Here is a 58,704-nt window from a genome sequence, read left to right as displayed (position 1 = left end):
ATCAGCCCCATCTTACGGATGAGGGGGGTGGGATTCAGAAGGCAGCAGTGGCTGACCCCGGTCACTCAGTCAAAAGCAGCGGGGCCAGGAGCCACCAAGGCTGTCCTCCCCAAAGCCTTTCAGACCCAAGCTTAACCCGCTGCGTGAATGATCTCTCTTCGCAGCCCTCACCCTTCCAGAGCAAGCTGGGCTCAGCTCAAGTCCCAGAGGCAGCTTCCGGCCACCAGCCCCCTCCCAGGAACCGTCTCCTGCCTCCAATCCCAGGACAGAGCTGTGACCTTGGCTGCATGGCCATAACCCCAGTGGGGTACTAGGGCTCCAGGCACAGACCCGGTGGCTCCCTGCAATGACTGCCATCTAGCAAGGGCAGGGGACTGAGCCTTGCTGAATTGACCCCCTCCAGCACGAAAACACAAACACTGAAACACACACCCTCAGCAGAGGGCTTCCGGGGTAGCATTTCCAGTAAATGCTGGTCTGGACAGCTTTCACAGGAGCTCAGCCCAGTGACTAGGATCCCCCCTCCTCCAGCTGGCTCTGATAAGTCTATCTCCTAGGCCTGGAGGCTGGAACTTCTCCACCCCCATCCTGTTTGCTTCCCCCACATCCTGCCCTTTTCTTGGTTCTGAAGGAGTCTGGGTTTCCCCAGGGGGCAGGCATGACCCACACAGCAGCTCTGTGTGGTTTAGAAGAAGAGTCCCTTCGGAACACATGTAGCCTCATGAGCCCACAGATTTCATTCAGTCTACTTGTTGGGGCACCCTTGTGCAGTGAACAACCAGCCCAACTGTACACGGTGGCCCTGCTTATTCTTTTGCCTCATCCTTCTGCTTCAGGTTCCCTGTGACCACAGGTTTCTGCACTTCCAGAAGCTCCCCCACCTCTCTGGGCCTCAGGCCCAGCTTTCTTCCAAATTGGACAGAAGTGAGGTGTTGAGATCAGTGGCAAAGAGGGCAAAGGGACCCCTGTGGCCCTCTTCACTATACCCCTGAGAGAGAGGCAGGCCGGCCCAAGTGTATCAATCTTGACTCTGCTACTTAAGTGCTGTGTGACTTGGGCTTGTTATTTCACCTCTCTGTGCCTGTCTCCCCCCACCTGTAAATGGGAATAGCGACAGCCCCATCTCCTAGGGCTGTGATGAGCATTACATAAAATCAATATATCTAAAGGCGTAACAGTGTCTGCCCCAGTAAGGGCCCAGCAATTGTAATATCTCTAGCTTCTAAAGTCCTTCCTGGCTACCTTCTCTCTCCCCCACAATCCCCCACAAAAACCAGGAGCCCTCAGCACACAAAACCCTTTCCTATCGCCACCTTCTGGAGGTGAGTGATGCTGAGATTGATGTTATCATAATCATCCTGGTTTTAGGGCTCAGGAAGCTAGGCCTCAGACAGGTGATATGACCGGCCCGAGGCCAGAGCAGGTGAGCACACAAAGCCCCATCATCCTCACCCCGCTGGCCAGCGTGTGCCCCCAGACTCGCCACATGACCTGCAGCAAATAGAGATCTTGCTGCTGGCTCAACACCTTGCTCAGCCTGAGTTTCCAAACCAACGCAATAATTTCGGACTCAGCCCAGCAGCGCCAGGGTGTGGTACTTCCTGCTGGGACATGGGCTCAGTGCTGCACGGGCTCCATCATCAGCCCCGTACATGCCGAGGCCAGAAGTGCTTCAGGGAGAAATGCCAGGTGGGAGGTAGAGGGCTGCAAAGTGTCCTTCCAGTCAGGGGGAAATATTTTGGACACGTGGGATTGCCCCTGTGCCGAACTTGAGAGTGCTTTTGGTGGGAAGTACCGGGTATGGGAGAGAATCACTCCACTGCTTAAAGATCTGGTTGACTTTGAGGGGTGCCTGGGTGGCTCAGTCGGTTAAGTGTCCAACTCTTTTTTTTTTTTTTTAACTTTTTAAATGTTTATTTATTTTTGAAGGAGAGAGACAGAGCATGAGCGGGGGAGGGGCAGAGAGAGAGGGAGACACAGAATCCGAAGCGGACTCCAGGCTCTGGGCCGTCAGCACAGAGCCCGACGTGGGGCTCGAACCCACGAGCTGTGACATCATGACCTGAGCTGAAGTCGGACGCCCAACCGACTGAGCCACCCAGGCGCCCCAAGTGTCCAACTCTTAATTTTAGCTCAGGTCATGACCCCAGGGTCGTGGGATCAAGTCCTGCATCATGCTCTGTGCTGAACATGGAGCCTGCTTGGGATTCTTTCCCTCTCCATCTCTCTCTGCCCATTCTCCGCCTGCACTACCTTGCTCTCTCTCTCTCTCTCTCTCTCAAAATAAATAAATAAACATAAAAAAAAAAAGATCTGGGGTACCCAGGTGGATCAGTCTGTTGGGCATCCGACTTCGGCTCAGGTCATGATCTCACAGCTTGTGAGTTCGAGCCCCGCATCGGGCTCTGTGCTGATGGCTCAGAGCCTGGACACCGCTTCGGATTCTGTGTCTCCCTCTCTCTCTGCCCCTCCCCCACTCGTGCTCTGTCTCTCTCTCAAAAATAAACAAACATTAAAAAAATTAAAAAAAAAGATCTGATTGACTTTGAGCAAGTTACTCAACTTCTCTGAGCCTCAGTTTGCTCATCTGTAAAATGGGCAGGCAAAAGTTACCTGCCTTATAGAGTTGTGAGAATTCCACCCCAGGGGAGACTGAGGTACAGATAAGGCAGGGCTATGACTACATCCCCTGGGGAGGCTGCAGGGAGGTCCCTGGGAAGGCTCAATGCTAGAGAGACCCCCATTGGAGATGACCACAGCCCCATAGATCCACAGAACCCTCCACTCCTAACCTCACCCCGTCAGACACCCTGTTGGGCATATTCAGACTTGGTCACTCACACACATATCACAAATGCACACATGCCACCCACTCAGCCAGCAGAATGACACCCAAAGAGACTCCCCTGTCGCCTGCATTCCCAGTAGTCAGGCTGAGCAGTCAACTCCTAGCCAACACAGGCTTGGGTGCACAGTTCTCAGATGGGGGTGACATCAAGGATGAAAGCTGGACCAGGGACAAAACCCAGCCAGGATACCCCATCCCTGGCCTTGGAACCATCCCTGCGGCCCACCCCCAGGGAGCCTGGGCAGACACTGAAGGCAGCCTCCAACCCCTTCTCTTTCACCCCTGCTCCACCCCCACTCCACCCCACCCCCACCCAGGCCTGCCTGCTCAGGACCATTAACCACCCTCTTCCTCACTGCCTTGAGTGATGGTCCATCTATTATGCATGCTGCCTTCCTGCTCTATTCCATTTCCCGAGTATCCCCCCACCCCCACCCCCCCCACAAACCCCTCCACCTCCCCTAAGGGCTTTTAACCAAGTACATTAGGCAGGGCCAGATGCCAGTCTGACAGATGTCTGTAATGCTAGCCTCCGTTTCCCTCCTTCCTCCCTCTGCCCAGCCCAATTTACCTCCTACCACTCCCAGCTGCCAAACTTCCCAGACCGCGGTTGTACCCCTCCTCCGAATCTCTCCTCTACACCTCCTAATTCCGCCAGGCCTTTGCCATCCTGCCCTCCGCCGCCCCCAGTTGGCCTGGCTAACTTTCCGCTTCCAGCTCCTGGAGAGCCAAGCCGTGCTGAATGAATATTCCATCTGGGTAATTATTATTCACATGATATTAATTAATTATTAATTGCAATTAATCTCCTTCATTCCTAACTTTCCTCTGGGAGGCAGGAGGGGCCTGGCAGCTGAAAGGGACAGAGGGCGGGTGGAGCTGGCATTTGTGGGTGAGCTTGGGACCTCCGAGCCTTTTCCCAAGGCCCCACCCTCGGGCGAGGACAGGAAGGAGAATGACAAGCCTATCAGTGCACAGAGGGGAAACTGAGGCAGGATCAAGCACTGAGCTGTTCCAAGAAAGCCCACTGAGGGTGGCTGTGATGAGAAACAGGAGCCCTAATCCTTGATGGAGCTCTTAGCTGCTTCTCCCTGCCCCCTACTGCCTTGCCCAAGCCCAATTTGGTGTAGAACCACTTGCTTTGGCAGGAGAGGAGTGGGGGCTGGTGGAACCCTGACCCAAGGCTGGACTGTGCCCTGGGCATTCCAGCGTCCACGGAGGACAGGCGATCCCCATGATGATTGGAGGGGGCCTGGAGTGAGGCAGGTGGGTGCTCCCCACTAGTGGGCTCCAGCACCCATTATACAGAAGGAGAAGCTGCGGGAGCCGGCTTCTTGGGGAGGTGCCCAAACCCTGGCTGCCTGGTGGCCTTCCTTGGGTTCCAGGCCTGCTCCAGACCCCTGGCCTCACACCCAGGGCCACTCACCGGGCCCCCTGGTGGCTCCTGGCGGACCCTGGTGTCCAACTGCTGCTTTCGGACCTCTCCTCCGGAGCTCTCCCCCACCAGACGACTGGGCTCTGTGACCTCAGGGGCTTCCGGACTCCCCAACTGGGGTGAGACCCGCCAGTGCAGAGCTCCGACAGGACCCCGGGTCCCAAGACCTGAGGAGACAAGGCCATAGCTGCAGGCGGATGCCCACTGAGGGGCAGGAGACTTGGGACTGGGGTGAGCACACTTCATCCCCCACTCTGGTGTGCCCCTTGGAGCTGGGCGGATCTGGTCCCCTGCAGAGGAAGAGCCTGATGGGGAGGGGGCCAGGAGCTTTCCTCCCGCCCGCCTGTCACGACTGCCCCCCCTCACCCGCAGAGACCTGCAGAGTCCGTTGGCCGGCGGCAGGGGGCTGGCCGCGGTGGGGCGGGCCAGATGGGGACAGGTGGGTGCACGCGCCCTCCGTCCCCCCTTCCCGTCCCCCCCGCTCCCCCCCCCCCCCCCCCCGGCGATCGGACAGGCTGTCACCCCGAGCACTGCAGGAAAATGTGGCTGCAGCAGAAAGCGCCGCAAAACCCGGGGCGGGGGCAGGGAGGGCGCGGGGGCCGGGGCCGGGGGCACTCACCGGGCGGGGGGAGCAGCGGCAGCAGCAGCAGCAGCGCCGCGAACGCCCAGCGCCGCAGCCGCCTCATGGCTCGCTCATAATCCTCCGGCTCCGGGGGCTGCGGCTGCGAGCGGCGCGGCGAGGGCGGGAGGAGGCGCGGGCGGGAGGCGCGGCTGCGGGAGCCGCGGGCGGGGGCGCCGGCCGGGCGGGGGGCGAGGCTGGCGGCGGCGGCGGCTGCGGGGCGGGCGCCCGGCTCAGCTCGCTCCGGCCGCGGCCATCCCGGCTGGGCGGCGGGCCGGGTTAAGAGCCGAGCGGCGAGCACGTGAGCCCAGGGCCCGCCCCCGCCCCCCGGGCTCCCCCGCCCCCGCCCCCCCCTCACCCCAGCCGGCCAGGGCCGGGGCCGCCGCGACGGGAGGACAAAAGAGGCGCCGCCCGGAGACCGGCCCTCCCGCGGCTCCTCGGGGCCCTCGGCAGGTGCACGGCGGGGCGCGCCCGTCCCGGTCTCGCGGCCCCTGCCTTGGCCATCCCTCGCTCCGAGGACCTCTGGGTTTGTAGGGGGGGAAGGCGGGAAACAGAGGGACGCCGGGCTCTGACCCCGAGGCGGCCAGTCTGGGGGACCGCACGGTCGGGGGTCGGGGGCGTGTCTTTCCGGCTCAGGTTCGCCCCTCCGGCGTGGTACCCAGGAAGGGGTTTCCCTGGACCCAGACACGAGGTCCCCGGTCGACGGCTGTTAGAGCTGGGAAGTTTAGAGGACCAGCGACGGGACCGAAGGGATCTCTCACCCACCCACAGGAGAGCAGGTCACTGCAGAGTCGTCCCACACCCTGGGTCCAGACCCCTTTCCATCCTGCTGACTCCTTTTCCAGGCCAAAGATGCTCCTGCCTCCAGGAGGGCTTTGGGGATTGCAGTCACCAGAGCCACCAGCAAGGGCTGGTCTACTAACTCTGGGCTCCTGAATCCCTCACACAGGATACCCCAATTCTATCCCCTAAATATATAAAATAGCCAGGTCATTTACATGCTGTTAGCATACCTCATTCCTGCCCCTCCCTTGCCAGCCCAAATCTTTGAGGAGAAGACACCTCTGGAAACACCCACCCTCTGTCTTCCACTCTTTGGCCAGACAAGGTTACCCTGTCTGTAAACCTACCTGACCTTCCAACCTTTTCTCCCACTGAGCCCCCTAGTGCTCTTGGGCTGCTGGGTAAGATGGACCCCCACCCATACTGGGGAGCTGGGATCTCTGATTTCAGCTAGGGATCTCAAGAGCCTGAGACCTGAGATGGATGGGGGTGTGGTAGGGCTCGGGCACTGCTGGTGAGGTCCCACCATGACCTTGTGCTCAAGACCAGAGCATCCTCAAACCTACACTGGGAGGCCACAGGTAACTGCAGAGTGGAGTGGAGGCAAGGAATCCCTTCCTGGGTCCTCTGCTTCCCTAGGGACCCAGGGCCTCTGCCTGGGATGGGGGAGCTGTTTCTGGCTCCTGACTGCACCCCCCCCCCCAGCTCTATTTTAGGCCCAGGAGAGGTGAGAAGGCAATTTCCTGGGACGTGCTGACATCAATGCTGGGAACGGGGTGACTACCCCCAACAACCACCTGCCACTCCAGACCCAGATACTCGGCAAGGCTGAGCCGATTGGTCCTTCACTCTGGAGACATCTTGGAAACCTCTTTCAGGGTGTAGGGGCTCCCAGGAATGAGGACCTACTATGTGATATTCCTTAGGAACTCAGTCAGGAAGGAGAGAGTGTTTTCGTTTCACAGGTGGGAAACCCGAGACTCCAAGAAAGAGGTACCCATGTGAGCTTCCCAAAGTCCAAGAGCTGGCAGTGAGTGGCCATTTATCCCACCTTCCACTCTCTGACTCCTCCAGGCACCAGTGTTTGTCTTGTCCCACCAGTTCCAGGGGCCACATCAGTGAGCCCCAATCTTGTGTGCCTCCCAGAAGAATAGGTGGGGTTTGTCATTGCACAGTGGAGGGCACTGGGCCTGGGGGAGTCTGGATCCCCTCCCCCAGCATGACCAAGACCACACAGCATGCTCAGTCTGTGGCCTGGGCCTGGTCGAGGCACATTGCTACCATTTTCTGTGGCTCTGGTTCCTTGAGGTTCCTGTTGAGAGTTCTTCCTGGCCCCCAAACTGGCTCTTCTCTGGTGGCATTCTGAGCCAGCTCCCATGGTAGCTCAATCATATGGCCCCATGGCCCCCAACAGCCCCCTTTTCTCCCTGGGTGGGCCGCTTCAAGCAGGCTCAGCTGGTATCTTGACCCTCCCTTGAGCGCACCTCACTCTCGAGGCTGAGGTCCCGCCTTCCCGCTCCTGTGACTCCTGTGTTGCTTCTGCTACAAGCTTCACACCTCTCCCACACAGGAGCCTGCCTGTTTCTCTCACCCACCTTCTCTCCTGAGGTCAAGAGCTGTGGAGGTAGCATCTCTTCACACCAGGGGCTTCCTGGGAGAATCCTTACCCCAGTACACAGCTATGGAGGGCTACTTTGGTCCCTTCTGCCCATTGCTTGTTTGCTCCAGGAGGAGGACGGGACTCTGGAAATCAGAGACTGGTGGTCACTATTCTGTCTCGATGGCCACCCTCTGGTTCACTCTTGCTGAGGGAGCTGTTGGGCTCTGGTCCCCACCCCCAGCCCTCCTTCAGGAGCCCTTACCACCGAGAGGCCTGGGGCCTCCTTCCCTGAAGTCCTGCCCTCCAGCCAGTTCTTCCCTCAAATTTTCCTGCACAGGGGCCAAGCTGTAGTCCCAGCAGCTGCAGGTAAGGGAGGGGTGTCTGCTGCCCTTGGCCCCTCTCCTTCCCTCTGCCCAAAAACTCTATCCTGGAAGACATGGTGGGTGGGAATTCCTGCCAACGGAGTCTATCCAGGCCCCATGCCCAGGCTTCGAGGCCTGCTACAGAGGCCACGCCAGGCAAGGGCAGGGTGGGGCCACGTGAAGAGCAGGACTTAGGGCTTCAGGCAACCAGCTGATGTCCCAGTCCTGGTTAAGGGCTATGTGACCTTGAGCAGGTCTCCCGGCCTCCCCAAGCCGGTTTCCTCATCTGTGAAATGGGGGTTAGAATGCCCCTTCGCGACAGTGTTGCAGGGGGTAAATGAGTGGCTGGCGTCAAATCCTCAGAGCAGCACCTGGTGTACAGAAATGCTCCCTCGATCTGGGCTCACACCATCCATGTGGCCCTGAAGGTGCCATGGAGAAAAACAGCTTCCTGGCCCTTGTCCTAGACCCAAGGGACTCCTTTGTGGCTTGGGGTCTTGGGGCCCTCTACCCTGCACATGGAGAGACTGCCTTTGACAGGATGCTGAGGGGTGGGGAGCAGAGAAAACGCCCAGACCATCAGGACCAGAAAGTCCTTCTGCTTCCTCCCAGATCCCAGCCCAGTGCCCTGTCCTTCCCACTGGGAAAGAACCACTCTCCTCACCTGATGAGATCTTTCCCGAGGGAAGTCTAGTGCTCCTTCCTCCCTCTCAGTTGTCCTTGAGAACCCTTCCTGCAATCTCAAGCTCAGGGAGGAACTGGAGGAGCCTGGGGTCCCAGGGGCATCCATCCTTTGAGAGGTGTGTAGGGCACAAATATAGTCATGCTCCCGAGGGCCCAATATGCCGGGGTTGGGGGGTGTGGCATATACCCCACTCCCCTTTCTCCCCCTCACATGGGATTTCTCGGGTTGTGGAGAACCAGTTGTTGGAAAAGTGGGGGCGGGCCTGGGGACAGGGCGTCTCACAGAACCCCTTAGCAGCTTCACCCACAAGTACACAAGGAGATAGGGCCATAGGTCATGAGGTGGGAGATTAGTGAAAATGAGCTCTGTTGAAAGGTCCAAAAGAGAGGCCTCACAGGTACATGTTGCAGAGGGGAGGGGAGGATAAAAAGTTAGTTTGTTGAATGTTTAGAACATCATAACCAGATTTAATCCTTGTGACTTCCTAGTAAGGCAGAAACTACCATTATCTCTGTTTTTCTGCTTAAGAAAACAGCATCTCAGAAGCCTTGCCCCAGGTCAGAGTTAAGGGAAGGACTGGGAAGTGAACTCAGGCCTGTGTGACTTACACTATAGGATTCTCAGAGTATGGAATCTGGACCTTGAATCATAGGGCATCCTTGCTGTTGTCGAGGGGGATTCCAGGTCAGTGTCAGAGAGCAGCCTCAGGGCCGGAGTGCCCACGGTGGCCAGACAAGGGACCAGCCTGGCTGGTCTGGGGACAGGAGGTGTCAGAGACCAGGGAGATAGGGTGGCTGTAAGGAGAGGATGGGCATCAGGGAGAGTGACCAGGAGGACCTCAGCCTGATGGGAGAAGCTGAGGTAGAGGGCACCAGGAGAGGCGCAGGACAAAGGGGGAAGGGGAGCTGGTCTCAGAAGGAGGAACAAGTCTTTGGGTAAGTAGGTCTGTGGTGGTGGCAAGGACAGAGGGATCTAAGGGAGCCGGTGGCCATCAGGGCATTTTATTATTGGAAAGGACTTTTGAAGGTCATGTCATCTAAGCCCCTCACTGAAAGATGAGGAAACGGAGGCCCAGATTAGTAAAGGGACCTCCCAAAGACACACCGAGTCAGGGTGTGGCTAGATTCCCTGCCTTCCCACCTTGCACAGGTGGAGAGTAGAATTCAGAAAAGGAGTCTGGGTGGAGCTTTCTCCACCCAGGTCACATCTGTGAAGGTGTGCAGAGGTGAGGACAAAGGTCCCCCAGGCCCAGGTTGGGGAAGCAGGGGTGTTAGAGGGCTGGTTAGGGCTCTAGGAGCTGACTCAGGGCAGACATTTGAGGTCTGTGCTGAATGAGGCTGGTACAAGAGGGCAGAGGCTGGGGGAGGGGAGGACCAGGCTAGAGTGGGGTCGAGCAGGGGAGCCAGGTTTCAAGGTGGAAAAGGAGAAAGTGAATCTGCCTTTGAGAATTATCAGGTTATGCGGTGACCTTGGAAGGGACAAGCCCAGTGGAGCGCTTCAGGCAGAGCCTCCGCGGGTTTGGAAGGGCAAGAAGGTGCAGACATGGAGGCAGTGGCTGTAGACCGCAGGAAGGAGCTGGAGAACAGTGGGGGGAGCCTGCTGAATCAATGCAAGTGTTTTCCAGGATGGAGTTTTAGGGCAGAGGGAAGAGATGGCAAACCCAAGAAAAGGAATTTGATGAGGCTGGCTGGGTGGACTGGAGAGCAGGGACAGTGACAGGAAGGAAGGACACTGCTTCCTTTGTAGGAGTTGGATGTGGAAAGGGGATCAGGAGCAAGGAGAAGCAATGCCTGTGGAGTCTGAGTCAAGGTCATCTGCGGAGGAGTGGAAGGGGTTTGAATAGTCCCCACGCCAAGGAGCCACTGAGGGCAGCACCCATCTGTCCAGCCTCAGGTCTCCTGGGGCCCCCTTTAGCAGCAGAGCCAAATGAGTGACCAGAGACTGGATAGATGCCACCTGACCTCCCCTCGGCCCTCAGGGGCTGTGACATACGCTCTCCCACTTGCAGGGGGCTCCTATCTGGCCATCCACTTACTCTGTCCACATCTGCTGGGCTTGAGTCCTGCTTTGGGTCACTGGAGGGCACATCAAGGCCTGACACACTGCATTCCAGCCCTATCCCTTTGCTATTTGTTATTAACAAATTTATTTACAGTTCCTGAACCAAGATTAATTGTGAAATTTAACAGGAATGGCATAAAAAGGCCAAACATGACCTCTATGAGGGTTGTACACACAGTTGCTCTATTTCCAAACTAACAACTCAGGTCCTCACCCACAGCGAGGCCCCCCTTTCTTCCTCCAAAATGAGACACAGAATAGCACCAGGCTTCTTGTAGCTTCAACATTTAAAGAAACAAACACACAGACGCAGAGAAGGGTGAGAAGAACCACAGCACAAAATGTAAAAAAAAAAAAAAAAAAAGTGGCCAAAGAATCAATAGCAAACCCATCTCGTCTCCAGATTAATGGCTTGGCTGAAAGAAATGGGGGGAGGTCCTTGGGGAAGGAGGGAGAGAAGAGGGTGATGCAGAAGTTGGCAGGTGAATCCCGACCCTGGAACAGCAGAAATGGCAGAGGGCAGCCAGGGAAGAGCAGAGGGGTCCCCAGAGGGGGCTCTGGCCATATCCTGGGCTCAGGAGAAAGGTCATTTCAGCGCCAGGCTCCCACTAAATGCAAGGGGGCGAGGGAGCTCTGGAGGTGCTGCAGCCCAGCCCCTCCTCTGCTTCGTATGTTCCTGAGGATCTGTGTGCATGAGCGTGGGGGGCTGGGGGAGGGGACAAACAGGCATTTCAGAAAGCAGGAGAGCCACATGCTCCTGGGAAAGGAGGCTGGGGTGGGGGTGGGGAACACCAAAACTCGGCTCTGCAAGAGGCAAGTGCCTTCAGAGGGACAGGAAGCCAGGCCAGGGCTCCTGCCGTTCTAGATCCTTTGTGGTCCCTCCCTATGCCAACCTTGCCTCTGCCTCCTGGTGTGGGCAGCTGGCAGGGATGAGCAAGCCCATCAGATTGCTGCCTGGTCAGGGAGCTGGCTGGAGGAAGGGGTAGAGGGCAGCCCCCAGCCCAGACTCTCTTGGTCCTAACCTAAGACTCAGTGAGTGGGAGGACTGGCTCTGTCAAGCCTACAGAGCTTGGCCATGACAACTGCTGTTCTCTTGGACTTCAAAGGCCAGGCCAGCGGCTCTTCTGGCTCTGGTGGGGAGGCCCTGAGGTGCTGTCCTCCTTGTGCTTGGTCTGGCCCCTGCTGGCTGTGCAGCACTCAGCAGAGTATAACTTCTGTGTATCTGGCCCTCAAGTAGAGAGCTACTGCATGCCCCAGGAGACTCATGGTATCAGTTCTCTGCTGGCACTGGGCTAGGGCTGAGACAGGGAGGCTGGGAGGCCCAGAACCATTGGGAGCAGCTGGCTCCCCCGCTGGCTGAGAGCAGGGGACAGAGGTAGACGGGCTCTCTGCGGGTCTTCCTGAAGGCTGCACGTCAGCTGCTGAGTGCAGGTGGGCTGACAGCTGGCCTGGAGCCACAGGGCAGTTAGGGAGCTGGTCAGCCAGGGCCAGGGGCGGCACACTCAGAATCCTCAGATCCCAGGGGGCTGTCCTCCCCTGGCCAAGGGGGCTGTGTGGCCCAGCACTCCGCTGGCCCATCTGTGGGGAGGGGGAGGCAGGTCTGTGGGTGGCACCAGGGGAGGAGAGGGGCCAGAGGCCTGTGCTCACAATCAGGAGGGGGAAGGAAGAGGGGGTGCCCGCCACTGGCTGTCCTGGCGCCACAAGGGCTGGTGGCTCTTGGAACAAAGAATGAGGCCTGTGGCCGGGAGACCCCTGACCTCTTTTCAGGATTGCCACCGGGGAGCCGTATCTTCCGCTTGTGGCCAAAAAGTGCGACATCCGAGCCAGAGAGTTCTGTAGAACCAGAGCTTGTCAAGAGGCTCTGGTGTGCAGGGCTCCTGGACACTGGTGTCTCTGGGGGGTCTGCAATGACATCAACTGACCCTCCCAGCTCCTGGCAGCTTGCTACTGGTCCCAGCATCTCACCAGCCCCCACAGGTTCATCGGTTGCCTTCATGCTGCCCACCGTCCCATCCTGCTCTGGAGTGCCTGGGGCCTGATGCTCGTCTTCCTCTTTCATCCTGGGAGATGCTGCCCTGGGATGGCAGGGCTGGCTAGGAGGCGGAGTCTCAGGACACAGCAGGTCACGATCTGAACACGGGGAGCCTGGCTGCCTGTGGGACAGAAACATTGGGCCTCAGGGCTCAACTCCAGAGCAGGTGGCAAGTTGGGATCTTTCCGGGTCAGGGCTGAGGGCAGGGTGTGGGTGGGGCATGCATGGCACTACCCTTCTCAGTTTTGGCATGAAGAGAGCAGCCTACTCTGGGGCTCTGTGAGAGGCTTGCTCTCGGGCTGCCCCTGCAGTAGTGGCCAGTGCTGTCTGCGTCTCTTTTGGCTCTGTGGCCTGTGGTCAGGGCTGGCCAGAGGAACAGGTTAGAGGCTGTTCCATTTAATAATTCCACAGCAGAGGCTGTGCCCTTTGGTGGCTGGAGAATGCAGCACAGAGCCTGGCTCTCCAAGCTGAGCCTGGGGAGGTGAAGACTTGGGTCAAGAGGAAAGAAGCCACAGCAAGCTGGTGGCAGCAGAGAAAGCTGGGCTGGAGATCCCCCTGCAATCCTTTCTGGGGGTAACTTACAGAGAGGCTGAAAGATACTGCATCTTACCTGTCTGGGAGGAACCCAGGAATCCCCCTTGCTACTTTTAGAAGGCCACACAGGGACATCAGTAGGCACATGCCAGGAGCAGCCACTGCTGAGCTGCCCTCCCTACCCACACAACCAAGGCGATGGCTATGCATCAGGATGGGAGCCATGTGCTGATCTGGCCCAGTCCCCATCAGCTGAAGCCACAAATGGAGGGCTTCCAACCGCCACCAATCCCTGGTCCTGTTTGGCTCCTTCCCCTCTGGAGTGGGCAGCAGCAGGACGGTGAGGACACGGCAGTGCCCACCATGCCAGCAGGGCCGCTCAGGGTGCTCACCTGGGGAGGCTGGCCTGCGAGAGGGTGTCAGCAAAGCTGTGGCCGAGCTGGGCAATGACCCGATCGACTTCTGCATACGGGTGGGCTTCTAGGGCAAAGCCCCGGTGCTGGGCGCTCTGGAGATGCTGCCCGGGGTGAGAGGGGCACAGGGCATTAGTCAAGGCCAGGGTGAGATGCGAGTGGGGTGGAGGCGGGTAGGAAAAGTGCGGTCAGAGCAGCCTGGGAGCAGCTGCTTGGCAGGGAGGGCTCACCGCGTGGAGCTCTTCAAAGGCCTCTTGACAGCACTCACAGAAGCCCTTCCTTCTCCTGGGTGGGGTGCGGGTGGCCAATCGCCGGCTTGGCTCTCGGTCCTTGGGTTCTCTGGGGGAAAGCATTGGGTGGGGGTGGGGGAAAGCAGTCACTGTTGGGGCCCTTGGAGGGAAGGACCAGAACAGTCAGGCAGACCTGCCTACACTTTGCACCTCCCATCCAGGCAACGAGGAAGGCGAGACCTCTCAGAGGGGACCCTGTCCGGTCCCTGCCCACGCATCTCAAACCATAGGTGAGGGCGTGTGCCAGGGGCAGCAAAAAGGCCTCCTAGGGCAGTTCCAGCCTGACACTCAAACTCACGCTCATCTGACCTGTAGAATCAAAGGGCCTCAGTGGTAGTGAGGGCACCATACTGCCCCCAACCTCCTCTACCCCGAATGTCCCCTTCCCCTGCTTCAGGTGGCTTCCTCCCTCACGCTGGCTTGTTCCTTGCACGGATGCCACCTTCGTTGAGGACTTTCCAATCTCTTTCTCAAATGTGTCTTCTCATCTGAATTTCAGGCCCATCTTTCTAATGGCTGCTTGGCTGTATAAGCAAGCTCAACCAAGTCCAAAACAGCCCTCTGAGGACTTTCTAAGCATGATGCAAAATGTAGGAAACATGGGAAAAAGCTGATAAATTCAACTACATGCAATCTAAAAAAAATGTATGCATGGCAGAAAATGTAAATAAAAGATAAATCACAAACTGGGGGAGGGGGAGGTGTATTTATAACTAATAGGGCTCATTTCCCTAATACATGAAGGGCTCTTTACAAATCAATAAGAAAAGTGATCAATAACCGAAAAGAAAAATGGGCAAAAGATATAAAGAAGGTTCATATGAAAAGAGTCAAACGATCAAACATATGAACCTACTTAACCTCATTCATAATGAGAAAAATGAAAATGAAAATTACACTAAGATACAGTTTTTAAACTATCAGACTGGCAGAGGTCAGGACATCGGACAGCTCACTGTACCAGCCAAGGCAAGAGGGGAGATGGGCTCAGGGCCAGGGCGTGAGAGCACACACTGGCATCACCCCCACGAAGAGCAATTTGGCTGCATTTATCAACATTATAAATGCAGGTACCCTTTGCCCCAGCACCTCCGCTTTTAGGAATTTATTCTACAAATTCACTCTGCGTAAGACTATTCACTATAGCATTATTTATAATAGCAAAAGCCTGGAAATAATCTAAGCATCCATCAGTAAGAGATTGGTTAAATAAAATACTGTAAGACCACACAATGGAAGACACTGAAGCCACTGAAGAGAATGAGGATGCTTTCTAGGGACCAATAGGAAATTAATCTAGTGTACATCAGTGGGGGGGCGTCTGGGTGGCTCAGTTGGTTGAGCCTCCGACTTCAGCTCAGGTCATGATCTCACGGTTCTTGAAGTTCAAGTCCCACATTGGGCTCACTGCTATCAGCGCAGCAGAGTTGGTTTCAGATCCTCTGTCCCCCCGACTCTCTCAAAAATAAATAAATCATTGGGGTGCCTGGGTGGCTCAGTCGGTTAAGCGTCAGACTTCAGGTTAGGTCATGATCTTGTGCTCCGTGAGTTCGAGCCCTGCATTGGGCTCTGTGCTGACAGCTCAGGGCCTGAGGTCTGCTACAGATTGTCTCCCTCTCTCTCGGTACCTCCCCCACTTATGCTCTGTCTCTCTCTCTGTCTTGAAAATGAATAAATGTTACAAAATATATATTAAAAAAAATAAATTAAAAAAAAATAAATCATTAAAAAATGAGGATGCTTTCTAGGGACCAAGAGGAAATTAATCTAGAGTACATCAGTGGGGGGCGCCTGGGTGGCTCAGTTGGTTAAGCATCCAACTTTGGCTCAAGTCATGATCTCATGGTTTGTGAGTTCGAGCTCCATGTCGGGGTCTGTGCTGACAACTCAGAGCATGGAGCCTGTTTCAGATTCTGTGTCTCCCTCTCTCTCTGCCCTTTCCCCACTCACGATCTGTCTCTGTCTCAAAAATAAATAAACATTAAAAAAAAAAAAAAAAGAATACATCAGGTGGAAAAAGCTAGAAACAGCCCAATGTTATGCTACTCTTTATATAAGAGAAAGGATACATAAACTACGTCTGGACACAGACCCACACACTGGAGATTAGAGGGCAGGTGTGGAATACAGACTTTTCATTTTAAACCCTCTGTAACTGCTGAATTTGGAACTAAAATACAATAATTTAAAAATGAAAAATATTAAACATTTCCTCCCACAGATTTTCTCCAGCTCGCCCCTTCTGCCCCCGCCCCTGGGCCACTCTCTCCCTGTAGTCCTCCCTGCTGCACTCTGCTCAGTGAAGGTTCACATTCTCACACATCTGCGGAGGAAGAACACCCACAGCCTATGAACCACTCTGGGCCACACAATGCGGTAGGTCCCCAGATTCCTTGCCCCTTAGTTATTCCTGATGTTTAGCCCCAAAGGCCTCCAGCTCTGATGTGCATAAAAATCACCTGGGAGCTCACAGGAATGCAGTTTTGGGGGATTCATCATCAGAGACTGTGATTCTGTAGGTGTGGAGTATGAGAACCTGCCTTTTTAATGGGACCCCAGGGGACTCTGATAAAGATGGTCTGTAGACCTTTTAGAAACCAGTCTACTGCCCTCTGGACACAAGTCAAATTCTTCAGTAGGGACGGAAAGCACCAAGTAAAACGGATGAAGACTCCTAGGGTCTGGGCTAAGTTCCCAGAATAGACTTTGCCTAAGGAGCGAACACATGGCCATTCCCAAATCAGACCAGCAGGCTCTGGAGGGGAAGGACCTTGCCTGCAACCAGCCCTTGGTACTCAGACCAGAAAGACCCACCTGGTATGATGCGAGCTGCCCAGGGTCATCGGGGCTTCAAAAGGGCTTGCATCTTTGGGTCCCAGAAAAGAAATTTCAGGAAAGGATTTAAACTGATGGTGGAAAGGACGAAACTTCCTGAAACACAGAAAACTTCCATTTTGACTACAGTGGGGGCAAGGACAGGATGAGGAAAGCGGCCAGTCCCAACCCCCTAGAATTCCAATCCTGATAAAACGGCCACTCCCCTGCACAGGGTTTTCGGTTCTAGAACCAAACCCTCACCAGCCTTCCTGGTTAGATGAATATTTATGCTCTCCCGGTCTACTCATCAAAACACAGTTTACCTCGCTGCCTCATCTGAGCTAACGGGAACAAATGGTTCTTAGCCCATTTTTACAGAAGAGGAAATGGAGCCCAAAAGGTTCTGTGACTTGCCCAAGGGCTCACGACTGGTGAGTAGTCAAGACCAGGCAACAGGGCATGTCTCCCAACTAGTGATCTATCTACTTTGCTTCCTGACCCTGAACCACCTTTAAGGGGGCACCTGGCTGGCTCAGTCAGTGGCGCATGTGACTCTTGATCTTGGGGTTGGGAGTTTGAGCCCCACATTGGGTGTGGAGATTATTTAAAAATAAAGTATTTAAAAAATAAATAAAACAATCCATGTTTGAGGACTCTAGCCTGACAGACCGAAATGGAGGAAGGTTTAAACCAGAACAGTTATTTTCCTATTCCAAGAAGAGGAACATTTTTGCTCTGGGCTGCTCCTTTGTACCACCCGAGTGGAGATATTCTGAATGGGAAAGAGAAGCACAGTGAAGGTTCTGGGTGGTCAGATCTATACTGAGTTGTTTTAGTGGTTTGCCTAAAGTTGCTCATGTTCCAGAAACTTTCAGAACCAGATCTGGGGATCTGTGGATACTCAGCAAAGCCTGCTCATAGAACTTCCAGGCTTGGAAACCATGTTTGGTTGAAACAGTGGGCACTCCAGGAGAGAGTGCAGGCCATGGGTTCCCCGGGCGGGGCATGGTGGGAGCCCTGTGGCCCACAGGGTCTTCTTGGATCCTTAAGAAGAAGGAGGTACACTTCACCACCCCAGTACCCCTCTTTCTTCCTCCTCAATGTTTTGTTTCTGCTTAGAAGGTTGCAAAGTTGAGGTGGGTGAAGCTACAAGCCTTCAGAAGAGCGCATAAACAGAACCACAAGAAACCTCATCTCCACTCCTGCCTGTGATGCCAGGGGCACACAAACATGTGGACACCACTCCAGTTAAGTGACGTCGCCTGTGCCACGTGCAGTGAGACGCTGAGGCACTGGTGGTGTCTCTTATGCTGCTGTGTATGAGTCATCGCTACTTGTATTTAACTGGTAGTGAAGGGGCTGAGTTTGGGAAGTACCCCCCCTGCCACTGGAACTGAAGGAGAGAGCACCTCATTACCTTTCTGTGTTCCCTCCGCTAATTTTTGGGTCACCAAAGCCAATTCTGTACTGTGGTCAGGTACTGAGAAGGAAATCTAGGTCCAGCTGGAGGGTAGGCAGGCATGCCAGGCTCCCAGCACCGGGTCTTTTAGCTGCCCTGCCTGAGGCTTAGGGACCCAGAAAGCTCTGGTCCTGGGAGTCTCTGCTAGGTTCACATGAGCTTTTTCTTTAAAAATAAAAAAAACAAAAAAATCTTTAGGGGCACCTGGGTGGCTCAGTTGGGTAAGTGTCCGACTTCGACTCAGGTCATGATCCTATGGTTCGTGGGTTTGAGGCTCAAATTGGGCTTTGTGCTGACAGCTCAGAGCTTAGAGCCTGCTTTGGATTCTGTGTCTCCCTCTCCCTAAGAAAAACCTCTGAGATAATCATAGATTCGCAGGTTTTTGATCTAGTGCTTATCGAAGAGTCAGTAATAACCAAGGTGACTAACAGCTCATAGATTATAACCAATGCGACCCTCCTGCTCTAGGTAAGAAGGGGCCATACTGGTGGACATTTAGGGCTGAGTGAAAAGGACACCAGGCAGGACATCTGGATTCTGGCCTTGGGCTAAGATTCATTGGCAAAATGGCCGTATACAAGTCCCTTAATTTCTCTGACCTTGATTTCCCCACTAGGAAAAGGGTAGAGTCTCCTCATGCCAGTCTTTCTCCTCATGAGAGAGCAGGTGTCAGAAAAGGGTTTTGCACAGCCAACCAGAAAGGCTTCCGGTACAGGGTGGTTTGAAAAGGGAGTCTCCAACACCACCCCAAGAGCCCTGGCTTTGGCCACGAGGACCATACTGGCACTGTCCTGGGCCAGCAACAATTCGGTATTAAGCATCAGTGTATGCCCACAGGGAAACGAGGAGCAGTAATGAGCCTGGATGGGACGTCATGTGCTCATAAAAGCAGAGCATTAGAAAGAGGTAATTCACACACAGGGTCACTAACCTCTGACTCATGACCAAGAGGAGTGCCACCTGTGCAATGCCACCTTCAGAGGCTCCTCCTGGTCTGTGGGAGACTTCTCCATGACAGGGGGAGAAAGCGGTTTCTGGGGAAGACGAAGGTGCAGGGCTGAGGGGCTCCATGACCCCCCCGTCAGCTTGGGGTCCCTGAGCACCTCTCCTCTGTGCGGGCCTGGTGGGTCTGAGGGGAGGGAAAGGGGAGAGGCCCCCCCACCCCCCCCCGCCAACCACCACCACTTGCCTGCTCTCATCTTCAATTTTGAGGAATGGTGCCTTCAGTCTGGCCACTGGAAAGAAAAAGCACACACGTCAGCCATCTGTGGGCTCCGATGCAGGGCCCACACCACACACACACAGGAAACGCTAGAGAGGTAAGGCTCTGCCAAGGTTTAAGAGTTGCTCAGAGCGGGAGCCTACGCCACCCCGAGGCACACCTTTCCATTTGGCTGAGGCAGGACACCCATTCCCATCTCCTCCGGCCTCTACCCTGGGAGAGAGAATTCCCCCACTGGGAGAGGCCGCAGGGTGCCCCAAGCCCCAAAGCAGGGTACAGGACCCTCCCGTGTGTGGATTCTGGAGGCTGTGAGCCGCAGGTCAGAAACCTGGCTGGGGGGCAGAACCCAGCCCCAGCTGGTTTCTGCTTAAAGCCCTGGGTCCTTCCCTGACCTTTCCTCTTGGGAGTCTCAGAATCCTGAGGGGCCCGAGAACACTCCCAGGCAGAACACTCCCGGAGGATCCTGGGTTTTCTGGGGGAAAGCAGGGAGGAAGAGAGCTAAAGAGTGTTTAGGGATCACAGCAGAGGGCAGTAAAAAAAATGTATCAAGGGTGAAATCTCGTTCCTGAATGAACAGGGCAAAGGGGTGCTGGGAAGACAAATTTGCTCAGTTAATCAGGAGATTCATCCTCTACTAGCTAATTATTCACACAGTTTCTAAAACCTCTTAGGTATTAAGAACCACCTCTACTTCCCACAGTGACCAAAGCCCTGTCAGAGATAACAGCCCCAGACCCCATCCAGAGGCTGGCGCCTCCCAGCTCGCAGACCCACTCCAGGCTCCACCAGCGCCCAAGCAAAAAGCAGCCTCACTCCTCACATGGCAGCAGCTCCCATTAATTACTTTTTGGGGGCGATTTCTTGTCTTTCTAATTAACTCAGACAGTGATTAAAATCAATTCCCCCACAGATTTCCTTGAATTTTGAACATGAGAGGTGCCAAGTGACTTTTCTTAGCTCCTGCTTGTGCACGAATAAATGCCACTTAAAGAGCATCTTTGGGAGAAACATCCAGGGGGAGAAACTCTCTTGCGGTCCAAGAGGGGCTGGGAGCCGGGCTGTCAATCTGCCTGTTTGTCAATTTCAGGGAGTTTGGCATTTGGGAAAGTGGTAGGCAGCTGTCAAACTGCCCACCCCAAACTGCTCTTGAATCAGAAGGAAAAGGAAGCCGAACTTCAGTTAATGCCCAGAACAGGCAGGGGATGTAGGAGCCAGAGCGGCCGCGTGGGGTCCTGGCGCCAAGGAAAAGCCCCGGCTGGGCAGCCCTGGACTTGCTCATGGGTACCCCTCTCTTGCCCTCCTGTCTGCAAAGCTCAGGCCCTGGAAACACAACAGGGCAACACAACCTGGACTTGCTTCCTGCCGCAGAAAAGTGAGCAGATGCTGCCACAGAGGGAGCCGTGGGGAAGCGTTTAGGAGGGAGGGACTGCAATTAGATGAGGAAAGCTACCACACTGACCTTTCCGCGTTCTTGACTCTGCTGGACGCGTTCCCTAAATGGAAAGGGAAAATAGGTTAAGGATGCGAGGGAGCTAGAGGGTCGAGGAAGAGGGCCCGGTGAATCGAGTCGCTGTGAGTCTGCCCCACTTTGCTTCCTGCTATGGGCTGGGCCCTGAGCGGAGCCAACTTGACAGGACGGCTCCCTCTGCCTCCCCAGGGACATGAGGAGCGGTGAGTGCGGTGTGTGCATCTCAGTGGCAGCTGAGTTTGTGGAGGAAATGCAGGACAGTGAAGAGCAAGAGCCACAGAAGCCCCAGGCCTGGGCACCAAGTGGAGCTGTGCCACCCAGGGTGTGACAAGCACCTCCCTACCTGGCCGATGTGGCACAAATGCAAAGAAAGTAGGTAATAGACTGATGCAGAGCAGGTGCTCACTAAATGGCAGCTTGCATTTCCTAGGCACTGCTGGCATCCCAGATCAGCTTACAGGACAAGTGTAAAGAGACTGCCTCTTGCCTTCCTGTGCCCTGTCTTGTGTATTAGGACTCTCTTGGTCAAGACCAACGTTTAGGCCAAGGTCAAACTAATATTACAAACTAAATGGAAAAATGTAAGAAATCAGGTAGAATTGGGGTGGGGGCGGGCAGGAGAGATCTAGTGGGTCCATGACTGTCTGTGCCTCTGGGCCCAGTGAGATTAGGATTCTCTTCTAGGCCACACCTCCAGGGCAAACATGACCCAAAGCAGCTTCCGTATTTCCTCAAACATCAGCAGACTGCACCCAGAACTCACTCTGGAAGATCCCTAAGTATCTACAAAATAGATTATTAAGTGAACAAAGCAAAGTAAAAATACTGTGCATTTGCACAAAGTGGGGGGGGGGGGGGGGGGACTTTGACATATCTGTTTGTACATGCACGGATCCTGGAAGAAAACCTGAAAACCGTTTGCACTGTTTATCTCAGGGAGGGAGCCTGGTGGCTGGGGAAGAGAAGTCGCAGGGGAGAAAGACTCATTGCATAACCTTTTGAATTGTGAACAATGAAAATCTGTTTAATAGCAGCAGCAAAACCCCGAAGACTCCCAGACCAGAGGGTGTGGAGCGAGGGGAGCTGAGGCAGAGGTTCCATCTGGTATGGCTGTGGTCTGCTACCACTGTTGGTCCTATTCCTGGGTGCCAGGCCCTGCAAGGCTTAATCCTTCCTCAGATTTAGGCTGGATGAAGACACCATGACTTTAAAAATCAGCCTGGGTTTTGGTGTGTGGTACACACAGTTCCAACTCCAGCAAAGGAAGGAAAAGCCAAATAAGAATTTGGAAGGTGACGGCTATTTCAAACCACAACATCCCCTGCCCCCACCCATGCAATCTGCAGGCTCATCCCTGGCCAAGAGCTGTCCCCGGAACAGCAGCCTGGCCAGCAGGCCATGATCATTTATGTTTTATCTAGGCCAGGACTACCCACAGGCAGTCCCCGGCCTAGGCCACGGTGAATGCCTCAGTATACCACGGGAGATCTGTAGGTAACACAGGGAAGAGGGAACAGGGCAATGGGAGGCTGTGGATATCAGGGGTGTGCTGAGAGGCTACACTTCTTGTACATGATACAGGATGGCCAAGAACACACGGCTGCACGGGGTACTGATTTACCAAAGTTGTCACAGACTTCACTGTTTACAAACCATCTATTTCCTTTCAGTTCAGCAGGATGACTTACCTCTGGCTTCTTCTTTGGCCCCTGTTTCTTCACACGCAAGGCGTCAAGAGACAGCTGTTGCACGTGCATCATCATTTCTGTGGAAGAAACAGAGGGCTGTGGCCAGACTGCCACTCCTCATCTCCCCAGCGTGGCCCCTTCCTGGGGCCAGGGGCTATACTTTTCACTGGCTTGGCCCACTGGATCACACCAGCCTTGCCTGCCACCTTCTGGCTATGTGTCACCTCTGCACCTGCTGATAATAAAAGAAAGGGCTGGGTCCTCTATCCTGGGAAAAGTACCTAAGCTGGCCCCACTCTGTTTTGTAGTACTGAACACAACTCTTGAACAGGAGGTGCCTTATGGCTCACAAGGGCTTTAATGTACCACTGAAGAGCTGCTTCCGTTGGGGGGAGATCAGTCATGTGACTTACTCAGATGTAGCTGTATATGGCAGACCCAGCAGGAGCTTCCCTAACACATTGGAAGGCAGGAAATTAGACCACGTCAGAAATGGCTGATTTTCTAGTGACAATGGAGCCCCCCACATCCCAGACCAGGACCTTCCTGAGCAGTTTTCTATTGCTCTGGCAGATCTTGGGCTGGATGAGGTTCAGCCCCTACAATGGATTAGAGAAAACCCTAGACTCAAGGTGGAGCTGGGTGTGAGAGTCAGTCACTGCCAGCCGATTCTTTTTTTTTGTTAAGTTTATTTATTTGGGGGCACCTGGGTGGCTCAGTTGGTTAAGCATCCGACTCTTGTTTTCAGCTCAGGTCATGATCTCATGGTTCATGGGTTTGAGCCCCGCTTCGGGCTCTGTGCTGACAACATAGAGCCTGCTTGGGATTCTCTCTCTCCCAATCTCTCCTTGCCCCTCCCCCACTCGTGCTATCTCAAAATAAATAAAAACTTAAAAAATAAAAAATAAAGTTTATTTATTGACACAGAGAGAGTCTGCACATGTTGTGTGTGCCAGCAAGCATGAGCAGGGGAGGTGGGGGAGAGGGAGAGGGAGGGAGAGGGATAGAGAGGGTGAGAGAGAGGGAGAGAGAGAGAGAGAGAGAGAGAGAGTGATATGATCCCAAGCAGGCTCTGTGCTGTCAGCGCAGAGCCCAACGTGCGGTGCTCGATCTCAGGAACCATGAGATGATGACCTGGGATGAGTTGCTTAACCAACTGAGCCACTCAAGTTGCCCCTAGGATAGCTATTCTAATGTAAATTTATTACAGCCTGCAAACAGGTGGTTACAGCGAGGAAACCCTACATAAATATGAAAAAAGTTTCTTTTTTTTTTTTTAATTTTTTTTTAACGTTTATTTATTTTTGAGACAGAGAGAGACAGAGCATGAACGGGAGAGGGTCAGAGAGAGAGGGAGACACAGAATCTGAAACAGGCTCCAGGCTCTGAGCTGTCAGCACAGAGCCCGACGCGGGGCTTGAACTCACAGACCGCGAAATCATGACCTGAGCCGAAGTCGGCTGCTTAACCGACTGAGCCACCCAGGCGCCCCATGAAAAAAGTTTAAGATTTTATTTTAAAAAAATGTTTTTAGTTAAAATTTTGTATAAAAATAATTTTAAGAAATTAGAGGTTATACCAAATGTGGGCCTCGAACTCACACCCCCAAGATCAAAGAGTTGCATGCCCTACCCACCGAGCCAGAGAGGCTCCCCGAAAGCACATGAAATTTAGTCAGGTCAAACTAGGTTGGAATGTGGGCCACACCCCTCACTTCTTTTTTATATGACTATTTTTTTTTTTTAACGTTTATTTATTTTTTTGAGACAGAGACAGAGCATGAACGGGGGAGGGGCAGAGAGAGAGGGAGACACAGAATCCGAAACAGGCTCCAGGCTCCGAGCTGTTGGCACAGCCTGACGCGGGGCTCGAACTCGCAGACTGTGAGATCATGACCTGAGCCTAAGTCGGACACACAACCGACTGAGCCACCCAGGCGCCCCACACACCCCTCGCTTCTGATGAAACTATGGGTAATTTATTTAACATCTAAGGCTCAATTACCTCATCTGTACAATAGACAAATGACTGCAGTGGGGATTGACTTGAGCTCATTCCTAGCACAGGGCCACAGCTGGTAAGTGGTTGTGGCTACCAGGAGGGTTTCCGGTTTGTGAAAAGGGTCATCACACCAGCTTGAGGAGAGCTGTAGGGCGTTCCACAAAGCAGCACCGTCCTAGGTGCTAGGACCGAGCACCTGCTAGGACTACTGCTGGTCTCCACACCCCCCACCGCTGGGGGGCCACATGATGAGTGGGTACATTCGGCTTTCGGCTAGCTCATACTGGCTGACATCCCTCTAAAAGCGGATGTTCCCAGTCAGTCACCAACACCCCTCTGCAGAAGCCCTGGGCAGAAACGGTACCGTCCACATGCAGGATCCTCACTCCCCAGGAGCGGGCACTGGTCAGGAGACTGCTGCTGCTCCTGCCACCTCCTCCACTGTTGCTCCCCTGGGAAGACAAAGCAGTCAGGCAGGAGCAAGAGACTCCCCAAGGCCTGAGTGGCTCTGAGGCACCCCGTGAAGAGACGTTATGGGAGAGTCTACCCCAGTCCCCTGAAAGACCTTCTCCTCCACAAGCGCTGGCCACAGCGGGAGGTGGGGGCTGCTGCTCCAGGCACTTGTGACCAGGAAGCAGCACAGGCTTCCCAGAGAGCTGTCAGGAGGGCCTCTTGGAGAAAAGTTCTCACAATAAATACTGGCGACCGACCGTCACCATCATCAAGCAGGAAGCTGTGCTGGCCTCAGGCCGTTCCTGCCCTGCTGCCCCAGGACGGCACACGGCCTTCCCCCGCCACAGCCTGCGCCCCCTTCTCGATGCCACTTTACCCACTGTGCTCCCGAGATCACCTGAACTCCTCCCCCCGCTGCTTCACTTTCATGGCTCTGGGTCCCACAAAAGGGACAAACTGCTAAAAGATGCACAAAGTCCGGCTTATGTGCAGCGCGGCATCCCCTCCAAGGTGCTCGTGCCAGGCTCTGGTGTTGGAAGGATTAGGGAGTCAAATCTGGGCTCTACCACCGCCACCCTGGGCGACCCTGGACAAATCACTGAACTTCTCTGAGCTCTACTTCCTCATTTGTAAGAAGAAAAGAAGCACGGTACGTCTCACAGGTTGTGCGTTCTGTGTCAGTACTTCAGAAGCCCCTCCTAAGAAAGGCTAGAGATCCTCCCCTGTGCCAGAGACGTCCACCTGCAGCCCGCCCGCCTCCGCTCACCTGGTTTCTGATGGCTTTCTGCAGTAGCTCCTTCCCTCTGCTCAAAGGCACCTGACAGGAAGAGAAGGGCAATGAGGTATGCTGTGCAGCCCACCTGTGCACAAACAGATGTTCACACAGGTGCTGGTGAGGGCTTGGGAGTCATGTGTCTTGGAAAGCTGGGAGCATTGACAGCTGAGGAGCAGCAGAAACAGAAGCCTAGAGAACCTTTTGGAGGTAAAGGTAAAGCCACACACAGTCCCGGGTCACCCACAGGTAGCTGCAGCTTGGACCCAGGTGGAGAAGCGCATTCTGAATTTACCCAAGGCCAAAGTGTCACCAGTACTCTCAGACCTCTCTTCACGAGTCTCCACACCCCCAGCAGACAGGTCTGGGCCAATTTCAACACGCCCTCTCTGGTTTACAGAGGACCTTCCTATTGTTTTTGACCCTCTGACTCTGAAGTCCCTTAAAAAGTGAAACGTATCACAGAAGGGACAGCGTGGGGATAACCAGTTGCGAAGGTTTTTAGATCTAGAGCTATGATAAAATATTTTCAGTCTCTGAATTCAAATGAGAGGTTAAATTAATCCAGATGGAACTAGAGCCAGAGACCGCCCACAACGGCTCACCGAGGCCTATTTCCGTTGCTCAGAAAACACACCTTTCCTACCTGACGAGGTTCTTACCGAGTCTGTGGGTTTCTGTGGAGGCCGGGGGTGGCCGCACTTCGGATGGGCCGTGGACGGTGTCTGCACCCTGACCTCGCTGGGACTGGGGCAGCCTCTGTGGTCTGTCGCACTGCTCTCTGCCTTCACTTCCCTGCGGCTGGACACGATGTAACTTACTTCTTTGCTCAGAAAACCCTCAATTACCTGAAACCAGATCACAGAGGTGGCTGAAAACCAGAAGGCAGATGTAGAATTATCGATTCTGAGAGGTTGGGGAAGGAAATCTTGGCTGCCAGGAGTTTCAGAATCAATGTCCTTAAATAGACCAAGTGCAGTTTTGTACCGAGCCCTCAAGAAGACATCATCCTGAAACATAATAGGGTTTATATATATAATACAGGTTCTGTCTCCAGAACTGCTGCTCCTGACCCAGCAGCAGAAGGCCACAGGCTCTGTGGTTTGACCAGATTGAGTCTGCACAGAGAAAGAGCACACTGGCGGGGCCCAACAGGATTAAAAGTAGCTGGTTAAGCCATGGCATTCCTGTGAAGATACTCGGGGGCATCCAGACACCGCGCCTGTGATCCTGACCACACTACCAAAAATAGGAACAAAAACATGAAACAAGACAAGAGTTTGGCTGCTACTGAGCTGCACAGGTATCCGCTCATCCTACCTGTAAGCTCCTCGTTGGCACTGAGCGGGTCTGACTCATCTTTGTATCCCAAGGGCCCAACACAGTGCCTGAAGCACAAGGACACTCAACTCATATTTGTGGGGAGAAGAAAAGATGGAAATAAGCAGTGGCGAGGTGGCTAATGCTTAGTGACCCACTCGCCAGGGAAAAATCCCTGCCACGAAGCATGTGCTGATTTCTGGGGGGTCAGAACTCCCACTATGGCTGATTGCAAGCTACTGACATGATGTTACTGAACGTGGAACTGGAAAGAGATGCTAACAACTGGCTCCACCTCCAGCACACCACTAAAAGTCAGGATGAATGATGGCCCTCTCTGAAGGGTGGACTGGATGAGAAACTTAGCACTGAGCTTAAAACAAAACAAAAAAACCAACAACTGTTTAAGTCCCTCAAAAAGCTAAACACGGTCTACCAACGTCTACCACAGCAATTCTGCTTCTAGGAACGCCCCCCAAAGAACTGGAGACAAGGACTTGAACAGATACTTGTACATCCTTGCTCACCACAGCATTATTTATAATAGCCAAAAAATGCAAATAACTCAAGTGACTAACAGATGATAGACAAAATGTGATGTGTACATACAACAAAATATTGCTCAGTCATGACATGAAGTGAAGATACACGCTACAACATGGATGAGCCTGGAAAAGATTACGCTAAGTGAAAGGCGGCAGACACAAAAGAACGACTATCTGTGAGTCCACTGACAGGTCTCTAGAATAGGCAAATTCACAGAGACAGACGGGGGATTGGACAGGGGTTGCAGAAAAGGGAAGTGGGAAGTTCTTGCTTACTGGTTACAGAGTGTCTGTCTGGGGTGATAAAAGTTGTGGAAACAGTGGTTACGGCGGCCCAGCTGCGTGAATGTAATTAATGCTGAAAACTGTACATTTACAAAGGATTAAATGGCACATCTTATGCTGTGTACGTTTTATCACAAAAAGAATCTTTAAAGTTATGGCTTGAATGAGAGTACCTATGTTCTGTAATATGGCAAAAACAAATGGTGGGGGGGGGGGGGGAGGACAATGACTGTCCTATATAAACGCGGCCGATGGTTCGATGGCTGCATGTGGTTCCCACTCCAGTCTGCCTACTCTTCTGCAATGTGACGGCTATTCCTATCAGGAGGCAGAGCCCCCTCTTCCATCGCCTTCAATCAGACTCCTCTGGAACAATACAATGTAATGAAACGTGTTCCAGAGCCTGAGTCTCAAGAGGTCGTGTAGCTTCTCCCTTCACCTTCTTAGAAAGCTACCATGAGACCGCCGTGTCAACAGGCTGGTCTAGCTTACTGTATACACGTATGATGTTACGCGTATATACAACATATGTAAGAAGCCTCTCAAACGACACCTGAGAAGCCATAGAGAGGCAGCCAGCACCAACTCCCAGATGTGTGAGGTCAACTCCATCCTTCCAGCCAAGCTGACCCTCCACCCAAATGCAGCTGTAGGCGGGAGCCTTGATGAAACCAACAGAGAAACCACCCAGCTGCTCTACAGAGTAGTAAGAAATAACTTGTTTTAAGCTCCAGTTCTGGGGTGGTTTTTTCACACAGCACAGGCTAAATGATAGAAGGGACTAAAAGTTCAAAAGGTAATTTGGGGCCAGTTTGGGTGTATAATCAACACTTGGTACATTCCCCATTGCCAAGCTTCTATATTCCTGAGCTTCTGTTCATTTGACAGAAAAGAGCCTCTGCATTCCAAGCTTATTCAAGTCATTTCCCTAGTTGCCCGCCTCTTCGGAGCCGAGCACTATCATCCCATTTTCGAAACTCGAGAGTTCCCCATGTCAACCCCTTACTAAAAGTGCCACGCGGCACACACATGGCTTAAAAATATTTTAAAGGACTCAAATACGGCAAATGCTTCTTATGGGAAGTTTTTCACCAGTGTTATGTAAAAGAGTTAAAATTTAGAAATAATCTCAATGTCCACAGAGTAACCATTAGGTAAATTAATAATCCACTCAAAGAAATATATTCTCGTTACAAATAACATGAGGGACAATAACGATAGCAAAGTGCTAATGCTTTAAGGTTATGGGCAAAACGTTGGTAATCAAAAATGTATTCATGATCACATAGCCACACAGAAAATAAACATAAAAAAAAAAAAAAAAAGAATAGAGACAGAAGTAGAGGAGTGGTTACCCAGGTTGGGTGTATTGAGGAGAAATGGGGAGTGACCGACAACGGGTATGGCTTCTTTTTTGGGGTGATGAAAAGGTTCTAAAATTGTGTATTCACACAGCTTGCATATCTCTGTGAATACACCAAAAACCATTGAGTTGTACATTTTAAATGGGTGAACTGTATGGTATATGGATTACATCTCAAGAAAGCGGTGAAAAAAGGGGCACCTGGGTGCTAAGCCTTCAACTCTTGATTTCAGCTCAAGACATGACCTCACAGTTCGTGAGTTCGAGCCCTGCATTGGGCTCCATGCTGACAGTGGGGAGCCTACTTGGGATTCTCTGTCTCCTTCTCTCTCCACCCTTCCACTGCTCGCTCTCTACCTCTCTCTCTCAAAATAAATAAATAGATATTAAAAAAGAAAAATAATAATAAAATGAAGCTGTGAAAACTAAGAGTCCAGAAGCGAAGATATCAAATACCTAGAAGTCACAGATACAATCCCTCTCCAGCTCCTGCCCGATAACCCACAAAGGCACATGATATCACAAGTCACAAGCAGGTTACATACTCCACCCAGCTGCTGGATGGCCCCCGTCAAAAACTGGAGACTCTTGCCAGCAGGCAGATCCAGATAAAAGGACTTTCCAGAGAAGGGCTGCCTCCCAGCATCTGCAGAGCTCATCCGGCATTTTTCCAGACAACTGGAAACTTCCAGTTGAGCCCCTAGGAAAGAACAAAAGGGAACAAAGTGAGAAGCATGGGCTGAGAGTCACGCAAGCCAAACAACGCTCAACGACAGCCTCTGTGGTGTGCCCCCGCTAGACCCTGGGCACATAAAGATGAACCTGGGACTGGTGTTCATTCCTACCTTCATGAAGCCCAGATGTGAAGGGATCAGAACCCTGGTACGTGGATGGCAGGAAACTAAAATGGTGCAGCCACTTGAGGAAATAGTTTGGCAGCTTCTCAAAATGCTAACCATAAAGTTAACATGCGACCCTGCAATCCCACTCTTAGGCATAAACCCAGGAGAAACGAAACTGTATGTCCAGATAAAAACATGTATAAGAATGTTCATAGTAGCATTATTCATTCAGCCAATAGGAAATAATTCAAGTGTAAATAAAATAATAAGCAAAATGTGGTGTATCCATTCAATGGAATATTATTGGGCCAATAAAAAAACAAAAAACCAAAAAAACAAACAAAAAAAAACCGAGCCACTGACAAATGCTACAACCAGGATGAATCTCATACACACGCTAAGTCAGAAAAGCCAGATAGAAAGACCACATATTATATGATTGCATTTATATGAAATGTTCAGAAAAGGAAAAGATACAGAAATAGAAATTGGATTAGTGGTTGCTTAAGACCGAGGGTGGGAATAACAAGTGACTGAAAATGGGCATGAGGTTCTTTTTGGGGTAATGAAAATATTCTAAAATTAAATTGTATTAGATGTACAACTCTGTAAAGTAACTAAAAATCACTGAAAGCATACAACAAATGAATTTTATAGTGGGTAAGTTACACCTCAGTAAAGCTAAAAAAAAAAAAAAATCCAAAAAACAAAAAACCCAACCCTTCAGTGAATATAATCTTGAGATTTGTGCATTTCTTTGTATATAAAAGAGAAAAACCTATAAATACATATGGGATTCTGATCAATGAAATGCATGCTATATTATTTAGAGAGAAAGGTACTGTCTACAAATCACTTGAAACGTATCAAAAATATAATGGATAGAAATCCATCATGATAGGGGCGGCTGGGTGGCTCAGTTGGTTGAGTATCAGGTTCAGCTCAGGTCATGATCTCATGATCTCATGATCTTGAGACCCACAACAGGTTCGATGCTGTCAGTGCAGAGCCTGCTTTGGATCATCTGCTCCCCTCTCTCTCTCAAAAATAAACATTAAAAGAAATCCATCATGATAAAATAAATATATTAAAATGTCAGTGATAAAATCTAAATGGTGTGTATATGAATGCTCAATGTAAAAGTCTTTAGACTTTGTTGCAGGATTGAAAACTTTCATAAAAAAACCTTAACGCTTGAAGAGATAGGGGTGCCTGGGTGGCTCAGTTGGTTAAGTGTCCGACTCTTGGTTTTGGCTCAGGTCACGATCTCACGATTTCGTGAGTTCCAGCCCTGCATCAGGCTCTGCGCTGATGGTGCACAGCTCACTCAAGATTCTCTCTCTCCCTCTCTCTGCCCTTCCCCCACTCACACTATCTCTGTCTCTCTCAAATAAAACTTAAAAAAAAACCCCAAAACTTGAAGAGATAAAAAGGATTCAAGAGAATGTGACAACCACTGAAGCAAAGAACTTCTAATATACAGATGAGAGTCCCTGAAGACAAAAAATACAACAAAAATCCCAAAATACTAAAATCATAGTTCCCTGAAATAAAAAAATGTTTTGAACTAACAAATTCAAAGAGTTTATCACATAGTTGAAAAGATGGACCCAGAACAGCAAACACCATGATATAGTTAATAAAACTGCTGGATTTTACATGAGGGGTTTGAGGCGCCTGGGTGGCTCAGTCAGTTAAGCATCTGACTCTTGATCTCTGCTCAGGTCAAGATTTCATAGTTCGTGAGTTCGAGCCCCCCATTGGGCTCTGTGCTGATAGTGCAGAGCCTGCTTGGGATTCTCTCTCTCCCTCTCTCTCAAGGTATGTAAATAAACTGAAAAAACTAGGTCATTGACTTGGCCGTTTAGAAAGTAAAAAATAGGGGCGCCTGGGTGGCTCAGTCGGGTAAGCTTCTGACTTCAGCTCAGGTCATGATCTCGCGGTTTGTGAGTTCGAACCTCGCATCAGGGTCTGTGCTGACAGCTTGGAGCCTGGAGCCTACTTCTGATTCTGTGTCTCCCTCTCTCTCTGCCCCTCCCCCGCTTATGCTCTGTCTCTCAAAAATGAATGTAAAAAAAAAAAAATTAGAAAGTAAAAAATAAATAAACGAGGGGTTTGGAACAGATATTTTTATAAATCTCCTAAAACTCCTTGACTCCATAAATTCCTGCATCGCTCCTTGCTACTGCCCAGTCAGACTCATTTGCACCTCCTCAGTATCTTTCTTCTTCTGAGTTCCACATTACTTATTATCTTTCCTCCTAGTATTTTTCAGCTTCATATTCTTGTTTACTCCTTCAGGATGAACCCCTGGACTCCCCATCAGACTGGGAACTATTTAGGGAAGAGATGTTGACTTACATATCAACATTATTCCCCCCAAACCAGAGCCTGCTCTCCCATCCTCAGCTGGCACCTGACCTTCAGGCACTTACCTTCTGGCCCCCTAAATCTCTCCCTGAAAGCCCTAGTTCAGAGACAGAAAATACTGGAAAGTCACCTTGACATTTCACAGAAGAGACCTTGTTGTGAGTCCCTGCTCTGCTTCTTACTAGCTGTGTAAGTCTAGGCAAGTCACAATCTCACTTCGTGTCTTTGAATCTCTATATCTTCACTTCTGAAAGAGTGATAATAATTAGTACCCACCCCCTTTGGACAGTCCATATGCAGTAAATCAAATATTGTAAATTGTGTCACATAATCGTATTGAGGGGATATTTAAATACTTAACAGGCATTGTGATAATATGGATGAATTATATAGAATATGAATCATACCTCAACAAAAAACTATCGTTAAACAATATTTAGGGGTGCCTGGGTGTCTCAGTCAGTTAAGTGTCCGACTTCGGCTTTGGTCATGATTTTGCAATCTGTGGGTTCGAGCCCCTGCGTCAGGCTCTATGCTGACAGCTCAGAGCCTGGAGCCTGCTTTGGATTTTGTGTCTCCCTCTGTCTCTCCCCCTTCCTTGCTCACTCTCTATCTCTCAAAAATAAATAAATGTTAAAAAAAATTTTTTTTTTAATTTGATATTTGTGGGGCACCTGGGTGGCTTTGTTGGTTAAGTGTCCAACTTTGGCTCAGGTCATGATCTCACGGCTCGGGAGTTTGGAGTCCCACCTCAAGCTCTCTGTTGTCATCTCAGAGCCCACTTCGGATCCTCTGTCTCCTTCTCTCTCTGCACCCCTCCTAAACTAGCACACACTCTCTCTCTCAAAAATAAATATTAAAAAAAATAATACAGGGGTGCCTGGGTGGCTCAGTCTGTTAAGCATCCGGCTTTGGCTCAGGTTGTGATCTCACAGTTCGTGGGTTCAAGCCCAATGTCAGACTCTGTGCTGACAGTGAGGAGCCTGGAGCCTGTTTCAGACTCTGTGTCTCCCTCTCTCTCTCTGCCCTTTCCCGGCTTACACTTTGTCTCGCTGTGTCTCGCTCTCTCTCAAAAATAAATACAAAAAAAAAAAAAAGTCCTCCAGAGTAATTTATTGCATTCAGTTGATCATACACAGTGTAAATACAACACTGCATTTTACAGATCACCTTGACTGCTTTGCGTAGATGCCCTTTTTTTCTGAAGTTAATGTGAACTTTCTATTGTTAATTCAATAGTTCATGCTTTTTTGGTAAAAGAATCAGAAAGGCTTTTATTTATTCAACTTTTGTGCTATAATCTGTTGGTCAATATTTTTTACTAAACATTTCTGTGATACGCAATTTTAATTCTGGCAGTGAGTTTGGAAAGTCAGTTTAATTCTTACTGCCTGTGTTTTCTAAAATGACAAATATCTTCTAAATGTCTATTTGTTTTTATTTATTTTTATTTTTATTTTTTTTTTTCAACGTTTATTTATTTTTGGGACAGAGAGAGACAGAGCATGAACGGGGGAGGGGCAGAGAGAGAGGGAGACACAGAATCGGAAACAGGCTCCAGGCTCTGAGCCATCAGCCCAGAGCCTGACGCGGGGCTCGAACTCACGGACCGCGAGATCGTGACCTGGCTGAAGTCGGACGCTTAACCGACTGCGCCACCCAGGCGCCCCTATTTGTTTTTAATATGATTTTATTTATGAAAAAAAAATTTTAATGTTTTTAAATTTATTTTTGTGAGAGGGAGAGACAGATGTGAGCAGGGGAGGGGCAGAGAGAGACAGAAGCACAGAATATGAAGCAGGCTCCAGGCTCTGAGCCTGACACGGGTCTGGAACTCGTGGACTGTGAGATCATGACCTGAGCCAAAGTCAGCTGCTGAACCTACTGAGCCACCCGGGTGCCCCTATTATAATTTTATTTTATTTTATTTTTTTGTTATTTTTTTTCCCTATAATAATTTTAAATAAAACAATCATGTCAATTTTTATTAGGTATATCATTCTTTTAAAATATTTGTTTTGAGCTACAAGAATAGGCATGCTTCAGTAAAGATCATTTATGATCAGAGTAAAAAAATAAATAAATAAATAAACCTCGGTATTTGTATAGTTTCAAGATACTTACTATTATAAAGGTAAAATGGTAACTTATGATTGAAGAAACCTTCCAGACACCACTTTAATCAAATGATCAAGTTAACGTGACCAGTGATGAGCCTTAGCCACTCATGTGCCTTCTGACGCCACATCCTACAAAGGGCACAACATCACTTCTTTGTCAAAAATGCACAACCTAGATCCAACCATAGGGACATAGTGAACAAACTCAAATTGAGGGACATTCTGTCCTTCTGAAGTACCAAAGTCATGAACAACAAACAAAGAAGACCTCCTCCCAAATAGAAGGGAGGCTAAGGAGATATGACAACTCAAAGCAGGGAGTGATTCTGGATTGGATCATAAACCAGAAAAAAAGATGCCAGGAAACAACTAGTAGAATCTGAATAAGATTTATAGATTAACTAATATTTTATCAATATTATAATTTCCTGAGTTTTCAAATTGTACTATGGTTACATAAGATGTAAGTATTTGGAAGAAGCTGGGCTAGGAATATACAGGAACCCCCTGTTTTTGAAATTTCTAAGTCTGAACTTTCTTTAAAGTGAAGAATGAACAGGGAAAAAACCAAACTCTAAATAGATGGGAGTTAAATCTTGTAACACAGTGTGAGCTACTAGCTCAGGTGGAGGGACTCTTCCAGAAGGTATCGAGAGGAGATAAAGAAATGGAGAGGACAGAAATAGAAGTGTAAGCAACATCACAGAGGGGCTGCAAAGGGAAAGAAAAAAAGAATGGAGAGAAGAAAACATTTGAAGAAGCAACGGTCTAGGCTTCTGAATAAATATGGAAGAGGAATATGAGAACTTTTGTTCTCTCCTTAAATCCTACTAAAAATGACAAAAAAAAAAAAAAGGAATAAAAATGGACAAAGACACTGGCAAGATGACAAGAGACAAGAGATGCCAGTAAACTGTGGAAGCTGGAAAGCAGATGGATGAGTGGAAAACAGGCAGGAGACCAGAGAAAGTGGCATCTAAGGCCAACGAGAAGCAAGCTGGAGCTGAAAGGCCCTGAAACTGGAGGGACCAGAAGAGAATGCTGGAGTGAAATGGGGGGCTGAAAAAGAGGTTATCTGGAAGCCTTTCAAAGGAACAGCTAGATACCCAGAACCTTCCCCTACCCTGGCAGAAGACTACAGCAATGGTGGGGTGCCTAGATGGCTGTCAGTAGAGCTTGTGACTCTTGATCTCAGAGTCGTGAGTTCAAGCCTCACATTGAACAAGGGATCCATAAATAAATAAATAAATAAATAAATAAAACTACAGCAGTGGTTCTTCACTGAGGGAGATTTTGCCCCCAGGAGAAATTTGACAATGTCTGGAAATATTTTTGGTTGTTAGGGGGTATGCTCCTAGCCAATAGAAGCCAGGAATGCTGCTTAACATCGTATAAGGCACAGGACAACCCCCTGCAACAGAATTATCTCATCCTAAGCGTCAATAATGCTGAGAATGAAAAACCCCTGGACTAGAGGAAACTGAGCACAGGTGAGAGCAGGGATAAAGTCCCAATGAAAACACAGAAGATTAAGAGGATGTCCACATGATGAACGGTGAGACCTGTAGACATCCCCTAATGAACTCCCAGAATGCGGACAACCACACTTATAACCCGCAATGTGATAGTAGTAGGAAGTGACCCCTTGGAAGGTAGTTAGGTTTAGGTGAGATCATGAAGTGTAGCTCCCCTAAGGGGACTGGTGTCCTTACAAGAAGAGAGACCAGAGCGCATGCTCTCTCTCTCCATCCATGAGGGCACAAAGAAGAGCTCATGTGAACCACATAGTGAGATGGTAGTCATGTGCAAGGCTAGAAGCGAGCCCTTACCAAGAACACAAATCTACTGGTATCTTGATCTTGGGACTACCAGCCTCTGGTAATATGAGAAATAAATGTGTTTAAGCCACTCAGTCTACCATGTTTTGTTATAGCAGCCTGAAATACAGGATATCCCCCAAGGGGTGTCTGGGTGGCTCAGTCGGTTAAGCATCTGGGCTCAGGTCATGATCTCATGGTTTGTGAGATTGAGCCCTGAAGTTGGGTTCTGCGCTGACAGTGCGGAGCTTGCTTGGGATCCTCTCTCTGCCCCTCCCCATGCTGGCACACTCTCTCTCTCTCAAAATAAATAAGTAAACATTAAAAAAAAAAAAAAAAAAAAAAAGGACAGGGGCACCTGGCTGGCTCAGTTAGTTACACGTCTGACTTCGCTCAGGTCATGATCTCATGGTTCGTGAGTTTGAGCTCTCCCCACATGGGGCTCTGTGCTGACAGCTCAGAGCCTGGAGCCTGCTTCGGATTCTGTGTCCCCCCTCTTTCTCTCTGCACCTCCTCTGTTTGTGTACTCTCTCACGCTCTCAAAAATAAACTTAAAAAAAAAAAAAGACACCCTCCCCCCTAAAATTGCCAGGTTCCAGCATGATTACCTACAATGAAATCTACCGATAACCCCCTTCCAATTGGCATTTCATTGCCTCACTTTTAAATATGAATGGGTAATCAAAGATCAGATATTTAAAGAAAGCTTCTAACAAGAAATCTAACTACCAAACAGAAAAAAGACTTAGAGGAAATAGAGACAATACAGGAAAGCAGAAGAAACCTAAAAACAATACCCTATATATCCTCGGAGAGATAAAGGAATACATTGCGTTCCATAAACACATAGACAAGTATAAAAAAGGAAACACAAGAAAAACTTTTGGGGCGCCTGGGTGGCTCACTTGGTTGAGCATCCAACTTCGGCTCAGGTCATGATCTCGTGGTCTGTGAGTTTGAGTCCCGCATCGGGGCTCTGTGATGACAGCTCAGAGCCTGGAGCCTGCTTCAGATTCTGTGTCTCCCTCTCTCTCTGCCCTTCCCCCACTCATGCTCTGTCTCTCTCTCTCTCTCTCTCTCTCTGTCAAAAATAAATAAACATTTAAAAAAAAGAAAAGAAGGGGCGCCTGGGTGGCGCAGTCGGTTAAGCGTCCGACTTCAGCCAGGTCACGATCTCGCGGTCCGTGAGTTCGAGCCCCGTGTCAGGCTCTGGGCTCATGGCTCAGAGCCTGGAGCCTGTTTCCGATTCTGTGTCTCCCTCTCTCTCTGCCTCTCCCCTGTTCATGCTCTGTCTCTCTCTCTCTGCCCCAAAAATAAACGTTGAAAAAAAAAAATTTTTAAAAATAAATAAATAAATAAAAAATAAAAAAAAAGAAAAGAAAAACTTTTTAGAAATGTATAATATGAAAAAAAAAAAAAAAAAAGAAATGTTGCAGAACGAAAAGGAGTTTCCAGAATGAAAGTTTCCACCGAGTACCAGCTACATGAATGAAAAATGTCCCCCATCAGGGCACACTGTCAAGAAATTTCAGGACATTAAGGAGAAAGAGGAAAAAACAAAACAAAACCCCACAAAACACAGGATTTTGGCTTCATTTCAGGTAATACTGGACACCAGTAATTTAAAAGCCTTCCTAATACAGGGGTTCAGTGGGTTAAGCGTGACTTGATTTCCACTTAGGTTATGATCTCACAGTTCCTGAGATCGAGCCCCGAGTTTGGCTCTGCATTGACAGTGAGTGTGCAGCCTGCTTGGGATTTTCTTTCTGCCCCTCCTCGCCACATGCTCTCTTTCTCTCTGTTAAAATAAATAAACATTAAAAACAAAACAAAAAAAGCCTTTCTAATACAAAATATCTAAAAATACCAGTTAAAATATAAATACAAATCCCACCTAACTGCTAAGTTCACAAAATCAATAAGTAGGATTCCACAAATGACCCCAAATAATGAGAAAACTGAAAACCACAGTGGGGAAAGCCAATGCTGACTGCCCTGAGGGAGTTTGTGGGCTTAAAAGCAAAGGGTTTGGGACTGATGAGCCTGACACGCCCAGGAGATCAGGAGATAAGGTCTTGCACCTGCCTAGAGTGAGGAGTTAGAATTGAGAAATCCCACATGGATCTAGGAGAAAAGGTAAATCAGAAAATAATCCATCCACCAAGAGACCTTTTAAAAGGAATACTTTCTTAGCGTGGCTCTGCAAGAAAAATGTCTTCTCTGAGAATTCATAACCATAGGCCTCCCAAGAATTTGGAATTCAAATTCACATTACTTATGTGGTCTAAGAATCCACTACCATCACCATCAAACAGAGAAATTAACATAAAAAGTAATCCCAGCTCCTAACACCTTTGGCATGCTTTCAAGTAACTAAATGCAAATCAATTCTAGAGGCACAGCTTAGCTCAGGGTTCCCAAAATTTCCTCATATAAAGCATCATCAAACATTAACTCACCCTCTAACATTATAAAACACATGAAGGAAACAAACCACTGTGGGTAAGAATCAGCAGAAATAAAGAGCAAAATTAGATCCCCAACAGCTTCGAATAGAAGCTTTTAGGGTCACTGTAGACCATAAAATAATTAAATTATTAGATGTTTTATTTCACTAAAATAAGTATTTAAAATGCTGGGAGAAAATAAATGTCAACTTAGAATTTACATCTGACTGGGCAATTATTCAAGAATGAGGGCAAAATAAAGACATTTTTCAAACAAAGAAAATCCATTTATTCCCCAACCACTTCTCACTGAAGGACTTCGCAGAGGTGTACTTTGGGATAGAAGGAAGCTAGACCCACAAGGAAGGACTGAAATGCCAAAAATATGTATAAATCTAAACAATCACTGTATAAAACAATAATGATAATAATGACTAATTTGGAAGTAAAAAAGACACACAATAATCATATTGCTGCTAGATGGCAATAATGCTATAGATGGGGACAGGGATGGTTCAGAGACAGACCAGTCTAGGCCTTTGTTGTGTCAGGAGGAAGGTAGAAATATTCACAGAATCAGACTTCGCCCTACACTACAAACTACAAGTGGAAAGTGGCTGAATCACTATATTGTCCATATGAAACAACAGAATACTGCATGTAAATTATACTGGAATTAAAAATTACAACAGGGCACCTGGGTGGCTCAGTCAGTTAAGCGTCTGACTCTGATTTTGGATGAGGTCACATCTCATGGTCATGAGATTGAGCCTCGAGTTGGGCTCCAAGCTGGGTGTGGAGCCTGCTTAGGATTCCCTCCACGGGGCGCCTAGGTGGCTCAGTCAGTTAAACGTCCATGTCCGACTTCGGCTCAGGTCATGATCTCACAGTTTGTGAGTTCAAACCCCACTTGGGCTCTGTGCTGACAGCTCAGAGCCTGGAGCTGCTCCCGATTCTGTGTCTCCTTCTCTCTGCCCATCCCCTGCTCACACTCTGTCTCTCTCTCCCAAAAATAAATAAAAAACGTTAAAAAAAAAAAAAAAAAAAAGATTCTCTCTCTCCCTCTTCCTCTGCCCCTCCCCCTCCAAAATAAAAAATTAAAGAAAACAAAAAGATTGTACACTTAAAAGAAAAAAGTGGAATATGTCTTCAAAATTCTGGGGAAAAATTATTTGCAGCCTAGAACTATTTAACCAGCTGAACTATCATTCAAATATAAGTTAACATAAAGAATTGTAAGACCTGCAGGTCTTGAAAAATTTGTCTAGTACCCTTTCTCAGGAAGCTATACTAGAAGGGGTACTCTATCAAGATGAGGAAGTAAATGTAGAGAGAAAAACATAGGAATTTATGATAGAGGGGATCCTACACAGGAAAAACCAAGGGAAATCCCCAGAATGATGAAGGGAGTTTCTAGGATGAAATCAGTGCAACAAGCCTAGCGCTCAGCTGGACCAGACTAGAGTACTAAGATAAATGGTTTCAGAAGGTATGTTCTCCAGACAAAGAAGAAACTGATGGATTCTCAGATGAGCTTGAAAATACTGAGGGAAGGCTTATACTTCTGGTAAGAGTCTGAACATGAATTAGGGATCATACATAGAAAATGAAGCATATTGGGGCTCAGTGAGTTAAGCGTCCAACTTCGGCTCAGGTCATAATCTCACGGTTCGTGGGTTCGAGGCCCCACGTCAGGCTCTGTGCTGACTGCTCAGAGCCTGGAACCAGCCTGCTTTGGATTCTGTGTCTCTGTCCTCTCTCTCTCTGTCCCTCCCCTGCCCTGTCTCTCTTTCTCAAAAATAAACACACATTAAGAAAAAAAAAGAAAAGAAAAGAAAATGAAGCATATTTCCTAGTTTACTACATGGGTCATCTGTGAATAAACATAATCACGATACTGCAAATAAATAAATGACCAATCAAAGATGACTACATATGCACTAGGAGGAGGAAAGGAGGAAAATGTGTGTGTTTGTGTGTGTTAAGTGGGGAGACAGAAAAAAAATCTTTATTTTCCATACTAGGAAGTCAACAGATATAATTTAAGTTAAAAACAACAAAAGCAGGGGCACCTGGCTGGTTGGGTTGGAAGAGCATTCAACTCTTGATTTTGGGGTTGTGAGTTCAAGCCCCATGTTGTGTGTAGAGATTACTTAAAAATAAAATCTTAGGGGCGCCTGGGTGGCGCAGTCGGTTAGGCGTCCGACTTCAGCTCAGGTCACGATCTCACGGTCCGTGAGTTCGAGCCCCGCGTCAGGCTCTGGGCTGATGGCTCAGAGCCTGGAGCCTGCTTCGGATCCTGTGTCTTCCTCTCTCTCTGCCCCTCCCCCGTTCATGCTCTGTCTCTCTCTGTCCCCAAAATAAATAAAAAACTTTGAAAAAAAAATTAAAAAAAATAATAATAAAATAAAATCTTAAAGGGCATGTGGATGGCTCAGTTGGTTAAGCGTCTGACTTCGGCTCAGGTCATGCTCTTACAGTTCGTGGGTTCGAGCCCCGCATCAGGCTCTGTGCTGACAGCTTGGAGCCTGGCGCCTGCTTCAGATTCCATGTCTCCCTCTCTCTGTTTCTCCCCTGCTCACGCTCTGTCTCTCTCTCAAAATAAATAAAGATTAAGAAAAAATTGTTTTTTAAATATTAAAAAAGAAAACAAAGGCAGTATGGGCATGCTATTTAGAAATAATTAGGTAAATATTAGAAGAAATAGCTGTAAGAGCTGTAAACAATGGCACCCTAGAGAGTAGGAAACAGGAGGCGGGGGGGGGGGGGGGGGGGGGGGGGGGGAGGGGGTGTGAGAGGCAGAGACATAGACATAGACCTAGCCTCTTAAAATTATGAAACCATAAAACTATAATAAAAATTTTTTAAAACCCTTCAAATTTCATAGTCATATTACAGTGAAGTTTAAGAACCAATATGAAGATAATCATCTAAAATCTTCTAATGAAAAAAAGTAGGCCAAGGGGGCACCTGGGTGGCTCAGTTGGTTAAGCATCTGACTCTTGATTTTGGCTTAGGTCATGATCTCAGGTTCATGAGTTCAAGTCCCACATTAGGCTCTGTGCTGACAATGCAGAGCCTGCTTGGGATTCTCTCTCTCAAAAATAAAAAAGAAACATTAAAAAGAAAAAGAAAGGGGCGCCTGGGTGGCGCAGTCGGTTAAGCGTCCGACTTCAGCCAGGTCACGATCTCGCGGTCCGTGTGTTCGAGCCCCGCATCAGGCTCTGGGCTGATGGCTCAGAGCCTGGAGCCTGTTTCCGATTCTGTGTCTCCCTCTCTCTCTGCCCCTCCCCCGTTCATGCTCTGTCTCTCTCTGTCCCAAAAATAAATAAAAGCGTTGGAAAAATAAAAAATAAAAAAAAAAAGAAGAAAAAGAAAAAAGCAGATCACCTACAAAGAAACAAGAATCAGACCTACATCAATTATCAACACCTTTTTTTGAGAGAGAGAGAGAGAATGCGTGCAAGTGGGGCAGAGAGAGAGAGAGAGGGAGAAAAGATCTGAAAGAGATTGTGCGCTGACAGCAGAGAGCCCCATGCGGGGCTGGAACTCACAAACGGTGAGATCATGACATGAGCTGAAGTCGGGTGCTTAACCTGCTGAGCCACCTGGGCACCCCAACAACATCTACTTTTTGCAGGAAGAAAATACTGAAGGAAAAAAACTTTGACTCAAGAATTTAACATGAAGAAATCAAGATATTCTCAGGCATACAAGCTTCAGAAAGTTTATCACATAAAGCCCCCTTTTGAAAACACTCTTGGAGAAAGTCCTCCAGCAAACAAAGAGTAAATAACTTAGTAAAGTGTACTGCTGTTTCAAAGGCAACCAAAGCTTGTATCTCTAACAATCCAGAACTAAAACTAGAAGAAACTAGGGGAGGGGAGGGGAGGGAAGTGACGGAAGTGAGTATGGCTGCAATACTTGTCTATTTCGGTGGGTTTATGGTAAAAATAACCATGAATATGAGCTTAATAAGGTATTCTATCCTGACTCTCCATCTGCTAATCTTGTTAGTAATATCAGACTGAAAGCTCTTATTTGACCTTTACCATGAATTCCTAAGTGATTCATGCCATCCCTCCATATACACACACTCAAAGCCACTAAGTAATTAGGAAACCTCAATAGCGCTAACAATTCTCGACCATGATTTTCATTCCAAAAGACTTGGTGCAGGAGTACCAACTTCGACCTCGCATCCCTAGTTCTGACCTGTTACCTACCTACGATAGGAGCCCGGAGCCTACTCTCAGCCATAGAACTCTGCAGCTCTGAGAATTTGCCGTCACCTGAGAAAGGACAAAACAGCATCAGAACCACCTTCATTAGCCTTCGACCTTCTACTACCCTCTCCCCCAACCCCCACCCCCGGCCTCCCAATTCCTGCAAACCCCCCAGCGCGGCTCTCGGGGAGGGGGGGGGGCGGAAAGGAAGACTGAACTCCATCACAATCCATATCCCATCTCACCTCCCGTGTCTCTTGTCCTTCAATCCCGCCACCCCCTCTAGAACTCTGCGCCTTCACTCCCATGGCCTCTTGGCCACCCCTTTTGTATTTCAATCCCCGTGCTTCCCTCCAGGCTCTTGTCCCCTCAGTCCCAACTTGCCACCTTTAGACCTCTACCTCCTCAACGCCAGTAAGCCCTTCTTCTCGGCTCCTCTACGCTCCTCAGCTTCTGCCCCTATCAGCTCCCCAATTCCTGTGCACCTTCCCGATCTCTTATCCTCTCTACACTCGTTTAACCCCTTCCTTCCACCTTCCTTCTTACCCCATCTTCCCCTTCCCGGCATCCGTACCCTTTCCTGGCTCCCTCCTCAAGGTCTCCGTAGTGTATTCGCGGGCTCCATGAGCTTTTTCAAACGACCGAGTGGCCGTGGCCTCTCCGCAAGTACACGACCAGTCTCCAGGCGCCCTGGGCCGCGGCTCGGGTTTAAATTTCCTGTCGGCCCCGCCCCGAATATAGCGTAATAGCTGCGAGGGTCTGCCCTACGGTGGCCCTGCGAGGTCAATGTTAACCTCAGCAAAACCTCCCTTCTCCCTTCCTATTCCGGCCGGCGTTCTCCACCCGTCCCTTTCCCTTCATTTCTTGGCTTTTCATTGGGTGGAGATACTCTGCGCCTTAACAGACAGGAAGTTGAGGACTAGTGGTAGCCTAGTTTTCATGATTCTTCACACTGAGCTGGTTTGAAATTCCTAGGAGTTCGATAATAACAACATAGGCCTATCACGGAGCATTTACAAAAAATTTTCACATACACATCATTTCATCTTCACATCTTTGTTTCCCTCCCTTTTCTCCACTTACCCACCCAACAAAAAAAATTCTCAAAAGAGGTGTCTCCTCATTTGTTCAACTCATGTAATTAGTGTGACCCTCACCTCTCCACTAAAACTGTACTTGTCTAGGTCAACTGTAACTTCCACGTTCCCAAATCCTATGGTCACTTTGCTGTACTCAACTGATCCAACTTCTAGAACATTAAAGGAGACTATTCCCTCCTTCCTGAGACAGTTTCTTCATTTTGCTCCTATTTCTATGAGCCTGCACCTTCCCTTAATGGCTCCACAATCTCCTTTGCTGAATCTGAAGCCATTGTTCCACCTACAATGTTGCAGCACGCCAAGGCTTTAGCCCTTAGTCCTATTCTCTTCCATATTAGCACTTTCTTCCCAGGAGATCTCATTCAACTCCATGGCTTTACAATCAGTTCTGTGCTAATGCCTGCAGAACTTCTACATCTGGTTCTGATCTCTCCCTTGATCTCCAGACTTCTATATTCAAGTGGATAGTGGACATTTCTGCTTGTATGTCTAATGGACACCTCCGGCTCAACACATTCAAAACAGAACATTTCTTTCACTGTCCCACCCTTCAAAAAACCCCAGGTATTCTTCTCCATCTCAGTAAATGTCACATAATCCGCTCAGTTGTTCAAGACAAAAACCTAGAGGTTATCCTACTTCAGCTTATCCCCACTCCCACTCTAGAAACAAATTCTACCAACTCCGAAGTACATCTTGCATCAGACCACCTCTACCATCTTAGTTCAAGCCACCATACCTTCTTCCCCGAAGCACTGTGTCAATTTTTAACACAACTTCTACTTTTTCTTTTTTTTTCTTTTTAAAGTAAACTCTATCCCCAATGTGGGGCTCAAACTCATGATTCTGGATCAGGAGTTGCATGCTCTACTGACTAAGCCAGCCAGGCACCCCAACACTACTTTTACCCGAGTAGCTTCCTACATCCACCCCAAATAATCAATTCTCTAAGCACTATATTATTTATATATACGTGTGTGTATATATATATATATACACACACACACACACACACACACACACACATATATATACATATATATACATATATATATACACACTTTTATCCCTTCCAGTGGGGCCCCTCCCTACACTAGACTATACATAACAGCTCTGATGAACTAAAGCTTGGCCATGTGACTCACTTTGGCTGATGAAAAAAGAAAAAAAATGACATCACTTTCAAGCACAAGTTTTATAATTTTTTTTAACGTTTTTATTTATTTTTGAGACAGGGAGAGACAGAGCATGAACAGGGGAGGGTCAGAGAGAGGGAGACACAGAATCTGAAACAGGCTCCAGGCTCTGAGCTGTCAGCACAGAGCCTGACGCGGGGCTTGAACTCACGGACCGTGAGATCATGACCTGAGCCGAAGTCGGCCGCTTAACCGACTAAGCCACCCAGGCGCCCCTCAAGCACAAGTTTTAAGAGACAGGATCATTTACCAAGTTCTTTTATCCCATCACAATGACAGGCAATGTCCTAGCTAGAAGCTGACCTGTCGGCTTGAGTTCCTGAGTAAAGATGACAGGTAACAGAACCAGGGGCAACCCCAAATAGATTTGTAGCATAAGCAAGAAATAAACCTTTATTATTTTAAGCTACTGAGATTTTGATATCATTTGTTACTATATCATAATCAAATCCAAGGTTCCCAAAGTGTAGCACAGTCCTTTCAGAAGGATCCATGAAGTCAAAACTATTTTGGTAATAACACAGAAACATTATTTTCCATTTTTCATTCTCATTCTCTCATGAATGTTTAGTGGAGTATGCAGAAGCAAAAGTAAGAATCTAACACTCTTCTGTTTAAAATATTAGAAACAATGCCATTCTTCTAATTATTTTTGTTTTGGAAAATATTTTTTCATTAAAAGTGCATTATTTAAGTTAACACATAATGGACTTATTCTTAAATGAACAATATATTTTTAAAGTTTTTCCTTACTGAGAGAAAGAGAGAGAACGTGAGCAGTGGAGAGGAGGAGCCAGGGAGGGAGGAAGGGAGAGACAGAGAGAGAGAGAGAGAGAGAATGAATTCCAAGCAAGCTCCACACTGCCAGCATAAGCCCAAAGTAGAGCTTAAACTCCCAAACCATGAGATCATGACCTGAGCTGAAATCTACAGTTGGACACTTAACTGACTGAGCCACCCAGATGCCCCTAAATGAACAGTATTTTTATTTTTTTAATTTTAATTTTTTTAATGTTTTTTTTGAGAGAGAACTAGAGCGTGAGTGGGGGAGGGTCAGAGATAAGGTCAGATTCACACAATCTGAAACAGAATCCAGGCCCTGAGCTGTTAGCACAGAGCCCAACGCAGAGCTTGAACTGGGGAACTGTGAGATCATGACCTGAGCTGAAGTTGAACCCACTGAGCCACCCAGGTGCCCCAATCAACAATATTTTTAAACTTTAATTTCTAATGTGGTAAATATCACAGATTTTATTTTCTAAATATATATTCAAATATATAAAATCTTTCTATGTATAAATTAAAAATTTTAATGTTTATTTATTTTTGAAAGAGAGAGAGACAGAGACAGAGACAGAGAGACAGTGAGAGAGCACAGGCTGGGAGTGAGGGAGTGAGGGAGACAGGGATCCAAAGCGGGTCTGAGCCGATAGTGGAGAGCCTGACAGGACACGGGGCTCGCAACTGACAAACTACGAGATCATGAACTGAGTTGAAGTGGGACACTTAGCTGACTGAACCACCCCAATTTATAAATTTAAATTGAAAAATACCCCCATTTGTGGTGTCTCTCTCAACTGGATAGGGGCCCCCAAATGTGGGGCATTCTGATAGGGTGAGGGCCAGGGGCACAGGCAGTGGAAGGATTCACCCTAGGCAGAACAAAGGAGACAATTTATTAAATACACTACAAGGGAGCGGTGGGCAAGACAGCAGAGGAGAGGCTGTTGGTAACGAGGCAGTGGCTGGAGGTGGTTTTTAAAGAGAGAAGGTGAAGAGGTATGAAGACCTGTGGAATTTTCCCTTTTTTGGTAACTGTGCCTGCTTGTAAATAGCCCATTGGTTAGTTAGGGCCTATGGATATTTTGGGGTGGGTAGCCTGCTGGGCCTCTCTGTATTCAGCCAGAGAGCTGGGGTCACCCTGGGCTCTTCTACCTTACTCAGGTTTCCATCGTTCAAGCCTGTTGCCTAAAAACGGCCTCTACAACATTGTGGTGGCCAGTCTCCCCAGATGGCCTGTAAGGATATTCAATTCCCGGTAGTCGTGACCACATCAAACAGGGTGAGTTACCATTAGAGGAAATAATGATGTGCAACTTCTGGGACGGGGTCATAAAAAGTATTTCAACATCCACATCGCTGTTTCTTAGATCACCTGCTGTGAGGGAAGCCAGCAATCATGGCTTGAGAACACTCAAGTATGCTGTGGAGAGGCTCTTGTGGAGACAGAGGAATGGAGGCTTCCTGCGAACAGCGGCACCCCCTACTGTGATGGAGCCATCTCGCAAGGAGATGGATTCTTCAGCCTTAGCTAAGCTTTCGATGACTGCAACCCCACAAGAGATCCCAAGTCAGAAAAGCCCAACCAAGCTGCTCCCAGGTTCCAGGCCCACAGACAACCCAGAGAAAATCAGTGCCTGGTGTTGTTTTAAGTCATATTTTGGGGTGACACAGCAACAGATAACTGATAAATGCATAAAAAAAGCTATTTGGAATCCTCAATTTTTAAAAAAGAAAATAGGGGGCTGAAACCAAAGCGAACCAATTTCAGAATTGCGAACCTAGCTTATCCTGACTGACAAATAAAACCAGTCCAACTACCCTCCCTTACAAACCCACCCAGCGGCTTTCCCTCTTTGCTCCCCTGAACAAACTTACCTGTGTCTTTTTAAAAAATTCTTTCTTAATGTTTATTTTTGTGAGAGACAGAGAGAGACGAAGCGTGAGCAGGGGAGGGGCAGAGAGAGAGGGAGACACAGAATTCCCAGCAGGCTCCAGGCTCCGAGCTGTCAGCACAGAGCCCGACGCAAGGCTCGAACCTGTGAATCGGGAGATCGTGACCTGAGCCAAGGTCAGCTGCTTAACCCACCGAGCCACCCAGGCCCCCCAAACTTCCCAGTGTCTTGAATGAGCCAAACTTGTTGCTGCCTTAGGGCCTTTGCACTAACAGCTCCATTTCCCATTTCTTCTTTTTCCTCCTAGGCATCAGATTGAATCTCACTTTTTCATATGGGACTGCGGAGACCATCCAACCTAACAGCAGCTCCCCCATTCCTTGCCGGGTGTGCCACTTTGGCTTATGTTGTTCACGGCACTTAACACTCTCAGAAAGTATCTTATCTGTTTACCGGTTTGTTGTCTATATTTCCCCAGCCAGAATGCAAGACAATAAAGTGAAGGACCTTTCCTGTTTCCCTCACTGCTCTTTGCCCAAAATGAAGAACCTGGTGGGTGCTTACTAAATATTTGTTGCACGAATGAATGACTGAATCTCTCTGATCTTTAGTTTTTCCATTTCTAATAGGAAGATAACATTATCTAACAGAAAACGGGGTTTTAATTTTTTTTAAGTTTATTATTTTGAGACAGAGAGAGAGAGAAAGTATACACACGTGAGCAGAGGAGGGACAGAGAGAGGGAGATAGAAAATCCCAAGCAGGCTCCATGCTGTCAGCACGGAGCCTGACATGGGGCTCGATCTCCCAAATTGTGGGATCATGACCTGAGCCCAAATCAAGAGTCCCACTGAGCCACCCAGCCACCCCCAGAGTGAGGTTTTGAATATTCAACATGCATTTAGTGCAAAGTCAGTGACCAGAAAAAGGTACCTTTTACTATCTGGCAGAAAATATTTTGAGATAGTACTTCAAAATCTTCTTTGTCAGCATTTTTCTTGATTCCTGAAGGAAAGTGCTTAAAGTGAAAAAAAAAAAAAAATTCAGCTCATCATAGAACAAGGACCTCCCAATATCTAAAACACTTGCATAAATAGATCTAGAAAAGAACAACCACCCAATTGAAAATGGGGAAGGGAACATTCATAGGAAAATAAATACAAAGAGCATTCCAATATGCTCAATCTCACTTAAAATAAGGGAAATGCAAATGAAATCTACACTGAAATGCCATTTTTCATTTAACAGACTGGCAAAGATCAATTTTGCTAGATAGTGCCAAACTTCCTTGCATTGGGGCTGTACCAGCCTCCTATGTAAGGCAATTTGGCCCTCCCTAGCACAATTACAGATGTACATCTTTCCACCTGGCAATCTCATTTTTAGGAGTTACTCTACAGACACACATACTCACACATATGTGCTAGGACTTACGTAATATCTACTGCAGCACTGCAGTATCTACCAGTTATATATGGTGTTTATCAGAGGAATGCCTATAAAATGATGACACAGAAAAGGAACGCAGATATATTTAATTACTCTATTTTATAAATACATAGGTAGCTCTTATACCATGATATTCAAGTGCTTTAAAATTTATTTATTTATTTTGAGAGAGAGAGAGAGAGAGAGAGAGTGCACAAGCACGGGCAGGGGAGAGGCAGAGAGAGAAGGGGAAAGACAGAATCTCAAGCAGGCTCATACTGTCTGCGCAGAGCCTGACTGTGTGATGGGGCCACTCCTGTGAACTGTGAGATCGTGAACTAAGCGGAAGCCAAGAGTCTGACCCTCAACCCAGGGGCCCCCAAAGTGCCTTAAAAATAGTAATTACTTTAATCCTCCTAAAAACCTGGTGAGGTGAGTAGTTAACAATGCCCATTTTGTACATGGGAACACTGAGGTTATAACTTGCGTGAGGTCACACAGCCAGAAAGTGTTAGGGCTGGGATTTGAACCCAGGCAGTTTGACTAGAGAGGCCATGCTCTTTTTTTTTTTTTTTAATTTTTTTTTAACGTTTATTTATTTTTGAGACAGAGAGAGACAGAGCATGAACAGCGGAGGGTCAGAGAGAGAGGGAGACACAGAATCGGAAACAGACTCCAGGCTCTGAGCGGTCAGCCCAGAGCCCGACTCTGGGCTCGAACTCATAGAGGGCAAGATCGTGACCTGAGCTGAAGTCGGACGCTTAACCGACTGTGCCACCCAGGCGCCCCAGAGGCCATGCTCTTAACACGGCTCTGTGCTGCCTCTCAATGTCCGGCAACATGAAGAAAGAAAACTGACACAGCAATATTAAAATCTGTTCACACACACACACACACACTTAATGTTTATTTTTGTGAGAGACAGAGAGAGAGAGAGAGAGAGAGAGAGAGAGAGAGTGAGTGGGGTACGGGGTAGGGTTAGAGAGACAAGGAGACACAGAATCTAAAGCAGGTTCCAGGCTCTGAGCTGTTAGCACAGAGCCCCATGTGGGGCTCCAATCGACAAATTCCAAGATCATGACCTGAGCCGAAGTTGGACGCTTAACTGACTGAGCCACCCAGGCACACAAAACAGATCTTAAGAGATAAAAGAATTGTTAGGGATATAGGTATCATTGCTTGATGATAAACAATTCACTAGGAACTAGGTAAAACCTAGCATTCACATGAATCTAACAAACAGAGCCTCAAAATACTTAAGGCAGAAATACAAGGGAAGACTGAAATCTACATATATCGTAGGGCATTTTAACAGATTTTTACCCCGAAAAGACAGATGAAACAAAAATAAAATAAAATTTGTAACATATAAAAGATTAAATGATATGACAAACTTTAATGTACAAATATTAGAAAATAAATATGATTTTCAAGTACACACGGAGGAGTATAAGAATAGACTTACATTATGCCACTAATGTATCAACGAATACCAAAAAAATCAACATCACATAGAACATCTCCTATGACCATATTATAATTAAGTTAGAAATCAATAAAAAGGGGCACCTGGGTGGCTGAGACAGGTAAGCAGTCAACTTCAGCTCAGGTCATGGTCTCATGGTTCCTGAGTTTGAGCCCCACTCTGGCTGCCCACACAGAGCCCCCTTCAGATCGTCTGTCCCCTTTTCTCTCTACCCCTCCCCCACTCATGCTCTGTCTCTCTGTCTCTCTGTCTCTCTCTCTCAAAAATAAACAGTAAAAAAAATCAATAAAGAAAAAAATTTTAAGGGAGTAAAACCAAATGCATACCCCTAGAAATTAAAACCATACTTCCAAATAATTCATGATAGGAGAGTAAAACAATGAGGAAATGCAATATATGGAGAACTGCCAACAGTTAAAAACTATGTATCAGGAAAACTTGTTTCAGTCCGTAGAGTGTGAGACTCCTGATCTCAGCCCCATGTTGGGTGTAGAGCTTACCTAAAAACAAAACAAAAACCAAAGGAACAAACAAAAACAAAAACACGACATATCAAAAGCTGTTTAAGAAGTTGTAAAATTCAGCTAAAGTAACTAGAGGGAAATGTATGACCGTTAATGGATATGCTGTTAGAAAATAAGACAGAATGGGGGCGCCTGGGTGGCTCAGTTGGTTAAGCGTCCGACTTCAGCTCAGGTCACGATCTCGCGGTCTGTGAGTTCGAGCCCCGCGTCGGGCTCTGGGCTGATGGCTCAGAGCCTGGAGCCTGCTTCGGATCCTGTGTCTTCCTCTCTCTCTGCCCCTCCCCCGTTCATGCTCTATCTCTCTTTGTCTCAAAAATAAATAAACATTAAAAAAAATTAAAAAAAAAAAGAAAATAAGACAGGATGAAAATGAATCAGCTAACTGGTCACCTTGAGAAGTCAGAACATGAAGAACGAGTACACTCAAAATTTGCAGGTGGTCAGAAAGAATAAAGAATAGAAAATGATGAAACAGAAAAAAAAGAAAAGAAAAATAGACTCTTACAAATCAGTGTGGAAAAGACAATCCAACAGAAAAGTCTACAAGAGATATAAATAGGCAATTCAAAAATGAGGAAAATTTAATGGATAATAAACATAAAAAATGCTCAAACTCACTAGTAATTAGGAAAATGCAAATTAAACAGATGCCATTTCACACCCTTTTGACTGGAAAAATTATGACAAAACCAAGTTTTAACAAAAATGTGAGGAGGAGGGGGGCATGGGCACTCAGTTGGTTAAGCATCTGGCTCTTGATTTTGGCTCAGGTGGTGATCTAGTGGTTTGGGAGTTCAAGTCCCGTGTCGGGCTCTGTGCTGACAGCTCAGAGCCTGCTTGGGATTCTGTCTCTCTTTCTGCCCCATCCCCTGCACTTTCTCTGTCCCTCTCAAAAATAAATAAATACACATTAAAAAAATTTTTTTTAAACCTACTGTGTGAAACACTATACTAAATTCTTTTTTAAAAAAAGTGAGGAAAAGGGTGGGAATATAACCTGGAACAAAACCTTAGGAGAGCAATTTCAAGACATCCAATATTGTATGTGCCGTTCGACCCAGCAATTGTTTCTAGGTATATCCTAGTCTCCAGAGAGAGGTGTGTACCCCCCCAGCACAAGATAATCACAGAGCTGCTGGAAGGAGACATTAGAATTAAATTTATTTAAAAAGTTTTTGTAATGTTTGTTTTTAAGAGAGAGAGAGAGCGCGCGCGCGCATGAGTGGGGAGAAGCAGAGACAGAGACACAGAATCCGAAACAGGCTCCAGGCTCCGAGCGTTCAGCACAGAGCCCGATGCGGGGCTCGACCCCACAAACAGCGAGATCATGACCTGAGCCGAAGTCAGACGCTTAACCGAATGAGCCACCCAGGTGCCCCTAAATTTATTTTTTAGCTAAAAGAATAAACATAAGTAAGCTTTGCTAACCTGTCGTAAATCGATTGACACTGGTGCTCTCCCCGGGGCCTCTCTTGTCACACACCTTGGTTATGTAGTAAGTCAGGTGAGTTACCTGGGGAAGGGGAAGTGGAAGCTTCATATCTGGAGGGGTTTGTGTGTTTTCTTTCAGCTCTGTGGTGTATTTGTATGTTCATATTCTATGTAGTTTACATATGACCAGATAGATGGATTAAACATTAAAACATAATCCAGATTATGCTATCTGGATTTGCTTTTCCTAACCCTCCAAAGTGGACACAGGATTTAACAAAATTGGTTCAAAGAAGCAAGATTTAGATTACTCACAAGTGAATGCTCCAAGTACAAACACTCAGGTTCAATGAAAATCCAACCAGCATTGAGAGGGAGGCAGCTGGCCAACAAGTGAAAAAAATCACTGAAGTTCAAGAGAAATTCTTGCCAGTAATGAATCCTTAGCACTACTGAACTGTACATTTAAAAACGGTTAAGGTGGTGGGGCACCTGGGCGTCCGACTTCAGCTCAGGTCATGATCTCATGGTTCATGGGTTCGAGCCCCACGTCAGGCTCTGTGCTGACAGCTCAAGCCTGGAGCCTGCTTCCGATTCTGTGTCTCCCTCTCTCTCTGCCCCTGCCCTGCTCGCACTCTCTCTCTCTCTCTCTCTCTCTCAAAAATAAATAAACATAAAAGAAAAGAAAAGAAAAAAAGAAGTGGGCAAAGTAATGAAGCATATGCAACCTTATTTTGACTACAGATTTTAGCAATATGTAGGATATTTGTAATATGTTATTTAGTTCACTTTTTTTTTTTTTTAAGTAATCTCTATTCCCAATGTGGGGCTCAAACTCACGACTCTGAGATCAAGAGTGGCATGCTCTATGGACTGAGCCAGTCAGGAGCCCCTTCCTTCCCTTTTCAATCCCCCCTTTTATATGTTTTATGTCTTATCATGGACACACTAATTTGTTATAGTGGTTCACATATATTATTCATAAATAAATACACATTCATACATTAGAAATGCATGGTGAATTATTTTTACTTCTAAGAGTATGTGGCAAAAATGTTTGATGCTTACTGGCCTACTGAAACTTTCCCACAAACATACAAAGAGACATTTATAAGATGTGAATTGGAGCACTATTTGGAAAACTGGGAAATAATCTAAATGCCTGTCAACAAAGGAATGGATCAACTAGATATATTCAAGCAGCGGAATACTATACAGTGGCTTAAATGAATGGATAAGAGCTGTATGTATCAACATGGGTAAATATTTTAAAGATTTTAGTTTTAAGTAATCTCTACACCCTGAGACCAAGAGTCACATGTTCCACCGACTGAGCCAGCCAGGTGCCCAACATGCATAAATATTTTAAACAGTTTTATGTGAAAAAAAGCACACTGTAGAATGAAAAGTCCAACATGCAAAACAATGCAAAACAATGTGACATTCTGTTTATGGATACATATATATGTATGGATACATACATACACACACATACACATACATACATACACAGTATATCATACTGTGTAAGATATACTATGTTTCAAAACATTCAAGAGGAAGATAAATACCAAATTCAGGAATAGTGGTTACTTCTGGGGAGGAAGGGAAGAAAATGAGATTGAAGGAAGTATTCAAGTAGGGTTTCTTTTTTTTTTCTTTTTTAAATGTTTGTTTATTTTGAGAGAGAGAGGGCACTGGCATGCCCAGTTGGGGAGACAGAGAGAGAGAGAGAGAGAGAGAGAGAGAGAATCCCAAGAGAAAGAGGGAGAGAATCCCAAACAGTTCCAAGCTCAGTCTGGAGCCCACAGTGTGGAACCTGATGCAGGGCTGGATCCCACAACAGTGAGACTATGACCCGAGCGATATCAAGAGTGGGACACTCAACCAACTGAGCCACCCAGGCACCCCTATTTCTTTAAAAACAAATGCAAGGTAAATAAATATAATAGCTCATAATTTTAAAACAAGATGTTTTGAAACTAGTCTCCCAGTGTTCTCTTCCTCAGTGACAACCACCCTCCCACCCCTTGTGTATATTTCCAGAGCTATTTTATGCACATGCACAGATACATATGTGTATGTATTCTCTGTACCCCACCTTCTTTCAAACACAAATGGAAGCAAACATCACATACTGTTCTGAGCCTCACTTTTGTCTTTAACAATCTATCTTGAGTTTTGTTACCTGTCAGGACATAAAGAGCTTCCTCCATTTTTACAGCTGTCCAGTACTCCTTTCTGTAGCTTGAGCCAGTCTCCCAGTAACAGAATGGAGACTATTTCTGGCCTTTCACTGCAATAAGTATCACCGTAATGAATATCCCTGAAAATATGTCATTGTGCACACATGTACATATTATAATAAGTTCCCAGAAGGAGAATGCTGGATCTTTTCAAATTGCCCTCCAACAAGATTGTACTGATTTACTTCCAGCTTCAACGTTTTCCAGTGCCTGCTACCCAATCACAGATCAACACAGCATATTATCAGACTTTCTGTAAAGTTTTTTTTTTTTTTTTTTTGAGAGCGAGGGCCAGAGGGGGAAGAGTGGAGGGAGAGAGAATCTCAAGCAGGCTCCACACTCACAGAGAACAAGGTGGGATGGTCCCACCACCTTGGGATCATAACCTGAGTAGAAATCAAGAGTCAGACACTTCACAGAGGACTGAGCCACCCAGGCGCCCGGCCCCAAGACTTTTTGATCTGAGAGGCAAACATCGTAACTCATTGCCAAATTTAATTTGCATATTTTAAAAATTATGCATCAGCATCTTTTTATAGTGAAAAACGTTGTATTGATGTTTCCTATAAATTGTTGTTTGTCCATTTGTAAATTTTTTTTTAACTATGAGCAAGAACTTTTGTAATAACATGGCCAATAAGGATTTTTTAAAATTTTTATTTTAATGTTTATTTACTTTTGAGAGAGAGAGAGAGAGAGAGGGACAAAGGCGTTAGTGGGGGAGGGGCAGAGAGAGAGGGAGACACGGAATCTGAAGCAGGCTTCAGGCTCTGAGCTGTCAGCACAGGGCCCGACATGGGGCTGGAACTCACGGACTGTGAGATCATGACCTGAGCCGAAAGTCGGATGCTCAACCGACTGAGACACCCAGGCACCCCAGGATTTTTTTTATAATGGAGGGTCTGAGCAGCCTTCATTCAGTTTTGTGATAAGCTCGTGATGCCTTCAAAAACTTTTGTGCGTAGCACCGATATCAGTTTCCTGATTTCGATATTGTACTATAATTATATAGTACCACTGGGGGAAAGCGGAAGAAGGGGCACAGGTTTCTTTGTACTTTTTTTGAAACTTCTCATGATGTCTGTAAGTATTTCAAAATAAAAAGTTAAAAAAAAAAAAGCTAACAAAACCTCATGGTACTTTTCTGGTTGGGGGCTCTGTACTGACCTCACGCTATGATCCTTGAGTCATGATGGCTCCCAAGTTGGCCAACTGACAAGCACTACCTGCAAGTTAGCCACTGGGTTAGAAGGTGTATGAGGGGACACGTGACTGGCTTGATTGGTGGAGCATGCGACTCTTGATCTCGGGGTTGTAAGTTTGAGCCCCATGTTGGATATAGAGAGTACTTAAAAATAAAATCTTAAAAAAAAAAAAAAGGTGTATTTGAGGACTGAAACAGGGGCAAGTCTTTGGGGGAGGACTTTGGCTTTTGACTGCATTACCGTCACATTCTAAGCACACAGCAGTCATGGAGATAATATTCACACTATCTTGTATTTCCTAGCTTTACAGTGTTCCATGCCCATCCATTTACATTATCTCACTAATATGGGAACTCTCTCAAGAGATCCTTTGCAAAGTATAGAAGCTCACCTTTCTTTGTGCTGTCACTCCCTGAGAATCTTCTATCTGAACTGTGTTGCTCAAGCTATACATAAATCTCTGGAGGTCCCTGACAAACTTTTGCACACAGTCCCCTTCATCGGGGTCTGCTCTCTTTCTCTTCTAGTCTTTTTGCCTAAAGAACTTTTATTCATGGGATATCTGGATGGCTCAGGCGGTTAAGCATCCGACTTCGGCTCAGGTCATGATCTCACGATCCATGGGTTTGAGCCCCGCGTGGGGCTCTGTGCTGACAGCTCAGAGCCTGGAGCCTGCTTCGGATTCTGTGTCTCCCTCTCTATCTGCCCCTCCCCTGCTCGCGTGCTGTCTCCCTCTGTCTCTCAAAAATAAGTAAAATGTTAAAAAAAAATCTGTAAAAAATAAAAATTAAAAAATTATAAAAAAGAACTTTGATTCATTCTCTAAATAAAGTACCATCTCCACTAGGCAGCCCCCATCTCCACAGCTCTAACCCCACTGCAACAGGACTTAATCTGTGCACCTTACTACAACCCCCATTGGACAAGGCTCCATTAAAACATTTATCTTGCTATATTGTCATTAAACATGCCTGTTCCCACCAGACTGAAGATCCTTTGAGAGCAGAGATTTTGTGATGTTTATCTTTGCATTTTCGGTGCTAGCAGCAATGCACGCTGTAGATAATAAATATTTAGTGAATGCAGGAGTCAGGCCAGTGACCTACCAGCCTCTCTGCAGTTTAGGAAAAGCCAACCCAGGTTCTTGGGTAATTCCTTTCAGCCCAGAGCCAGGTGTTTTGCAGAGTCAGCTGAAGCTCTGGTTGTTATGTATGAGCCCTTGCCTCTAGTTAGGCTTCCCGTAGTTGTGGGCCTCTCTGCCTCAGTTTCCTTACCTTTAATACAGGGACATTAAAACCACCTCTTCACAGATACTTAGCTCTTAGCACAGTGCCTGGAAGAGTAGAGAAGTCTCTTCAAAGATATGCATTTAAGTGTTGAATGAACGAGTAAAAAATGACTTGAGTTTGCCCGGTCATTTATTGAGCACCTACTGCATCCGGTACTACGTTAAGTGCAGCATGCTAAGTACAGAGAAGCAACTGCAGCACACTGGAGTGGTCTTAACACAGACTGCAGGGAACCACGGAAGGTTTCCTGGAGCTTGAGTTTTGATACCTGAGGCGCTTGGAAAGGCAAAGGTGGTGCTAGTCGATAGTGACGACAGGTATTGTTGTTACAGAACCAGGCTGGAATGCTGGTGGAAAAACCAAGCAGCACTCCGGAGATCTTGGCGGATTGGAGATTTATTTAACACCGGCAGGCTCAGAAGAGACCGTTTCTCCAAAGGTCTGAGCCCTGAATGCAGATGGGAAGGGTAATTAATAGTGTCATCTTCTCCACTGGTGGTGGCTTTCGCATGCGTGGCAAACAGGGCAGAAGTACCCAGAAGAGAAGTTTCTAAGCTAGGAACTAGAGCTTGTTTTAGTCCCGTTGGCCATCTTATGGTGCAGAACTTTACTTATTTTCCCAACATTCCCCCCTTTGATGCCTTTAAAAAAAATTTTTTTTAAACGTTTATTTATTATTAAGAGACAGAGTCAGACAGAGCATGAGCAGGGTAGGGGCAGAGAGGAGGAGACACAGAATCCAAAGCAGGCTCCAGGCTCGGAGCTGTTAGCATAGAGCCCGGCGCGGGGCTTGAACTCACAAACCGCGAGATCATGACCTAAGCCAAAGTCGGATGCGTAACCAACAGAGCCACCCAGGTACCCCCCTCCCCCCACCTTTGATTCCTTTTTAAAAATCTTTCATTAAGCATCACCTTTTAGCTCTAGGGGTTGGTACCCTGGAGGGCTAAGATACGTGCTGCAGTTTGGCAACAGTGTTTTCAATAAAATTACCAAGGTACTTAGTAAACAGGAGTTGATGGTCACAAGTAAAATTATGGAAAGGAGGGGCCCTGCCACGGCAGGGAGCCAGGATGCCCAGTCTGTGAGATCCCATCCTCTCCACTGACTGAAATTTTCCTGTTGTCTATGTTGAATTCTTTCCTTGAGTTCCTTAATCTTAGTCGTGACTATTCCTGCCTGGTTTATAAAATAGCAACATTCCTCCCCCAGAAAGATACAAGTCCCTCCTTTTTCTGAAATGAGGT

The 58,704-nt window shown here is 47.9% G+C and overlaps 2 protein-coding genes across 4 annotated transcripts in view; both read right to left on the bottom strand.

The window, feature by feature from the left end:
* ADAM11 (ADAM metallopeptidase domain 11) overlaps window positions 1–5,057 on the bottom strand; it is a 20,299-nt gene extending 15,242 nt beyond the window's left edge. Inside the window, exons 1-2 of one of the 3 annotated variants that reach the window (XM_023243682.2) lie at window positions 4,903–5,057; window positions 4,275–4,450 (exon numbers count right to left, since the gene is read on the bottom strand). In XM_023243682.2, coding sequence (XP_023099450.1) covers window positions 4,275–4,450; window positions 4,903–4,969 — 243 coding nt within the window. In that variant the 5' untranslated portion in view covers window positions 4,970–5,057. The remainder of the gene's footprint in view (window positions 1–4,274; window positions 4,451–4,902) is intronic. The other 2 variants (XM_023243684.2, XM_023243683.2) reach the window with 2 other exon arrangements.
* Window positions 5,058–10,454: 5,397 nt separating this feature from the next.
* DBF4B (DBF4 zinc finger B) lies at window positions 10,455–43,928 on the bottom strand. The gene is given in 15 exon segments (XM_045045305.1): window positions 10,455–11,761; window positions 11,764–11,876; window positions 11,878–12,546; window positions 13,352–13,476; window positions 13,603–13,711; window positions 16,477–16,593; window positions 19,128–19,173; window positions 20,620–20,653; window positions 22,317–22,393; window positions 24,682–24,769; window positions 25,537–25,587; window positions 26,205–26,390; window positions 29,601–29,755; window positions 42,878–42,943; window positions 43,424–43,928. Coding segments are annotated over 15 exon segments (1,956 nt in total). The 5' UTR covers window positions 43,446–43,928; the 3' UTR covers window positions 10,455–11,663.
* Between the last annotated feature and the right edge of the window lie 14,776 nt (window positions 43,929–58,704).

This window comes from Felis catus, chromosome E1, assembly GCF_018350175.1.
Source record: "Felis catus isolate Fca126 chromosome E1, F.catus_Fca126_mat1.0, whole genome shotgun sequence".
Taxonomy (NCBI): domain Eukaryota; kingdom Metazoa; phylum Chordata; class Mammalia; order Carnivora; family Felidae; genus Felis; species Felis catus.
The sequence above is the reverse complement of the archived record's forward strand: the minus strand, read 5'-3'. Positions and strand labels throughout refer to the sequence as shown.